The 72,089-nt window shown below is 44.8% G+C and overlaps 2 long non-coding RNA genes and 1 pseudogene across 3 annotated transcripts; 2 read left to right on the top strand and 1 right to left on the bottom strand.

Annotated features, from left to right (window-relative positions):
* Positions 1-25,161: 25,161 nt before the first annotated feature.
* Positions 25,162-49,891, bottom strand: LOC144391048 (protein O-mannosyl-transferase TMTC2-like; annotated as a pseudogene). The gene is made up of 9 exons (XR_013454912.1): positions 49,046-49,891; positions 47,717-47,831; positions 47,306-47,388; positions 45,725-45,909; positions 44,877-44,955; positions 42,096-42,217; positions 33,682-33,763; positions 31,347-31,461; positions 25,162-25,300 (listed from the first exon to the last, which is right to left on the bottom strand). The product of XR_013454912.1 is annotated as a protein O-mannosyl-transferase TMTC2-like (transcript).
* On the top strand, positions 34,543-35,920 carry LOC144391049 (uncharacterized). The gene is made up of 2 exons (XR_013454913.1): positions 34,543-35,009; positions 35,610-35,920. It is a non-coding gene; the product is annotated as an uncharacterized LOC144391049 (long non-coding RNA).
* LOC144391050 (uncharacterized) lies at positions 37,101-38,872 on the top strand. The gene is made up of 2 exons (XR_013454915.1): positions 37,101-37,615; positions 38,221-38,872. It is a non-coding gene; the product is annotated as an uncharacterized LOC144391050 (long non-coding RNA).
* Positions 49,892-72,089: the final 22,198 nt, after the last annotated feature.

Raw genomic sequence — 72,089 nt, 5'->3', positions numbered from 1 at the left:
AACCCTGCAGGCTTCTGCTGTGTTTGAGAATCTTATGTTCCACCGCACACGTTCCGCGATAGCGCCCGAAGGTTGAGGGACGCCGAGGAACTCATTAATCACCAACCTGCAGCCGGCGCGTTTTGTGTGAGCGTCTCTTTGTGCCACCATGCCACTGTGTGTGTCCGCCCAGATGTGCAATTGTGTCTGTGCTCACATTTAACCCTTTGCTTCATTTGCGAATGACAGCTGACGGGGTCGACTCGACTCACCAGCAGGGGCGCGCGGAGCTGCCGCCTCCAGGCAGATGGCGGCGATTCTGTTAACATCTGCGTCGGGCTGCTCCTGCTGTAAAATGAATCCCCCCTCCCGGCCTGAGACACGACTTTGTCCTCAGGAGCGTCAACATGCCATGCAATCACACCGCGCCTGTGAATCTCATTAAACTCCCTCCCCAACGTGGAAGGGAGTTGGAGGGAAGGAGGCTTCTCTTTGCACGTGCGCTTCCTCAGACTCCTGAATGGTCTTTTGAACTAGAGACTCCAATGTGCCGGTCATTTTCATAATTCGGATGAAATCGGTCAAAACACGCAGCCGAATCCAGGAAGTAGGTTGTGCCGAAGTCTTAATCACAGAGCAGGTTTCCAGTCGCCACTTCAGCGGCCGTCTCATCCTCCGGCACATGAAACAAATGTTCCACACACACTGGAAAGAGACCAGATTCCACATAGTTTTGCCTTTAATTTGTCAAGTTAATGCTGGAATCCAGCGGAACCGGCCCATGACGTCTGGCCTGGTAACAGGCCTTTCCTTTCTTCTTTACCTATTTTACTGCGTTATTTTTCCTTCACCTCCAAATAAAACTTTCCTTCTTTCTTTCACCAGCTTCTGGTTCAAGTTCACGGCGTTGAGGAGCAGGAGGGGAGTTTGCCCCGAGTACTTAAAGGGAGAACCGCGGAAAAAGGGGCATTTTTTTGCAAGCTGTCCTCTGACACGCCACCCATGCAGTCGTAAGCAGGGTGTTATCCTCTGCCATAATTCACCTGGCTCATTAAACCACACCCTAGACACTCGCCTGCCCTTTCTCATCACAGTGGTTTCTCTTCGTCTTTATTCAATTAGGGAGATTAATGGCACCGGGACGCAGCATCCAGGTTGGCTTTCTGTTATGGGGGACATGAATGAAATGTCACAGTCTGAGGAGGACAGGAAAGGATGTGACAGGATGGGAGAAGGTCACTTACTTTGGACACATGGTGATAAGCTGCACATAAGAAGTTTGGGAAGGGGGGTGTTAGTGCCATTTTCCATGTCGTAATTTAGATTTAGATTGATATTATTTTGATTCATGTTTAATGAGGATTTATTATATCATAAGTATAATTACGCTATGATTTCATAATTGTACCCATAATTTGCATGTTAGTTAATACACGTTTAGTGTACATGCTTGGCTTGATACATGGGAGTGACGCGAGTGAGCGCACTGACTTATGACGTAAGGCACCCGTGCTTTGACGAAGCGAGAAAACGCTGTGTAATTGTTCTCTGTGCAGATCTTTCAGTAAAGCGAACGGAGCGAACACACTGTTTTCTACCGTTGTTTAACACATTAAACACGCGTAGACTCGTTCTTTCCGTTTTGGAGTGGTTAAATGAATGAAGAACTGACGAAGCAACTGCCGAACGTAATTAGGTAACTTTAGCCACTACATTAAGTAGAAAACAGTCGCCGAAAGCGAGACAAGATCATCTGAAGCCGAGGGAAGACGCGCGGCGCGGGACACGAGTTGACAAGAAAAAGCTTGTTGCAGCGACAATGCCGTGCACCCGACCGGATTTCCAGACGTCTTCAACGATGACGGTTGAGTAAACAAGGAACAACATTGAATGAATGGATAAGCTATAGCTGCAGACCTTGCTAGTTATGGTGAAATAAGGATAGTTCTGCCATCATGTCGACGTAGTCAACGTGGCCGAGCTATTGCTACTAGCCAGTAGCCACACAGGACATTTTGCTAAAAGTGCTATTGCTAGCCAGTCATATTAGCCCATAAGAAGCTCTCTGTAAATTCTGGAAATAAATACGGCTCTGAAATCTCATATTTGGAAAGCATCAACGTGCTTTGAGGATAAAGGACTTGTTAATCTGGATTTCAAAAGTTTGCAAGAGCTTGCTATTAGAGACTGTTCTAGCGTTAATAGCCAGCTGAAATGTCTGAGGAAGAAACTGAGATGGAGGGCAATGTCGAGCTAAACACAAAAAGAAGGATCAAGTTGATCACAAAGGCCTTAGAAGAGAAACTTAAGAAACAGATGAATCTTAGGAAACGTGTGTTAGCACGCCTTGTCTCCAAAGCAGATGAAATAGAAAACCTCATGAAAATCGAGTCCAACGCACTTCTGGTGGAAAAAGATCATCTTGGTGATCACTCAAAATTCCTGAATGAGTTTATTGAAGTAAACAATGTGGTTAGTAAACTCTTATCAGATGATGAAAGAAAAGCTGACCAGCAGTATTGGAGCGAGCCAAACCACTCAAAGCATGAGAACTTTTTGATTAAATTGGAGCAGTGGATAATTAACGCAAAACGGCACGCCAATGCCACTAACGAACAAGCTGCAAAAAATGACACGACGACACAGAAAGGTGAGTCTGTCGTCGAAGATGTGGATCCAGATGACAGTGCTTCTGCTGTACAAGAAAAATATAGTTCAGTCACAGCACGTAGTGTATGCAGTAGACACTCAAGGTCATCCAAAGCGTCCTCTCATGCTTCGTCTCTGCGTAGAGTAGAGGAAACTAACTGTGCAGCCCTACTCGCACACGCAGCCGCGTTTACGAAGAAACGGGCACTGCAGTTGGAAGAAGCACAGATGAAAGCCAAGAAGATTCAGTTAAAGGCTCGAATGGAGGAGCTAGACATTGAAACTGCTATTGCAGAGTCCACAGCAAAGCTACAGGTTCTGGAAGCTTACGACAACAAAAACTCGGACGACGACGGTATGAATTCTTACCTTGGCAAGAACGTGCCTACAGCAGCAATCGTCAAACATCATGCTCCAGATGTCAAACCAAAGTCGACCAGCAGTTTTCGAGTTATTCAAGACAACGATGCATCTTACAGTCCAACTAGACACACGTCGTATGTGCAAGTGAGTAACGAAAGCGACAATAACACAAGTGCAAGTTGCAATGGAAGGCAAGTTGAACCAGACAAAGTGATATTGAACCAGAAGGATATCACAGAGATGTTAGTCACACAACAGAGACTAGCCAACCTACCTCAACGAGAAGTCCCTGTATTCAGTGGCGATCCTTTCGAGTTCCTGCCGTTCATGAGGGCATTTGAGCATATCATTCAAAGTCGCACAGACAATGATGAAGACCGCTTATACTATCTTGAGCAATTCACCAGCGGCGAACCAAGAGAACTTGTGAGAAGCAGCCAACATATGAGCACACAACAAGGCTATATGGAAGCAAGAAAGCTGGCCTCAGATCAAAGCAGAAGACGCCAAGTCACTTCACAGCTTCTCCATCTTTCTCACTGGATGCAACAATGTCATGAAGAGCATGGAATACCTTGAGGAGATGAACAGCTCAAGCAATCTTCGGATTGTCGTCTCAAAATTGCCCTTCAGACTTCGTGAAAGATGGAGTCATAGCTTTTGACATACAGGAAAGGGAAGGAAGAAGGGCAAGGTTCTCAGATCTCGCGACATTCATCAACAGACAAGCAAAGATAGCTTCAGACCCACTGTTTGGTGATGTGAAAGAGTCCTTCGAAGTAAACGAAAAGGGCAAATTAAGCACTAGACCCGCCAAGAAGGGCAGACTTAAAAGAACCACTGGCTTTGCTACAAGTGTTAAGCCAGACGAAGTGAATGCCTCAGAACCAAGTAAAAACAAACAGACAAGCAACGCGTTTCAAGAGCCATGCCTGTACTGCAACAAAGGACACACCCTGAGTGCATGTAACAAAATAACAAGTCTGCCAAACAAGGAGAGAATTGAGTTCCTTAAAAGTCAAGGACTTTGTTTCGGGTGTCTGACCCAAGGGCACATGGGAAAGGACTGCAAAAGGAGAGCCACGTGTGAATTCTGCAGTAAGAAACACCCAAGCCTGCTTCATAGCAAAAGGGACGAGAGCACCGAGCAAGAGAACATCAGACCTGGGAGAGGTCAAAGCTATACCAGTGGACACTCAACTTCTCGAGAAGAGTGCTAATCCGTACTATGGGCCAGGAGAAGCCTGTGTCCTGCTACGTGCTCTCAGATCTAGAGGTGTGCGGCCTGACAGAGAACAAGTACATAAGCCTGCCAGATGTCTATACCCACAAAGACATACCTGTAACGAAGGACAATGTTCCTGTTGAAAAGGACTTGGAAAGATGGCCGTATCTGCAGAAAGAAGTGCAGTTACCACAGATCGACGCAGATGTTGAGATGCTAATCGGAACGAACGCTCACTCTGCGATGGAGCCGTGGAAGATAATCCACAGCAAAGACAACGGGCCTTACGCGGTGAAGATGACCCTTGGTTGGGTAGTTAATGGTCCTCTCAAGAAAGGTGACAATTACCACAAGTCACGTCACTACAGTCAAAGGGCTTCAGTCAACAGAATCTCAGTCAGCGACATGGATAGCATGCTACTGCAACAATACAATCACGACTTTCCGGAACAAGCCTGTGAAGAAAAGTCAGAAATGTCGCAAGAAGACGTCCAGTTCATGAAGTCAGTGACGGTCACAATCAAGAAAGTCAATGGGCACTACAGTATTAGGATGCCTCTCAGAAACAAAAATGTGGTGATGCCAAGTAACAAATGTGTTGCCAAGCAACGAGCATCAAACCTGAAAAGGAAACTCGCCAAAAACTCCAGCTTCCATGACGACTACAAGACCTTCATGTCGGACCTGCTGAACAAAGGCTACGCGGTGGGAGTTCCTGAAGACGAGCGCAAACGCAACGACGGCAGAGTATGGTACATTCCCCATCACGGCGTGGCTCATCCACAAAAGGGAAAGCTGCGGGTTGTTTTCGATTGTGCCGCTTCGTTTCAAGGGAAGTCACTGAACGACGAACTGTTGTAGGGTCTGGACCTAACTAATAGTCTGGTTGGAGTCCTGACGAGGTTTCGACACAAACACATCGCACTCATCTCCGACATTGAAGCGATGTACCATCAAGTAAGAGTCCACGACGAGGACTCCGATCTTCTACGATTCCTTTGGTGGCCACAGGGGGATCTGAACCAGCCTCTGCACGAGTACAAGATGGTGGTCCACCTGTTCGGGGCCAAGTCAAGCGAAGGAGATCAAGAATCTAGAACTGGACAGAGATGAACTACTCATGGAAAGGGCCCTTGGAGTGGACTGGTGCATAGAATCAGATTCCTTCAAGTTCCGGATCCACGTGAAGAACATGCCCATAACAAGACGGGGTATCCTCCCGGTCGTAAGCTCAATATACGACCCCCTTGGATTCCTGTCGCCGTTCATTCTTCTCGCGAAGACCCTCGTCCAGAGTCTCTGTCGAATGAAGCTTACCTGGGACGAAGAGATTCCAGAAGACGTGGCGAACAGGTGGTTCGCTTGGCTGTCTGACTTGAGCCAGTTCGCCAGCTTTTCTGTCAGGAGGTGCGTCAAGCCCGAGGGATTCGGGCCACTAACGTCAGCTCAACTGCACCATTTTTCCGACACTAGCGAGAAGGGCTACGGCGTCGTCACTTACCTCCGCATCCAGAACAGCCATGGTCGAGTCCATTGCTCATTTCTTCTCGGAAAATCCAGAGTGACGCCGCTTAAACCAGTTACAGTCCCACGCCTTGAGCTCACCGCGGCTACCGTTGCGGTGAAAATGGATAAACTCATGAGACGAGAGCTTCGGATGGACCTCAAAGAGTCCGCGCTATGGACAGATAGCACCACCGTTCTTTGATACATCGACAACGACGGTGCTCGTTTTAAAACCTTTGTGGCAAACAGAGTGTCGATAATCAGAGAGAACACAAGGCCAGCACAGTGGAAGTATGTCAACACGGCTTCTAACCCAGCTGATCACGCTTCAAGAGGAATGAAGGCAGAGCACTTCCTGAAGTGTCGGAGCTGGATTGAAGGTCCTGACTTCCTAGCCAAGAGTGAGTCTCACTGGCCAGTCTTATCAGAGTTCTCAAGAGAGATAAGTGAAGACAACGCTGAGGTGAAGCGTACGACCAGCGTGAACGTCATCAAGACCATCGACTCAAGCACAGACCCTCTTTTCAAGCTGACTCATATCTACTCCGACTGGCACAGTCTGAAGAAGGCAGTCGCCTGGATGTTGAGGCTGAAGGAGCTGCTTCGAAGTCTGTGCAGAACCAGGAAGACGTTTGAGTCTCAAGCTCAGTCTTCAGAAAGTCAAGATGTGAAAATCAAAACAGTTGAGAATCACCTGCAGAAATGGAGATCTAACCTGAAAGGAACTCATTTGACTATCAAGGACGTCAGAAGAGCAGAAACTGCCATCATTCACTTTAGCCAAAGTCAAACCTTCCATGAAGAGCTTTGCGCACTGCTGAGAGGTGAAAAGGTCAAGAGAAGCAGCTCTATTGTGAAGCTGGATCCTTTCCTCCAAGATGGGGTTTTCCGGGTTGGTGGAAGGTTGCACCAGGCAGCTTTGCCAGAACACACTAAGCATCCAGCCATCCTGGCCAAGGATCATCACGTCACGACCCTGATCATCAGGAATGCTCACAAAGAAATTGGACATGAAGGGAGAAACCACACCCTTGCTCAGCTGAGACAAAGGGTCTGGATCTGCAAAGGCAACACAGCTGTGAGAAGCGTGCTCTCAAAGTGTGTGAAATGTCGGAAGAGTCAAGCCGCTGTGAGTAGGCAGAAGATGGCGAACCTACCACCCGATCGTCTACTGCCCGACCATCCACCATTTACCAACGTCGGTGTAGACTATTTTGGCCCCTTTGAGGCAAAGCGTGACGCGTGCAAGTCAAGCGTTATGGAGTCTTGTTCACTTGTCTCACAGTCAGAGCAGTCCACTTAGAAATTGCACATTCTCTCGACACCGACTCATGCATAAACGCAATGAGACGTTTCATAGCCAGAAGAGGGCAAGTGGCGGTCATGAGATCCAATAACGGAACAAACCTGGTAGCTACAGAACACAAGATCCGCCAGGCGATGAAAGAATGGAACAAGTCCCAGATCTCAGAGGCCCTACTGCAGAGAGGAGTCACCTGGATCTTCAACCCACCTGCCGGGTCGCACCACGGTGGCATCTGGGAGCGACAGATAAGAACAGTCCGGAAGATACTCACCAACCTTCTGAAGCTTCAGTCACTCGACGACGAATGTCTGCAAACGGTGATGTGTGAAGTAGAAGCGGTGATCAACAGCAGACCCCTTACCAAATCATCTGATGATGTGGACGACCTCGAACCACTGACACCGAACCACCTTTTCCTTCTCAAGGGAAAACCAGCACTCCCTCCAGGCATGTTTCAGAAGGAGGATCTATACTCTGTTGTGTTCAAAAATGAAGAAACGCCGGACGGACAGAGGTCATCGCTGATCACAAGGTTAAAATCAAATGTATTTAATAAAGGAGATGGCGTTGCGGTAAAAAGAACATCTCAGCTGATGAGCCGCTGGTCTCAGCAACCAACAGGCCCCAGGTCAGTCCTTTGACCATCCCTAGTGCCCGTCTGTTGCCTCCACCAGTGAACTCGAGAACAATGGTTCCTACAGGTATTTATAACAATGCTTAAAGGTGTGAAAGTCAGTGTCCACACCTCTGGGAATGGTCTTCTGGTGAGTTCAATGTAACTCGGATTTCGAATGATCCTTAGTCAATATCAGTTGTTGTGCAAGTATTACATGCATGCATTCCAGTTGATTACATTACATCAAATACAATCATAACTGCATTGGTATTATTCTATTACAGTTGCAGAATTACAGTGGTTTTACAATATTGTAATCAATTACTTTATTGATTACACAGTTTCAGAATCATGGCTGTATTCTGGTGTACACTATATGCATTTTTATTAATTTTATGAACCGGGTCGTATTTTTGTTTCTAATATCCTACAACTCCAAACGAAGATGGAGGCAGGTGCAGTATATCTCTGACATCTTCAGGAAGCGTTGGTCCAGAGAATACTTGCCCCTTCTACAAGAAAGGCAGAAGTGGCTGGAGACAAAGAGAAATGTGAAAGAGGGAGACGTCGTACTCATTGTGGATGACAGGGCTCCAAGAGGGTCCTGGTTGATGGGAAAAGTGGAGAAGACAATTCCCGACTCCTTAGGTTTTGTCCGTCGGGTCCTCGTCAAAACGAAGACCAACACCTTGGAGAGACCCATAAACAAGTTGTTTCTCCTGCTTGAGATGGAAGAATCTCATGGACAATGAAGGACATTATTACTTAGACTTTGTTATTTTCTATGATTGTCTATCTTGTAAACGTCACCTGAATGTACCTAGGCTGTTCATGTTGTGTTAGACCTAGTAAAAGAGTACATAAGTCGATTTGGATGCAGAAAATGTCTATTTAGTTAGTTAGTATGTAATTGTCATTCCCATAATGAGCAATTAGGGGCTGGAAATGTTAGTGCCATTTTCCATGTCGTAATTTAGATTTAGATTGATATTGTTTTGATTCATGTTTAATGAGGATTTATTATATCATAAGTATAATTGCGCTATGATTACATAATTGTACCCATAATTTGCATGTTAGTTAATACACGTTTAGTGTACATGCTTGGCTTGATACATAGGAGTGACGCGAGTGAGCGCACTGACTTATGACGTAAGGCACCCGTGCTTTGACGAAGCGAGAAAACGCTGTGTAATTGTTCTCTGTGCAGATCTTTCAGTAGCGAACGGAGCGAACACACTGTTTTCTACCGTTGTTCAACACATTAAACACGCGTAGACTCGTTCTTTCTGTTTTGGAGTGGTTAAATGAATGAAGAACTGAAGAAGCAACTGCCGAACGTAATAAGGGAACTTTGGCCAGTAGCAACACCTGATGCTACTGGCTTGATTTGGCTTCAAGATAGCAGTGTTTTGCAGAAAGGACAAGTGTGTATGTAGTATGACAGACGTGGAGGCGGCTCGCTCATCCACTCAGCAGCCGCCAGAACCCGCGGGCTTCACTAAAACAGAAAATGATCTGGGGATCGACGAGCGTTTCATCAATCAAACTGTGGACTGCGTGTGAATAGAAGCCCTGGGCAAAGGCTTTGAAGACGTCTTGTTAGTCTTGCCACTGCCAGTAAAATGTAAATCAGGTGGTCCAGACACCCTGTTATATAGAAATATATAACACATAATATAAAAAAAAGAGAAAAGGAGGGATTATTCTGTTGCTAAGGAGCGCAGAGCTCCTGGAGGATACTTAATCACAATATAATCTAAATATAGTAGTAGAAATGCATATTTTTATTTATATATTGGTGGGATTTAGATCATAAGCTACTGAGTTGAGCGAATACGGCCTTTTCATCTGCTGGCAAATTTTCAACGGGCCATGACGGTGGTGCAGCGGCATATCGGCCGCATGACAGAGTGAGGGGCGCGTTACGGTGAAGGAAATAAGGATTTTTGTGGATGAGCGGATGAGTTGTCTGCCGCAGGAGAGCCGCTACATGGCATGGCTCCAACCATAGCAGCGTTGGTCTGTAGTTGATCGTTCTACTGCTGTAGTCCAAATATCTCAGGCACTATTGGAAGGCTTTCTGTGTGTTTTTATTTGTACAGACCTTCACGGTCCCCAGGTGATGAACTCTTTTACCTCTAGCGTCATGAAGCGTATGTGAAAGCGTATGTGAAACGTCTCAACAACCATTTATTTCCTCATTTAAATGAACAGCAGCCAAATGTGTTGTTAAACGTTACATCAATGGTTTAACAGCCCCGTTGTATAACCTCAGTTGTTAACTGGTTGCTCTACTGGGAAAGTTGTTTACTGTTAAAAAAAAAGATCTTCTCAATGATAAATTGGAGCAACTTGTTTCCCTGTGCAAGCGCTTTGTGTTTGGCCTTCTACCTCCAACATGTCACACACATGAAAAGTCTCTCTGTGAGGAATCTGGGAGCGTCTGCGAGTTCTGAATGTCTAGAACACGTTGTGCAATTTTGCTCTGTGGTGTGGCAGCCCGCTTATCAAAACGCCACGTGCATCATGATTTCAACATTTTATTTTCTGTGCTTTCAACGGGAGTGACACACAAGTCAGTGTGATTCATTAGAGCAACTGCTGCACATTAATTACTCTAATGACGATTTTTCCTGCATTCGTATTGCAGAAGCATCTCATCCACAAAAGGTAGTCGAGCTTTCACAACACGCTCGGCCTGCTTTGACCTCTGACTCGCGATAGAGGTCCGTCTCTGGCGTCATCTGGCAGGTGAATGACAGGAGCAAACACGGCATTGTCGAAGTGAGGGAAGTCTCCTGGGAACCCTCACACACACACACACACACACACACATTTACAAGCCCCTTCAGACACAGACAGATCCAGTTTTCTCTGGTGAAATGAGGAGCGATGCTATTATGCGAGGTGTCATAGATGTAATGTTTATAATGACTGCTTCTCTCAGTTTAATCAAACCACAACCTCCCCACCGCCTCACCATCTCCGTGGTTGTAGTTTGCAGAGTTGGTCGCCCGGGGTGTCGTTTTTACACAAAGACGCTGGAATAGTCATTGCCTATATATTCAATAAACATCAGTGAATTATTTGCCATTTAATAGTGACACACTTTGCTCAAACTACTGTAAAGTTAGAAAGAATTTTGAACATTTTTTATTTTCGATTGTCATAGCACAGTTGCTCTTTGTCTGGTTTAAAAAAGAATTGTTACCACATCCACAAGATTCGGCGCCATGATAGTTGTGGCTAATGTTGACAGCGAGCTGTTGGCTTCCAGCAAAGGTCTCACTAGATTCCATCTCAACACACCCAGATGTTTCTTTTTTTAAACTGTTTTAAAGTCTTCTGCCCTTGACTTGTGAGGCTTCACTCACTTTTTTATACTACTTTCCTACAGCAGTACTCCCAAATCTCTGTGAACATCCATCAAATACACCCATGTCTATTACATGACAGTAGAAGAGCCATTAAAAATATGCCACCGGATTTCCAACATGACCACTGTTTTGCGTTTTTTTAGAACAATTTCAGCACTCGTTTTTCACCAAGGTGAGAAATTTGAGTTCTTCTGCAGGCAAAGGTGCGATAATATTGTCTCGAGTGTTTCAATACATTAATGACAGAAGAATGGACTCAACCAGACCATCATACTTGGCAATCCCAACTTAAAGATGGAGAGAATGTTGGACCTCGATTGACAGAAGGAAAATGCACCTCGATGCCAGAATGGCTTAAAACAATGCTACCGCAAAATAAACTAATATAAATGAATCATTACGTAGCCAAAAACCTGATTGGATCCCCAGAAGAGGCTCCAGGATTAACTGCCAATCCACCACTTCACGTCAGCAAGAAAGGTTCAGTGAGAATAAACAAGAGTCCTTTCTAAGCCACTTGTTGCCAGCAACTTTTGCGCTGCCAGCCATTTCTCAGGAAACTCCAGCTTCAACGGGCAAATGTACATCCATGAATCCGCACAGTGGCGCTTTCACTGTTGCATTGTTGAACAAGATTGATACTTCGTCAGGAGGGGAGGCAAACGAGCCGCTTGGAAAAAAACTAAACAAAACCCCCATCAATTGCATCATTAATGTGAATCCCTTTCAGGCCGAGGAAAAGTGGCTGGTACCGGGTGCAGCTCCCAGTCAGGAAAAGGCTCAACACACAGCGTGTTGTTACGAGCCAGAGAATTGCCTGCTGCCTCATTAGTGCTCGATCCCCACAGACCCCCTTGTCCATATACAGTGGGGGAGGGGGGGGGGGGGTGGACGCCTGTGAGTGACAAACCCTTGATGTCGGGTAGAGTGGAGCCATTCAGGTGAAAGTTATTACACTTTTCTTCCCAAACTCAGCCGCATAACTCCGTTTTAGTGCGGAAACGGGACTCACAACAGACAGAGCCAACTGCATTCAAGGCACAAAGCAAGCATGTGTGAAATGCAAAATATTCAAGCTTCAGGGATGTTCTGATTGACTCTAAGTGCAGTGAAAGGAACAGGTTGAAATTAAGCCAAATGTGCATAATCACGTTATCGCTCTGGGACTTTATTCCAGATATTTGGTGCATAAACACAGGGGGAAAAAGCTCCCATGTCTATGTTTCTGAGTAGGAAAGGTGTTGGAGCAACATTGCCTCATTAGATCTTTTTTTTCTTACCGCTGCTAAAATACGGTGTACAAATTACGTGTTGTCCCGATGCACATTTGGGAAGGAAAAACACCTGCAGAGTGACATAGGAGCAAAGTTACCCACATTAAAGCGTTAATATTTAAATAATTTCATTTTATTTTCCTTCAGCTTGTGGTTTTGAAAGTAGCAACACGAAGACGAATTGTCTTGATGCCCTAAAATGAACTGTTGAACCCCGTATCATTGATCTGATGATACGGGGTTGTTGTGATGTTCGGTTCACTATTCATGGCTGATAAATAATGCGAAAAGTATTTCAATGGGTCACATGCAACGAAGTGTGTTTTTTCCGTTTTCATTTCACACAGTTTGCTTTTTTGATATAATGTGGCTTTCAGTTGTTCTGCAGTAAAAATATGCCCGACCCGTCTTGTTGATGTTGGTATGAAACGTGTGAGAGAGGAGAGGCTTGTGGTGCACAAAAATATTCATAACAAACAACGACCACATGGCGATGTGGCCTCAGATTCCAGGAAAATCAAATTCACTAAATGGTTTGGCTGCGTCTTCTTCTGGCGTCAGCGATGAATGACACCAGAACCATGATTTAGTGCCACACATTTGTGGTTCAGAGATAAATCCCTGAAAAGTGTCTCGAACCGCTGTGTTTGAGATGAACAAGTTCTACTCCTTTGTTTTTTTTAAAGATTGTATTATAAGAGTTAACATAATTGCAAACTTTGGCTAAATCCAAAGTTTCTGTGGACCAGGTTTGTTTTGCATTAGTGTGTTATGCCTTCCAAGCCATAATAGCCTGCATTACACATTACAGGCACTCTGGAACCTTGGATTTGTGGTTCTTCAGCTCACACTTGTTGAAAAGGGAAATAGTCGGCAATGTTTACGATGACTCATAATGAATATTTAAATATCGCATTATTTGGCATCACACAATTGCATATTCTGTGTTTCAAATTGGTACCTCAGTATAATTATCATCATGACAATTACATTTACTTGATTTTGGAAGGGGCTTTATAATGAATTAAATTTCTCCCTAAAAAGGTGCCAGTTTTTTATGTTACTTCACCCGTTCAACTTTCTTTTTGTCGACCAAGTCTCACGCCACTGCCACGCAAAGCTCGCCGTAGAGACACATAAACACTGTGTTTGGATATAGCTCATCCACCCACTGATCCACTCACCACCCTGACGAATATCCCGGTGAAGAAAGGAGGAAGATCCATCACATCGGCGTCTCCAGGGTCGCAGCGCGGTTTGATGGGTGAGTGCCTCTCTGCACTGACAATCAGCTTCACTGTTTCATGTTTATATCAAATGGAGGAGCACGTCAAGCTGCATTTATTTTTTTTCAAATGCTTTTCTTTCTTTGTTCAAAAGCCTCGGACGTCGGGTTCAAGCTGATTATAAAAGAAGACCTGTATTTTCCTCTCCGTGTCAACCTTCAAGATTATTTGACAAAAGAATGATGAGCGGTGAAAGGAGCCATCCAGCGATGGGATGCACGTGATAAAAACAGATGGTGAAGCATCTGATTCTTGGTGAAATCAGTTAGTACACAAGGGTGTTCTGGTATTGGGTGAAAGGTCACCAACACATTTTTTGCAATCAAAAGTTAAAAAGAAAAGCGTATTGTTAGGTACAGTTAAGTAGTAAACAACAAATTACAATTTTTTTTAGGCGACCAAAATGTTGGAAATAGCTTTTCTAAGTGTAAATACACTTAGAAAAGTTCTGACAAAAACATAAACTACTCCGAGACGATGCTGTGGCTCATCAATTACAAGGAGGCCGTCCCCTGAAGCATATTCTGCTTTCTAATCTATTTGACTCTAAATGCAATGAGAAGCATCATGCTGCATTGACAACACGTAGTGATCAAGGCTTTAAACATGTTTCTACTGCGGTAATGAATCAAGATACTTCAATACAAGAAGTCAGGAATCAGGAACATTTATTACCAAAATATGTCAGACGTACAAGGAATTTGACTTAACATCAGACAAGACAGATAGGACAACTTAGTGCAAGAACATCTAATAGGAATTTAAATTACAAATAAAAAGTTAAGAATAACATGCACCAGCGAACTCCTACTGGTCATTAGAAAGTAGCGGTGTGAAGATTTCAAAGAGTCAATGCTGCGTTGAGAAAATGGTTTCATCTCCTTTGTATTCATTCCACTTAAATATGTTTAGCCTTTTTAAAATAAGGGGTTTAATGTTTTTTTACCTTTGTCCCTCTAATAAACAGAAGTCCCAAAACCATAACCATCATGCAACAACATCTACCCACCTTCTCTGGGCTGAGAGCAATAAACTATTTGGCAAAATATAAAGCCTCTACAAAACATACACAGAACCTAAACTCAACTTCTTGTGTACAAACGAGCTGTCAAGGATTCAACATTCGACCGGAAAAGTAAACAATAATTGCGTGCCCACCATCACAATGTTTGTGTTTACCTTACAGATTTACACTGTAATCTTTTATACTAAATGTGAACCATTTGAGTTGGATCGTAAACATGAGTTGGTTTGGCAGTGTTTTGTTTGCATAAAAGCAGACAGTATTGGCACATTGCATTCGCAGACAGCGCACAACGTTTATAAAACAATCAACTTGAGTCTGTTGTTACTCTCGTTTTACACTCGTGTGATTTGTAGAATTCAAAATCGCAGAATACGTTCTTTGACGAGGTTTTTAATGTCCCATAGATGTTTTTAAAATGCTCGAATGAGGAAAATTACAGCTACACCAAAATAGCAATTCGCCCCTTATGCTTAGCACGGATCTTAGAGATGAAATCAATGTGTTAGAACCAAAGAAATGTGTATTTATAGCGTGCATTATTCTTTCCTCTTCCTATGTTCAAAGCTGACCCACAAAACTTTAGATTTAGGTGTGTCATGCTAGTAGTGGCTCATGTAGACTCCACCTTTGCAGAAGGCAATATCGGACCCCTCGGATTTCCCAGTGGGAAGCCGTAATGTTATAATGATTAATAAAGTGTACGGAACAATTCCCCTCCCCAAGGCGAGGCAAGGCAAATTTACATGTAAAGTACAAAAAATATATAAAAATAGGTAAAAACACACATTCACAATACACAAGAATAAAAGTTGCAGTGCAATTTATGAATTAAACGGTTAAAAAAAAGCTACTTTATGCTTGAATCCACAGAAAGCCCCCCGCCCCCCTCTGCCCGCTTGAAGCGCTGTCACTCAAACCGATGCAAACAGACAGCCAGCAGCTCAGCGGAACCGGAACACAAATGTTAACAGTGAACCGACCGCTTATACAAAAGATAAGAAGTAATAAGACGAGTAGTAAAACGAATGTGAGTGATGTCTTTTTTCAAAACAATTTATTGTCTGTAACTCAGCTACTCAAGTCAAGCTAAAACATCACCGTCCGCCAGGAACACAGTGAATTCAGCAGCAGCAGTTTAAGCTGTTTTTTTTCCTGCTTTCGGTCTATGGCTTGTTTTTTTGCAAGTCATGATATGCAAAACAATATAATTGTGTATCCGTGGCAGGAGAGCAAAGGTCTTTGTGAACCTTTAAATGTGCTTTCATTTCGTCACGCCGCTGTAAATATGCTGTCTCAGTGAATGTCATGTGGCTAGAAGATGAGCGACTAAGTGAAACAACATCTTCTCTCTGCTGAAGCGCCGAGGTTACATATTTTTGTCATTAACAGCTGCTGGCAATAATGTATTAAATGTACATTTAAACACATTTAAAATATAGTCTCCTCTTGAGGTTTACAAATAATTCATGAAGTCATAGAAACTTGTTTGTGCACACTGAAATTCAGAGTTTATTCAGTGATTTACATTTCCCAACGATATCATTATATCAGAATAAATGCATGTCAAATAAAAGCTAATTTGTCTCCTTTGACTGGATGGAGACGAGGACGTCAAGGTCAGGAGAGATGAGATGCAACTGAAAAAAATGTAAAAAATGTAATAAAAATATCAGGTAATAATATGCAATAAGAGAGTAACACAATCAGTAAAAAACTCTCCTAAAATATTCCCCAAAAGAGATAAAAAACAGTTTATCTAGGAAACATTGGTTACATGAAGCATCACATCTTATTCTCTCTGCAATCTTTCAAATCTAAATTTGGTCCTTCAGAAAATGCATCAGTCCCATCCGACCTGGCGTCCCACCACCATTCAGGGGTTACGTCCATGTTTCCTTTAAGGATACTCATTATGGTCACTCCAAACTTCCTGCTGCTTGGAAACTTGAAGGGGGAGAGACGAGGGGAGAGCCTGGATGCAAAGTATAATCTCCGAGCATATTCTTCATTCCCGGTGAGTTGGCTGACCGGGGCGATGTGGCAGCGGTGGGAGCGGTGAGGTTACAAAGCTGAGGGCTGAAATGAAGGTCACCACACAGGCAAGTCTGTCTATTTTTCACCTGTACTTTTCGGCTCAATAAGCTGTGAATCACCAGCAGCTTTTCACACGTGGCGCCCAATATGGCCCCCAGATGTTCATGTGAAGGGTAATTTACTATTGATGTTGTATTAACGCAAGTGTTTAGTTGACCGTTATTAATTAACAGTTATTCATGACCCCCCCCCCCCCTGGGAATATCAGAAAAGCCTGCAGTCCGCTGGACATCGCTGTCCGGTCTGAAAAACTACATGTTTCTAACTAACTAAGCCCTCCGGATTGGATGTAATTTATGTATGAGCTGATTCACTGTCTTTTGAGACAAAATACATCCAATCCAAATTTTTCAATTCAGACCCAGAAGGTCTGAAAATAATCTGCTCCTGTAAGACTTGAAGCAGGATTCTGTCTTGCTTTTAAGACCTTGTTAAGTGGTTAAAAACTGAAAACAGAACTTTTTATTTGTACAAACTCTGCAAAAAAAAGTGACTAAAACTTCCCAAATCTTTATTTTATCTTCACAACCCAAAACTAGAAAGGAAGTAAAGGAGGTTTAATACAATAGATACAGTATTTATTGTGTGATCTGACAAGAACCTGGTAATTCTTCTGTTAATTTAGCAAATCAGGAGATAATCAACAAGTAATGACTCGGCTTTAAACGCCCTTGGGGAGGTTGAGTGCATCTACATCTCTATTTAATTTCCTAATTAGGCCTACAGCACGACTACAATGTCACAGTGTATTTAGTGTAAACTCAATTAACCCCATCTGTTCATCTTAGATACATGGAAAGAGTAGAAAGGGATTCATGCAAATTCCTTAACATTATTAAGCCTTCGCACATGTGTTGGACTCAGAAACAGAACTCCAGATAACTATAAGCAAGCCAGTAGAGGATTATGTTCACAACGTACCAACAGAGGAGTTTCCAAAATGAAGAATAAAGTCAAATCCACACAAAAGTAAATGTTTGAAATGTTTCAAGACTGTTAAATCAGCTGTGCTACATTTATCCCGGGGCGTCCCGTCCCGTCTCAGACCACAGCCATCTTTAGAATCAACCTTTATTTCCACTCAAATCAACTACACGGGGTGCAGAGTTTGGTGAGCGCATCTTTATCGGTTCTGATTCCAATGAGATTCCTCAATCTCAAGATGGCTTCTGTGGTATTTGCTGCTCACACATGCACACACCCAAGGACACACACACACACAGTCAAAAGGTGAAAACAACACCAGTCACAAGCTGTCACGGCTGGTATTAAGCACTGAGGCCGGTCATGATTTACATATTGGCCGAGGCTCATCATTAAAAGCCTTCAAAGGCCAGTAAAGCATTGTGGTTTAAGCTAATGAAGAAATATGAGTTGGTTCAAACCGACGGCCTGACGGCAGTCAAGCACCAGCCGCCCCGCTTCCATCTCGTGCTCAGCATTAAGTAAGAAAGGATTTTGCCATCTTCTGATTACTTCCAGAGCTCCTTTTTGCTCTTCTTCCCCCTGCGGAGTGAAACAACCCACCAAATCCACTCAGTTGACAAATGGTTACTGTCTGGTGGATCTTGGGTAAAGGACAGAAAAATACGTGATCACTGCAGCAGCGGAATCAAACTCAAACAAACGAGTCTGCTTGGTTTTGTATTTGAAAGGAATAACACATTCAATACGTGCGCTTTGCTTGGCAAAAAGTTTTAAAATGTACACGCCTGCATTATACTGCATACATGTGTCACAAACCTGGGGGATGTTTACAAGGCTTTTCCTCATCACTCTTACACTCTGAAGCATATGAACAACATTTTTGCTGCTGGTCTCAATGGAGACTTTTTTTGTCTGGTTTGATGCACAACAGAAGCAGTTGCGCGTGCTTTTTCTGCTTGCGTGATGAAAGTTTCTGGCCTCGAGCTAGCGGCATCGCAGTGTACGCCGGAGCTTGACACAATCAAAAAGCATCAATTACAATCAGGCGTATAATGGGACCATCAGCATTGCATGAAAAATAGCTGATTTTCAACGTTGATTTTTTTTGTTGACAGAAGACACGTTTGCGTGTGAGTTGAAGAGACTGCACATGTGCACGAGGCCGCATTAAGGTTGCTTGAACAGCGGCAGGTCTTGGCAGGCAAACAATGAGTCACAACCAACAGCACTGGACGTATTTCAGCCAAACAAACACTTAATTATTGCAACAAACGCTGAGCGTCCTGAAGCCTATTTGCAAATGACCTCCTCCAAAAGGCGAGGGTAGGATAACACACAGCGGCCTGCTCTCTGTCCGAGACTCGGTTACAGCAGAGAGAAGGTCCAAGATACGGGACCAAAGCGGGACAGGAGGGACGGGGGGGAGTGGGGGTGTCAAACCTGGCTAACCAACCCCAACTGAACGAGACCCGTTGCTCCATATACGCTCACCGGTCGGTGTCTCATTTCTGTTATCATGGGAGTTTTTTTTTTAAAGAAGGAAGTGTCCAGAGTTGTTAGCGGCAGACTTTTTTACTGGTTTTTGACACAAGGGTGAAGCAGACTGAGGTGGAGCTGAGCACGGTGTTCCTGTTCTGGGTTTTTTTGCATGATGGATGGTGGCAGCGGCTGAGCGGGACAGGTTGCCACTTCTAATGGGTCTCCGAGGAACTTAATCAGCCTTTCCTTGGAGCACTGTGGATAAATGACAAGCCGGACAACTCCGCTGCATTGGGGGTCCCGAAAGAAAGAGCTCGACTGATGGCGCTCTGACAAAAAAAACAGCGTGAGATCCCTTTAGCAAGATAGTGATCTAAATCACGAGTGAAGGATGAGAAACCGAGACGTGTGCTCTTAAAAAGCATCTATCTGTGTTGTTACGTTTTGGGGGTGTTTGTGTTGGTTTGTGTCCTGTCTCTCCATGTACAGGAAATCTGCAGGCAAGATGGCTACCCTTCACCCAAGGTTGGATACGACCGACCTGGACTCCTCCCCTTCATTATTGGATGCAGCTGGTGCAGGTCTATAAAGACCTGTCATTGTAGATCTTTGAGGGGAGGGTTCTGCAGCTCTGATGGCAGAGCGCTTCTGGTGGCTCGCTGGTGTCCTCTCTCATGGTTCTGTGTTTATTTCCGTCGTTGGGGTTTGTGAGTATCTTGTTCAGAGAGAGAGAGAGAGAGAGAGTTTGTTTGTTAAAAGGTAGTCCCAGAGCGTGGGCTCTTTGGGTTAGTGTGTAAGTTACATTTGTTTTGTATACTGTTTGTTATTTGAGTTAAACATTTTTCTTCCTGTGTTGCAGGGGGGGGATATTGTTAGGGAAGAGACCCATGGGTATACACCACCCGTAGCTGACTGCCTGTCTAGATACACTAGGCAAGACCTGGGCGGACCACTCCCTGTACTTTTGGTTAGCGGGCCTCATCCGTGCCCGAGGTAGAGTAAAGGGGGGGGGGAATTAGGTCAGTTAGGGAAGTGTTCACCCTTTTTGCTTGTTTCTTTGCTTTGGTCTCGCCCAGCCCCTTTTCCCCTGAACATTTGTTTGGTTTTTCCTTTTAAGGAGAGAGTAAACCTCCCATTTTGTTTACACCGTTTGCCTGTGTCAGTAGTCGTCACTCACACCACGACCCCATACCTCTGGTCGCCGCGTTCATCAGGGCTCATGTTTGCGGGGGTTGCGCTCCCTTACACCCAGACTAAGGGAGACGTAACATGTGTGAATCAAGCTGTGTGCTTTCCAGAATTCTGCGGTGAAGGAAAGTGTACGGCTCGTCAGTTGTTTGTCGGGCCGCAGTAGGCGGCTCGCGCGGCAAAGTAATACTACAGTTTCCATTGAGCGCCGACAATACAATACGGCCTGTCTCTAAACAACACAACGCCACCAGGTTTGTGATATACATGCTCTCATGGAGGGAGATTAGCACATTGCTTGAAATACGTGGCGGCAGCTGTCAGGGACGTGTTGATTGGGTGTTTAGGAACGTTCTGCAGCAGAGTATCAGTGCACTGAGCAGCGTGGATCATGGACTCACTGTGTATGGGCTAAAAGTTAGAAATGCAATGTGCAGGGGTACTGCTGCAAACTACTTGCAGCATCTGCAGGTTCCTACTCAGGTAAAGTTAGTCCGTAGAGGATGTAATGTGCAGATGTTACAGGTGTTCTTCCTTATAATGCAACCAGAAAAGAAATGGAAATGGTGGAAAGTGGAATTTAGAAATCAAAGGCGGTTGTGGAGATAAACTGTGAATTGTAATCCAATTGTAGACTAATTATTGTAAATAAAACGTCTTTGTGGAATGACAATGAGGTCAAACGTGGTCCAACACTAATGGGATATTTGATAAATGATTAAATCTACTGTGTAAACTGCACATGAAACGAACCACACGTGTTCGAGTGGTTTGATTAAACCAAGCTGTTCCCTAAAATGTGCAATCCGTGGTTTTCTGTGTGTTAAAATCAGCCTCTGTGGGTCAAATGAATGATTCTTCTCTAACCTTATGTTGCAAGGCATTGATGTTCTGGCCGCAGAAAGTGTTGCTCAAAACAGTTTCTGAGCAGTAACTGGATCGCATTACAACCTCTATAAATAGTGTCCCGTAGAATCCATGTTGACCACGCGGTGGTCTAAATGAGAATCCAGCTGTCTGTTGTTTTGTACAGTTCGCTGCTGGATCTTCACATCTACTCTCCGTCTCTGTGACGCACACGCCGCACCTTCCCCCAAACACACACACACACACACACACAGCAGAAGCACAATCTTGAATATACGTGATTCTACCAGTGCACTAATCTCTATCCAAGGCAGTAGGAAGAAAAAGTACATTCTGTTGTTAAAAAAAGGAAAATATGGAGCCGTTTCCTGAGATTGAATAAGTCACAGCGGGCCAAAAAAAACACCAAACTGTGTGTTGAGAAGGTCTCAGGAGTTGGGCTGTTAATAGCGCTCAGTACGGCCATGTTGGGGAGACGGGGATATGGGTTGTGTCTCAGACTCTTTTTTTCTTCTTCATGCTAACAGCACACACCTGCACAAGCACACGTGACGGACCGGACAAGATCACACACGTGACTGAGGCGGTGGCCGCTGCGTGCAGGATTTAAATCAGAGGAGTCCTTCACCAGTCGTTGGTCAGAGCCAATAACGGGCCGCCGAGGATTCCTACGTGTCAGCACTGACATTTGGGAGAGCGTTGGCACGGCAACTCCTAATTTCAGTTCTGTGAATCACATGCATCAACAACTTCAGTTTCCATCTTTTCAAAACCAAACACATAATATACAGTGTGCTCTTGTCAATGAGTTGACTGAAGGCTAAAAACCCCAAAATAGAGAATGCTGCAGCGTTTAAGGGAAGATTTATGGCACGGAAGACAGCGAACCACCCAATATGTTCATTTCCTGTGGTGTGCCAGAGCGCTTTCTCTCTCTCTCTCTCTCTCTCTCTCTCTCTCTCTCTAGACAGGCGCACACACACACACACACACACACACACACACACACACATTTAAATTATATGATATATATAACTATATAACAATTCTGGTTGGGTACTATTACACGTTTAAGGAATTCTAAAAGCATTTTTAATAATCTGTTCTAAACTTAACGTGGCTGTAATTCATGGGGAGGCGTTATCGGGATTCTTTAAGGCTTCTATTGTAAATGCACAATGTTTAAACATATCATACCCCCCCCCCACCCCCCAAAGTGTGTGAGCAGAATGCTAATTCCCTGTGTAACCACATTTCACAGTGGGGATTTAATGGGAGGTACAGAAGCTCAGTCCAGAGAAAATGTGTGCTCCAATTATTGCCACACTTTTAAGTCACATTAAACTAATTTGCTGAGTTACCCAGTGGGTTTTGAGGTCATTGTCGACATATTCCAAATACATTTATAAAAGCATTACTCACAATGAACTGACATTACATCTTAATTTGATAATTGTATGATAGGAACAATTGGTTTTGCCGGCATCACGCACAGCCGTCCATTCCATTCTTCCCCCGTGTTGAAGACATCTCATCCTGCTTCTCAGATCTGCACTTTTAGTCCATTTTTTAATTATCAGATGAATAACGTTTCAGTGTCTCTCAGTGCGTCCAAAGGGTTCCTCTCCGGTCTCCATCGGCAACATGTAAACACGCTCTCCTCTCGCAGCCACCATGTCAGTGTGTTATAATATAATAATAAAGTCACATTGCCTCCGTGTAGCGTGACTACGCAGCCCGACAAGCCAGCAAGCTTCGCTGTTTCATCACCACAGCGAGCTGCGATCACGGGAGCAGACCGTTCCTCGTAGACACGCGTGAAACATCAAATGTCAGCCCGCTTCGTTCTGCAGGGAAGCGACGCAGTTTCAACTGTGTGTGTGGTGAGGGGGGGGGGCGGGGGCAGTTGTAATCAAAACAAGGGCAGCCATGTGTAGACACAGTGCTGCCCGCTCCATGTGGAAATATTTAGGGGTCGTCCCTGTTGTTAAAAGATCAGAGGCGAGGGAGGAGATTCATTTGAGCTGATTTTATGACACATTTTTACAAATTTGGAAGGAGAAAAACATTAAATGCCCCATAAAACCTGTTCCACAGCATGCAAGGCTGCCCCATTAAGTCTGCTGTCCCACAGGAATACAAAGAAGATCTGAGTCAGTACTGTACGTGTTGCTAGAATGGGAAGTTCGTCAGTGGCGTAGCTTAAATCTACTACAAAAAGATGCTGCACAGGACCCCAAACAAAAGGAAAACACAATTAATTTATTGTGGAAAAAGAAGCAACATTGTGAAGAAAAAAAGTATTTCCTGGCACATTGTTCATTTTTATATTACAAAAAGGAGAAAAAGGCTACAAATCTCGATAATTTATACAAATACGACAACTTCCAAAAATAAATCTTTAATTTAGTAAACGCTCCGTGAACGAGTTTCTGCAATAACCCACCGCTTGAGATCCCTGAGCAGAGACACAGAGCGAAACACCTTTTTCTTTTCTTTTTTTTACATCTTCACTCAAGCAATAACAATTATCAGTGTTTGTTCATAAACACCTAATATACACGGGGGAAGTCGGCGAGCTCTTTGACAAAGCGGTGTGTGTGTGTGAGTGTGTGTGTGTGTGTGTGTGTGTGTGTGTGTGTGTGTGTGTGTGGCGTGGTTATCTTACTGGACATTTCACTAGTGGACCATCAGTGTGCCTGCAACACGTGACAGATATACTCAACGTCTCTGTCCTCCATTAACGGCGTTATTCTGTATTTACCAACAATGAGCAACTCAACTGTATTCAAAACTTATTGACCACATCCGCTAACTTCCCTCATTTTACATTTAAAAAAAACACAGGTCCAGCTGGTTCTGTTGCTAAGGTAACGCAGAGCAATAATTTACGAAGTTTAGATTAACACACACACACAAAGACCAGGAGGTTTGTGGCCAATGACAAATACTGTACATACTCATATGTTCATCACGCAAGGTGCCGTTTCACTTAGTGTATGTCGACAACAACAAACAAACGAGACTTTAAAGAGTGAGTTTTGACAATATGGGAAATACCTCACGTGACAGGCGTGTTACCACGGCGACACGGCGCCCCTTGCCAGAGCAGGACGACAAGCAGAAGTGGTAAAATTGCCACCTGAAAGCTGCAGAAGATTCACACGTTTTGTAAGGCATTCCGACGTGAACAGAGTAACAGTTTTCTTGCCAAAACATTTTTTGTATTTGGCAAATTGCAGCCTTAGTGGAGCTTTTAGAGGCCAATCTTGGACTGGCTACCAAATAAAAATTCCCTTTTATTCACTAAATATTCAGACATCTGCTGTAAGTGGTTTGCAGTGACGATGGTAACTTTCATATCTTCATGAGGACGTGTGAGGAATCTCATGAGAAAAACAAAGTGATTTGTGGTAATTGGTCGGCGCTTTTAGTGATTTCATTTTGGTGACGCTGGGTGGTAAAACCAATTATTTTTTTCATTAGCAAGATGTAAAATGAGATCAAACCAACAAGCGTATTTAGCAAACCCCGTGAGTGCAGATTTTAAATCTTATTTCACACTGCTCACGGGAGAATTTAAAACCTTTTGAGATAAGATTCTTGATTTGGGAAAAAACAACTCATTTAAAAAAACAACTCACTCTATGGTCTTAGTTCAAATCCCAGTGCTCTAGTTCTAAAAAATAAAAACAAGCAAGTGATTCCTCTGATCCGAAGAAAGTTCTTAAGAGTCCAAATACCACGCAGCGGCCTCCCAAACTGAGCGCCTGTGAGGACAGCTGCCGGCCCCCGAGGTGTACGCAGAGCTCAGGAGCTATTAGAAGGTCCGAGCGCCACTGTCACGGTCTCTCTGAGCAAACCCTTCCACCTTCGAAGGACCCGGCGAGGCAACGGGGAGCGTGCGGCCCGTCCTTACTCCCGGGTGCGGCTCACAGGCGGCGAGCGGTGAGCTCAGGGGCTCGTGGTCCTCAGCCCCTGCTTCTCCATTATGTTCCACAGCTTACGCAGGTTCGACTGGGTGATGGTGTCGTCCGGCTTCAGCTGAAGCGCTCGGAGGTAATTGGCTTTGGCCTCTTGCAGCTTCCCGTTGAGGTGGAGGATCGCCCCGAGGTTCATCAAGGCGGCGGGATACTGGAAGCGAAAACAGATTGGGGGTAGTTTAAGGCTTTGTTCCAAAGAAGCGTGCCGTTCTCTGTTGGCAACCAAGGACTTAATACCCTTTCAGGTATGAGAAGGGTGCATATTTTAAAAGTATTACATTTTACATCATAGGGAATGATTGGAAAACGAGGAATAATGCTAATTAAGTTTGACTTTTCAGTTCAGAGAATTTAATTTGACCAGAAATGTTTTATATATCTGAGCGACCTCCAGTTAATTCTAATCCGGGCAATGGACTGAAGCCATAAACACACAATCAAATATCAATACTATATATAGTCCATGTTTTACTTTTATTTAAAACAGTCCCTGTAAAAGCAAAAGGGAAGCTGTGCAGCAGACCCGCACGGATCACACACACACACACACACACACACACACACACACACACACACCCTGTGCTGCAGTGTTTGGAGTCTGGTGACCACGCCGCCCTGCGTGTTGCCGTGTCTTTTTTTTCCCTGGGGGCCACACATGTCAGAGAGATCAACCAGCCCTTTGAAGTTGGTCCCGATGAATATACGCCAAATTGCGAGGGGGGTGGTGCGACGTGCGGGTGAGTCATGAGGACATAAGTACGGGAAAAGTGTCCCGGGTGCAAACACGGCCAAGACCATGAAGCATCTGGGCCGAGGGAGGGGCCACATCTGACCTCCATGTTAGTAAAGTAAGAAATGTGGAAAAGATGTCTAATCCCGTAGAACCGCTATGGTTCTACTCATACATTTAGTTAATTGTCATTCCCAGAAAACAAGGGATGATCAAATAAAAATAAAAATAGTTTATTGCAGAGTTTGAGTTTTTTCTCATGATTGCACATCAATGTCACATGGGATGGCACCTCGACACACGCTGAGAGCTCTACCACAAGCCCAGGCCTTCACTTCTCATGATCGAGGAATAATCCGTCAATCCAGGAGGAGCAACTCTTGCATGACAGATCAGTGTTTTGAACGTTTTAATAAACCATTCAACAGCAGTGAGCAAAGTAAGACCGTACTCACGTGCTTTGAGGTTAATTCAATTGAAGAATAAATCAAGAGAGAATAAATCTGTTCTATTTCTCACACCACCCGTATGAAACACGGCCCTAATGTCATTACCAAAGTAAAAGGCTGGTAGAAAGTTACCAGTTAATAAAACGTGCTGCGTATTGTACAAACGACATTAATCCCCCTTGCGGTTCAATTATTTTTCACAGTAGCAGCCACGGTTCTGGACTTTCACGGTCGAGGAAATTTTAGGGTGTTTGCGCAATAAATTACCTCCTGTTTGAACCACAATATGAAGGTCAAACCACAAAACACCGCTGGGGGATCGATTTGCAAGTTCAGCGATTTTTACAACTCAGAATAAGCCAAAACATACAAGTGTTTACACTTCTGCACATACATGGAAGTGACAGTTAAGGGGCCACGCACCAACATGTATGTTGGAAGGTGGAAGCTGGTTATTTTTGTGGAGAAAGTAAAGATCTCATGGTTACGGCAGTTGCAATTATTAATTATCTCAGTCAGTGATCTGGTTTCTGAAGTTTAGGTACATTATTATGAACTTGTTATTGATCATAACACAATGAATTACATTATCATCACATTAGTATGGGGGCCCTTTTAGGAGAAATGTCTAAAAAAGGAAAATAAATGGAGGAGTTAAAGGACTTTATTCTGTCAGGATTCAATTTTCAGCGTCTCTGACAAAACCAGCATGAGATATTCTACTATCCTCAGTGTCTCGACCCTAATTTCAGCTAATGAGCATCAACTAAATCCATCTCCGCCGTCGGGTCTGTGTTATCTCAGCCGGACAAATGGGTAATTCCAGGTTGATTAAAAGCGGGACGTACAGGTGCTTCCCTTCTCATTTGAACTCAGTGTTGTGAGGGCAGCAATGTAGCCGTTTGCTTTCATCAAGGGTCAGTTTTAAGTTTGCTTTTACCGGGCGGGTTTGCTTCCCTCGGCCCACCGACGGGAGGGAACAGACTAGAGGCGTTGGAGCCAGTACTCCTGCGCTTGCTGCTGCACTTTTCACCGCTACACAGTTAGTCTCTGCCTGTGCAAGTTCTTCTCCTCCGGAGACCAAGGAGTCATTTCCCGTTATTCATCACGTTAGCTGACTGGTTTACTGCCCCGACTGCGATGTGATCACCGTGCGTGCGTGAGCCAAACTAATCGATCGCAAAAGATTGAGAGTATACCTTGCAGATTGGGGCCAATGGGGAGCGAGCTGTTAATATTATACAGTTGGTCAAGAGGCTGGTGAGCACGTGTGCCCACGTTTCTCAAAAATGGGCTGGAGATCCCTGGACGGAAAGTTAATTGACTCCTGCTTTTCCTCAGTGCAGCTCAAAGGGTCTTTACTTCTCTCTACTTTCACCATTCCTGAGTTAACTTTCCCTCCACATTCTCCCCAGAAGGCTCCCATCATTCCTCAACCCCCCCCAACATTATATAACAAAGACTTTTGTGATTTATAACCTTACTCCTGCATTCTTTGTCACCCTTGCAACACTTGCAACCCTCTGCAAAACGTTCCCATGTCAAAAGCTTTTATTTTCTTCCCCTCATTTCCTGCTGCTCTGCAACCTCTCTGCCTGCCCACCTTTCCCTTAACTGGCATGTAAGCAGCAGCAGCACGGCCAGATGTGGAGCATTTGAGCCAGGACCATAAAGAAACACGTGCTATGTAGGTTGCGCGTCGGGCCTAACAACGCCCGCGAACATTATTGGACGATCAGGTACAGCCTCTCGTACCTTACTGCATAAGTACCCAATAGAAATGACATGTGTAGCAAAAGTGACCAAGTAGGAGAAAAGAAGCTTCTGTGTGGATGTGGCCGTCTATTTTGTGTGTTTGTCACACGGCAGCCCCGTTTCCTCACAATACCGCCACCCTTTGTAAAGGCAAATTTCCACAATTTTTAAGTTTTGACGTTGGTGATTGGAGAAAAAACGCGTGCAGTTACTTCGTAAAAGATCATCTGTGGAAACAATTAAAAAGTCATGGTTGTCATTCGTGTTTGAAACAATATGTGCGGGTAAATCAGATATTATGACACTGACAACCACGGAGGTGAGATAGCGGCTCATTTTCATGGTTCCAGTGAAAAAAAACGTTATTGTGTGCCTCTATTCTACTCAATGTTTGCATATGTTCTGCTGGGGTTTTGTAAACATTGTTTTCTGTGTGACATTGTCCAGATATATTTAGATCATCAATCCCGAACGTGATTTATTCAAATCACGACGCGGGAACAAACAGGCTGACTGCGTGGCAAACATATTTTTGCTCCCTACGGGGCCCATCGCCTAAACCAGCGGTTCCCAAACTCAAGAATGCCGCGGCCCAATTTAAAATCTGAAAATCTTTTGCGGCCCACCCAAACCTTTAATCACAACTCTGATCAAAACATAATGATTAAATGACCTTAAGAATTTAACCGAATGAAAATGTATTAACCGACAATGTATGTTTTGTATACCATTTTCTCCAGAGCTCATGTGCCGTGTTTTCCGCACAATAAGGCGCATAAGATACTGCATTCGAGAGCGCAAAAAAGTTTGTCTCCTCAAGGTATTGAGCTTTGAACTTCGTTGCTCACGAGGAGAATCTTTGCTCGCGCTCGAAGGAGTTTTCTTCCAGGGCCGATCGATGCTGCGAGGTGCGTCCGCCCCCCTCGCCACCCACGCCTTAAATCTTCGGCTGCTTTTAAAATAACTTATTTTCCCCGTTAAGATTCAGCTACTGTACAGAAAAGGGCGCCGTCTCTCTCTCTTTAATCTCATGAGGTGCTCGGCAAGAACGACAGCTTTGTTTCTCCGACGCACCTTGAAACAAGCTCCATATCTCACGCGCTTGAGCGCCGCTCAGCATCTCGCCGTCGTAGATGAGCTTTGGCATGAGGGTAGGTCCTACTTTGATAGAGTCTTTCACTTGATAAAATAGGTGCTGAGCACGGCAGGCACTTTGTTCCAGAATTGAACCTTGATGTCGGGACTCTGGCTTATTGGAACTCCTGGAAAAAAACTCACCAACAAACCGAGTCGGATCGGGAATCCTCACAGTAGTGTTGCGTTGGTGGGCTGGGCGGGCGGGGGGGAGAGCGTGGTTCGACAACGCACGCGCTTTGTGTTTCGGGACATGCAACTGCAGTCGGGACGGGGTGTCTTACATTATGCTTTTTACCTTCTTTTATACTCCACAGGTTCATTAAGCTGTCGAGGTCTATTAAGGGATGATCGTGCATATGGTTCCAGATAAAAAGGCAAAGCTTTTATTATAGGATTACCAGATCAGTGGCCAAAGTAAATACACAGTATTCATGTTTTGTTATAAAAGTCACCGTCAAATGTGTTCGGAACTGTTTTAATGATAAATGAGCAGACAGTCAAGTCTTCTGCAGTAAGATACAACACATTTTCTTATTTAAAAGAAATATATTAACAAAAATCATTTGTTTTAAGTTTACCAAGAGCTGTGAGTCAAGTGGTGAACCTAGAAAATTCTATTTTAAACTTTTGCACAATTGCTACCAAAGCAGCGTGATATTGCGTGACGGGCCTGTTTCTTTAAGCCAAAGAGCGGGAAGCCATGAACATCTGTACAGGATCCAACGGTAATCATTCAAATAGTTGCTGAGACGTTGTTATTGATATTGTCTGTGTGCAAAGTAAAGGCCCAAACGACATCGCCATGACTAAAACACAATTCCTCCTGTGTATTATTGATCTTGTGTGTTATAACGTCATTCCACCGCTCTGCATTTTTCCAGCCGGGGTCGAAAAAAGCCTTTTACATTCCAACGGAGGCCCAGACACCGACTCGAGTTACTCAACTGTCCTGAGATCTTAAATGTGTGTTTTACGCCTGACCGCAATCACATGTTTGTTTGCAAACACGTTATAAGTATTTTTTTATTTTAGCAATATTATCTCAGGGTATTACTGTATGTGTAGTGTGATGCAATTGTTATTTTTTAAAATTTGGGATGGATAAAAAGGCACAAATTGGCGTATCTAACATCATGACATGCAAGTAACATGCAATAGTCTTTTAAATATGGTCCATTAACCTGCTGGAGTGCATCTTGTCTGTCTGCAGATCTACAGATTTGACGTTACAATACAAAGTCACTGTTGGCTTTCACATATTTGACACATTGAAGGGAAGGATAAACACATCTCCTTTAACCTCATCCCGCTTTCCTGAACAACATTCGATCTATAAACAGGAAGAAAGAAAAAAGAAAAAACTGCTGAGCTGCTGATTGTTGGAATAGTAGAAAAACTAACAGACTAATATTTTGGCGAGTTTTAATTAGTTGCAGAGCTATTTGAATGAGGTGTTTTACAATGAGTTAACCGGGCAATCAAGCCTTTATTTGTGCAACCATTTGAATTTCTCAAGACGTGGAAAACTTGCACACATGCACGCAACTCGTGCTGGCACACACGGGCAAACCAGCGTGGCTCCTCAGCAGGAGAAATGAGCTTTCTCTGATAATACAGCAGGGAATGAGGACTTATTTCTTCAGTAGACTCTACATTTCTAAATAGCAATGACACTTTAATGTAGCTGGGCCTTTCCCGCCTAATTCTCTGCAAGAAAGACAATGTGCACGAATCCCCAAACGTCAACTATTCCCAGAGGAGCAGAAGGAAATCTCATCCCGTCAGCTGAACCCGCGCAACGAATCGGAAGTCGGTTCTCGAGCGCGAGGGCGGGAAGAGGAAGAGCGAGACGGAGTGAGAAGCGGGCACGTGAACTCGCCCGAGCTGCACAGCGCGCTAAGACAAACCAAAAGCCTTCCGGTTGGCGGTGCAGCGAGAACAAAGGATTACGCAGGCCGAGGCTGAGGAGCAGCATAAAGCCCCGGGATAAACCGTGCAGACAGTAGACCTCCCTCTTTCGCATGCGGCCTTCCGCATACCACGAAAAAAAAGAAAAACGTGGTCCTGTCGTCTCACGGATGAAGAATTGGGTCATGGCAAACGTCTGGAAATAGTCAAACGCTCACCTGAGCATGTGGGCCGCTCTGAAGACCACGTCAAACTCCCCGCTGTCGAGGCGAGCAGCTTTCTGCGCCATCTCCGCAGCTTCCAGCAGCCGCGACTCCTCCAACAAAAACTGACCTGGCAGAGCGGGAGAGAACAGCGGAGACACGAGAGGGATACGCAGTCTGCGGTCTACAAGTGTTGCCTTTGGTCGAGGAACAGCCTGGTCGGCCCCTGAAATAACATGCCAATACTGCATATGAGTGCAACATATCATCACTCCTCGACCATCGCTCAGACTCATTTGTTCAAGTTAGCCGAGCCTTCGCGGGTCGGGTTCTTTGGGTCGAAAATGCCCCTGGCGGGAAGGTTTGTGGCTCATTGAGCGGAGCCCTGTGGACCAGCAGAATGGGAGGGCATCGGGGCAGGTCGGACTGCTCGGTAAGGGGGCAGGTTTGGAGTGGAATTGATACCACGTTGACTTTGTTTGGCCCGGCTACTGTGCCGGGACGCTAAAACCACTATGGGAACCTCGGCATATTTTCCTCAATAACTGTGGATGAAACTGAAGTCGTGAGCACGGGCCTGAGGTGAGAGACGCATCTAAAGGGGAGATTTCAGAGAGCCAATCTATAAGTAGTAAAGAAAAGACAAACTGTATCAATACAGTTAAAGCTTTGTTTAAATAATTTGATTTTGTAATCTTAACAGTGTGACTTTGAAGGACATGTTGGAACCAGTAACGTTGCTGCAGACCGTCCTGATCAGAATAATAAGTACTGTAACGCCTGCGTAGCCATAAATAAATCAGCTTGCATAATGGGGATGCTCCACCTTTATGTGACCTAATGGACACTTAAGATACTTTGGGAATAGTATCCAGACGTGACAACGCCACTCTCTTTGGAGGGGAGAGACCCTGAATTCAATTATCGTATTGGCCAAAACCCCATACGAGGTAGATCATAGACAGACAGAGGCTTCTGCGTGTACAATGCAATATCACTTTTATTTAAACAATAACTTTATAAAACCACATCCAAATAATTTATACCAGTAGTGATTGACCGGGGGCACAATGACACTTCCAACAATAAAAACACTGCACACTGTTAAGAAAGGCTAAAATAAGCAACATTACAAACCAACACACTCAAATACGATTACTGATCCTAGTTAAAAGACACAAACACAATAGAAGTGGGGAAGGGGGAAGCAACGGTCATCAAAAGGGCACAATATCAGTGTGTTATCTCTATAAATAGAGGGAGCAAGATGGAGGCACTTGAGCATAATCTAAACTAAAACTATGGTCTGAGAAAAAGAGCAGTGGCTGTCCTGCTGACCACTCCGTGTCACCAGTTCAGCCTGAAATGCACAAAACAGCCATTAATCACCAAGTACCCATCATCCTTCTCATTACAAAACACATAATGTGCTTGCAAGCCCAACTTCCTACCTCCTTGGCCCAATGTACCTGTGCACCAGCAGGTAGGACCCTGGGCTCACCAGGTCTGGTTCAGGTCTGACCGTCTACCATAGAGAAGAACATTATATTAATTTCCCCATGGCCTACAGGATGTAGATTAAAATTGCACAACCTACCTCCTTAGTACGGTTTGCTCACCCGCACGGTACTGGCGAGCAACAAACAAAGCACCCAGACTTCAGCACATGCCGGACAACGAGAACAAACGTGAGTTGCTCAACTCTCACAGGATCTCCTTTATATGGAGAGGCTCTCCTTGAGTTTAAGCCTCCCGCTCTATGCTGAGGCTCCCAGGTCCTAAGGTCCCACCCCTCACATTTATTCGTGTATCTATCGCATGCCATTTCTATCACGCTCTTTGCCGCTGAAATTAGTTTTTACACCAGAGGTGACAACTAGAGTACTTTGGGAAATGCAAAAATCAAGTCAGCTGGTGCTGTGCCAGCGAGCTGACATCTGCACCAGCTGTTCATCTGTTGTTCTCCAGCTGTTCATCATAACACAAGACAGGGTTTTAACAGGCTTTTAAATAAAGAAAGTAAGTGACTTGTCGGCTTATTTGAAATCAATCTCACTAGTAAAGTCATGTGGGGGCACAAGGGCAAGACAAGGGATGCTGAAGCTGTCACGTTCTATATTTTCATCAGGCCAAAGAGAACAATGTGAGGAAATGGTCCCCCCCCCCACCCCTTTGGGATCTCGTGGTCACCACGTGCCGACTGATACACGGGCCGATAAGGGGGAAGAGAAGGCAAAGGGGTCACCCAAGTTTGTGCTTGACTCTGTGGTGTATGTGACAATATACATTTGAGGATGTCAAAAATACTGGGAGGATGTGACAAATAAAAGGATCAACAATAACAACCCACCGTAATGCATGTAGCAGTTGCCTTTTGCCGGGTCGAGTCGGATGGCCTTCAGGAAGTACCTCTCTGCTTCCGCTTTCTGCCCCTGAGGAGAGACGGAATGAACGGCGTCAATATATTTTTTCGACTGCACCTCAAAAGTGCTCACTGTTAAAACCCCTGCGCGGTTTGCCTTTCAAGCTCCCCAGGGAGCACAAGACGTAATTTCAACGTTGAAATATGGTTGAGATCAGGTTGAAATGAGGTCTGAACGTCTAAGACCTCATTTGAACGTCTTTTCAACGGGCTAAAAATGGGATAAAACATCAACGTGCGAGAAAACGTCAATTTGTTGACAAATGTGTCATGATGTAACGTAAGGTTGAAAGATAGACGATATTAACGTTAAGATTTTCATAATAATTAATGAACTGGTCGGCGAAATTTGGTCTACGTGAAGACGTAATTTCAACGTATTTCATATTTCACTTAAAACGTCATAAATATGAAACTACGGACTGCGTGCTGTTTGTTGGAGCCATTCTGAATACTGCAATGGGATGGCGCTGTTTTGCCACCAGCCTATTTAACACCAGGGCTAATTAGTGCAGGTGTGGCGCACAGCGAGGCAGATAACTTTTGACCGTGAGGCACGGCGGATTGTGAACCGAATTGTTTGTTATTTTTGTTTTAAATAAATGGATTGACATATCCGATGTTAAGTTCAGAAGTTATGAAAGTAAGTTATTTTTATTTTAAGCCACAAAACAACACGCCGGAAAACACGAGTACAAAACAACTTAAATGTGCGCCAGCAATTAGTCAAAAGCTTCCCAGTGAGCACAAGACGTAATTTCAACGTTAAAATATGGTTGAATCGGGTTGAAATGAGGTCTGAACGTCTAAGACCTCATTTCAACGTCTTTTCAACCGGCTAAAAATGGGATGAAACATCAACGTGCCAGAAAACGTCAATTTGTTGACAAATGTGTCATGATGTAACGTAAGGTTGAAAGATAGACGATATTAACGTTAAGATTTTCATAATAATTAATGAACTGGTCGGCGAAATTTGGTCTACGCGAAGACGTAATTTCAACGTATTTAATATTTCACTTAAAACGTCATAAATATGAAACTACGGACTGCGTGCTGTTAATAAGATGCGTTTAAGACATAATAATGCGGGCAGGTTCAAACATTACTTGTAAACACGTGACTCCGCTCACATCTGTAACGCGCATGCGCGAGTTCTTAGACGCCTGCAGAGCTCCGAGCGGACGAGGCGAAGTTACGGCAGCAGAGCGACATGAACGGGCTGATAGAACCACGACTACCGGCTCCACTACTCTGTAAGTACGCGAGTGTTTGGATGAAGCACACATGGAACTATAACCGGGTGTTTTACTTGTGCTGCCGACTCGATACAGGAAAGACGGCCCTTTTTGTTAAGCTAGTTAGCGTTAGCGCAGGTAGTTTGCCAGTTAGCATGCTAGCTTGGAGCATTCTAGCGTGCAGCATGATGACCTGGACCAAAAGTAAACATCCCAGAATATTTTTCGTGTGTTTGGTGTTACTAATGCGTTAGGTTGTTGCTGTACCCATAAATGTTATTGCATTTCACATTGAAAATACGTTTTTAAAGCAATGGGGGCTAAATACAGATTGCAAGGGTGAAGGGCTGAATTCAACAAGTTGTGCTCTGTAAACAAGAGGGCCAACACATTGTAAGTTACTGCGTGCTTAAAGCATGATACTGTGTAATATACCTGGAAATGTTACTCCAGAAATACCATAAGTTGCAGATGATTTGTTATCTTGTTGATAATGTAATAAGTAAACAATCTATAAATGAGGGTTCTAACACACCAGCTGCTGTTATTATTACTAGTTTATTACTGTCATCATAAACCCAAATGACCAACTTTGCCTTTGTGCTTCCCTCCTCACAGGTTTCTGCGGGTGGTGGTTGCATCTGATGGAGGTTACGTCTGATGATGGTTGTCCCTGCACTGGTCCTGCCTTACCCCTGGCTTAATAATCCACAATATTAGAATCATTTCTGTCGTAGGAATCGGATGTACTGTAGATCTTTAAATTGTTCATACTCTACACACCTTCTTTCCTGCTGTTTTCTCCTCAGGTTTCTCCCGGTTGACGGTTTTTTACATTTTGGGGGTTTTGGGACAGGATGTTGCATGTTTACAGATTGCAAAACTGAACAGAATAAAATGATTTGAATTGAATAAACACGTTGACCAGAGGAATCTGCAATTGAGGGGTGTTCTCTGGCACTCTGACTCCCTTTACACAAAGAATCCTCAAGTGAGGATGAGGGAGATGCAGCTGATTTCAGGTATACTATCCCAACTCAAGTGACTCACACCCACATCTTGTTACAGAATCTAAAAATGAAGTTCAAATAATTCAGAAAAATGGTCTACAAACACAGATTTGTTGTTGTTGAACACAGAAATGTTGTTTTTGCACTTTTAAATCCATAGTTCATTTCCCTGAAATATATATTTTATTTTTGTATTGTTTTTAATTAGGAAAAGTGTTATATGTATAGTGTTATATTTATAATACATGCAAATTAATAAAATAATGTGTTTGTCCTTGTTAAGGGCTGTTAACATGACAACTGTGACTAAGTATGTAACTTGTAAGTTTCCAGCGAGCAATTTATCCGTTGAAACAACGTTTAAAAGACTTCTATGGCCGGACGTTGAAAAGACGTTGCAAAATGGTTTAAAAGTGAAAGTTGTTTCAACGTCTTTTCATAGACGTTGAAAAGACGTTCGCGTGTAGACCCGTTTTCAACGTGATTTATAATATCGGTGGTAAACTTACAAATGTGGACGTAGTTTCTTTTTAAACCTCCAAAATAATGATATAGCACAGAAGAGAAGACGAAATATTACCGTATTAAAAATCACGTTGAAATGTGGTCTAAACATAGACGTCTTTTCAACGTCTACGAATAGACGTTGAAACAACTTTCACTTTTAAACCATTTTGCAACGTCTTTTAAACGTCTTTTCAACCAAAAAATGCTCACTGGGCGTCCTTTCTACCCCAGTGAGCACAAGACGTAATTTCAACGTTGAAATATGGTTGAAATCGGGTTGAAATGAGGTCTGAACGTCTAAGACCTCATTTCAACGTCTTTTCAACCGGCTAAAAATGGGATGAAACATCAACGTGCCAGAAAACGTCAATTTGTTGATAAATGTGTCATGATGTAACGTAAGGTTGAAAGATAGACGATATTAACGTTAAGATTTTCATAATAATTAATGAACTGGTCGGCGAAATTTGGTCTACGCGAAGACGTAATTTCAACGTATTTAATATTTCACTTAAAACGTCATAATTATGAAACTACGGACTGCGTGCTGTTAATAAGATGCGTTTAAGACATAATAATGCGGGCACCCAGTGAGCACAAGACGTAATTTCAACGTTGAAATATGGTTGAAATCGGGTTGAAATGAGGTCTGAACGTCTAAGACCTCATTTCAACGTCTTTTCAACCGGCTAAAAATGGGATGAAACATCAACGTGCCAGAAAACGTCAATTTGTTGATAAATGTGTCATGATGTAACGTAAGGTTGAAAGATAGACGATATTAACGTTAAGATTTTCATAATAATTAATGAACTGGTCGGCGAAATTTGGTCTACGCGAAGACGTAATTTCAACGTATTTAATATTTCACTTAAAACGTCATAATTATGAAACTACGGACTGCGTGCTGTTAATAAGATGCGTTTAAGACATAATAATGCGGGCAGGTTCAAACATTACTTGTAAACACGTGACTCCGCTCACATCTGTAACGCGCATGCGCGAGTTCTTAGACGCCTGCAGAGCTCCGAGCGGACGAGGCGAAGTTACGGCAGCAGAGCGACATGAACGGGCTGATAGAACCACGACTACCGGCTCCAATGCTCTGTAAGTACGGGAGTGTTTGGATGAAGCACACATGGAACTATAACCGGGTGTTTTACTTGTGCTGCCCACCCGATACGGGAAAGACGGTCCTTTTTGTTAAGCTAGTTAGCGTTAGCGCAGGTAGTTTGCTAGTTAGCATGCTAGCTTGGAGCATGCTAGCGTTCAGCATGATGACCTGGACCAAAAGTAAACATCCCAGAATATTTTTCGTGTGTTTGGTGTTACTAATGCGTTAGGTTGTTGCTGTACCCATAAATGTTATTGCATTTCACATTGAAAATACGTTTTTAAAGCAATGGGGGCTAAATACAGATTGCAAGGGTGAAGGGCTGAATTCAACAAGTTGTGGTCTGTAAACAAGAGGGACAACACATTGTAAGTTACTGCTGCTTAAAGCATGATACTGTGTAATATACCTGGAAATGTTACTCCAGAAATACCATAAGTTGCAGATGAATTGTTATCTTGTTGATAATGTAATAAGTAAACCATCTATAAATGAGGATTCTAACACACCTGCTGCTGCTGTTATTATTATTATGAGTTTATTACTGTCATCATAAACCCAAATGACCAACTTTGCCGTTGTGCTTCCCTCCTCACAGGTTTCTGCGGGTGGTGGTTGCATCTGATGGAGGTTACGTCTGATGATGGTTGTCCCTGCACTGGTCCTGCCTTACCCCTGGCTTAGTAATCTACAATATTAGAATCATTTCTGTTTTAGGAATTGGATGTACTGTACATCTTTGAATTGTTCATACTCTACACACCTTCGGCCTTGCTGTTTTCTCCTCAGGTTTCTCCCGGTTGAAGGTTTTTTACATTTTGGGGGTTTTGGGACAGGATGTTGCATGTTTACAGATTGCAAAGATGAACAAAATAAAATGATTTGAATTGAATAAACACGTTGACCAGAGAAATCTGCAATTCAGGGCTGTTCTCTGCACTCTGACTCCCTTTACACAAAGAATCATCAAGTGAGGATGAGGGAGATGCAGCTGATTTCAGGTATACTATCCCAACTCAAGTGACTCAGATCCACATCTTGTTACAGAATCTAAAAATGAAGTTCAAATGATTCAGAAAAATGGTCTACAAACACAGAATTGTTGTTGTTGAACACAGAAATGTTGTTTCTGCACTTTTAAATCCATAGTTTATTTCCCTGAAATATATATTTTATTTTTGTATTGTTTTTAATTAGGAAAAGTGTTATATGTATAGTGTTATATTTATAATAAATGCAAATGAACAAAATAATGTGTTTGTCCTTGTTAAGGGCTGTTAACATAACAACTGTGACTAAGTATGTAACTTGTAAGTTTCCAGCGAGCAATTTATCCGTTGAAACAACGTTTAAAAGACGTCTATGGCCCGACGTTGAAAAGAGGTTGCAAATTGGTTCAAAAGTGAAAGTTGTTTCAACGTCTATTCGTAGACGTTGAAAAGACGTTCGCGTATAGACCCGTTTTCAACGTGATATATAATATCGGTGGTAAACTTACAAATGTGGACGTAGTTTCTTTTTAAACCTCTAAAATAATGATATAGCACACAAGAGAGGACGAAATATTACCGTATTAAAAAATCACGTTGAAATGTGGTCTAAACATAGACGTCTTTTCAACGTCTACGAATAGACGTTGAAACAACTTTCACTTTTAAACCATTTTGCAACGTGTTTTCAACGTCGGGCATAGAGGTCTTTTAAACGTCTTTTCAACCAAAAAATGCTCACTGGGACGTCTCACATTTCCGCTTTCATAGCACGATAGCACCATTATTAAAGCGAAGGATGTTTACGAGAGAACGGATCAGATTTAAGAACTTTTGTCGGAGGAAATGCGTAAATATGACCGCTTATACAAGCCGTCATTGGCGGGTTGCATAAGCGGGTTGGATTCATGGAGGGAGATCGCCGCAGACGCCGGTTTGCCGGTCGAGAGGTGCACAAAGTTGCGGTGGAAAATACGGGACAAACGTGTCCGCGAGCAGCAGTGGCGATGCACGAGGCAATAAAGTCTATGATAAATAAATAAATAAATAGACGTGACTCTCTAGGTCGTCTTCAACAAAAACACGTTACTCCGCCTGTTGTTCTGGAGGTGAATTGCTCTGCAACACATCCCCGCTCTCAGTTGGGCGCCAGATGCCTTCTGATCAACAATTAACAACGCACACTCATCTATTAAAGGCTGATGTTTTAGCAGTGACAGCGCGGCCAGCAGTGTTACTACAAGACGATGCCGTGGCATGAATAAAACATCAGGTATTGTGTTAAATCGGAGCCGTGTCGAGTCTATTAAGGCTAGAGGTTGTTTCTGAAAAAGAAAAGGTTTTGCATGAACCAGGATAAATAATGTATAAGAATCAACGTGAATTACAGCAAATGGCTTCAGTCTGATAGAAAGAACGAGCTTGAATACTTAGTCAAGTCACTTTTTAGTAAACACATCATTTTCTAATCTAAATATACATGTGGGGTTTCACTTGATGCTACGGAGAATCAAGTGCATGCTTAATAGACGTGATGGTGTCCAAGCGTAGATCACAGGTCGAGGCTGAGCAGCATCCTCTCTGTGTATTTTTATACTCATATTCACAGATGTGGGAATGTGGATACTCGAGGGCCAGCTGGTTTAATAATAACACCTTTGTCTTTGTCTGTTTATTAAACCCCAGAATGAAGCTTTCACACGCAGAGGTGAATTGAGTGGTTTGAGGAGTTGCACTACTATCACACGTTTGAGGATATTAATGGGTGCCGAGGGTGAGATGCATCACAGTTAGGCCCCCAAACGTAAGTCGCTCTATTTTAATGAACAACAAAGTTGAGATCACATTGAGGACATTGAGGACCTCCTGACGGCCTCAGAGGATGAGTGGCAGACGCGGGCCGTGGCTCCGTCGACTCCGAGGCGATCGTGATTGACGCCTGCGTCGCATCAGCTGAGGAAATGGCGAGAAGACGACTGAAGGCAATATCTCAGGCGTCGGGGGTCGCCGCGTCCATCTCTGACCTGTGGCCCGCGCCGAGGCCGGATCACATCGGTGGAGGTGTGGCAGGCTCACCCTTCCCTTCCTCCCGTCAACAAATCACGGCAACTTGTCACTCTTTGTGCCTCGGCGACCAGCTCAGCTCCCCTGAAGTCTCCTCACAGGGATCTGAACCTCAAAACACCCTGACAGTTTCTTCATCACTCACAGTGGTGCCACAATCAGAGGAGAGGAACATGATGGGGGGGGGGTGGGGACTTCCTGCACTGGTTTTGATCACTTAAACGCTGCTGTCGCACAGAGGACGTGGAGGAGGGAAACGTTGAAGTGGTTCCTAAAACTTTTAATCCATTAACTGCAAAGCTCTAAACTTGTGCAGAGAACTAAGTTCCCTTGGCATTGCTCATAACGCCTGCGTCGTTCCCCACGGTCACGGACCGGCAGAGATTCTCTCCATTCTCCTACAAAATCAATAGCCCTTCCTCGGATAAAATGAGTTACTGTTAATGGCCCGATGCGTCCGAGTCCAAGCACTCCTCCTCTGAAGAATCACGTTGCTCTTGCCGACTGTCGTCAGCGACAGTGTCTGGTTTGGGGTGCGTTTTGATATCCGATGGCGTTTGTATACAGAGGGGGGGGGGCGTTCTTGACAGCTTATCTCGTGGTGTCAGAGGAGCAATTCTTTAAGCTGACCATTAGTCTGCCTACAGATGGCAAAATCAATCGAGCGTGGCGCAGGAGCTGAATTACATTTGAAAGACTTTGTAAGAGGTTACACACGCCATGCAATGACATCGTTGAGCCACACAACGTATGGTGCACACGAGGGGGAATTGACACAATTATCCAATGACAGGACATGTTTGACATTTAAGCTTTGCAGAGAGAAACTACTGTAATACAACAGTGTCCGTCTCACTATTCCGATACAAAAACAGAGAGAAATGGTTAAATCTTGGATTTCCCAGCTAGATTAAGTAGGTCTTCCACATGTATCAGTGTTGAAACACAAACCTCAGACTCTGTTTCCACCAGGGAAATGAAAAGGACGGACAGGAAGACTCTAAACTCCACCGCAGGCAACCGAACACATTGACTTTCCTTTGGGGCCCCAGAAAAAAAGCCTTGTAACAAATCACAAGGTCCAAAAAGCAGGCTGCTAAGACGGGGTTTTTAATCCCAGACATCGCGACACCTCTCATGCTCACGGTCTTCCATACTTCCCCCCCACCTCCCTCTCTCTCCCCCACACATTGATTAACTGTAGAAACTCGAGGAGGACATTACGATCAGCACAGAGCTGAAGAGGACTGATGAAAAGCCCGGGGAGGTGAAAGAGAGTAGTGAAAAAAGAGGAGGACTGGTTTGGGAAAACAAAAACAGTCAGCCGCCGAAAGTGTCTACTGAACTAGCAACATAGAAAACTAAAAAAAAGCAATTTCTTTAAAGCTAAAAGAAGGAAGGATGAAATTTGAAATCTCACCGTCATAGCCAGCAGCTTTCCGTAGGTGAGATGTGCTGGAATGTGGTCCGGCTTGGCTCGCAGGGACTCTCTTTACCAGTGTCCGGCCTCGGTCAGCTTGTTCAGTCTGATATAGGCCTCTCCTGTGACGGCAGGGTCAGGGGTCAACTTTCAGAGGGCAGTTCTTCACGTGAGCGACTTGGCACGCAGCCTCAAACCCCATATTTTTATTTCAATCTAATTATATGTTTACTAGTATAGCTCCACAATGCAAGAATAAATATACACACTTTCTGTCCTTCAGAGAAGTCAACTTTAATACGCAGTGAGTAGTGAATACCTTCATCTGATTAGAGGTTTTTTAAACTGAGGTGCAGGGTGTGTCTCACAAACTACCGACTGTCTCACTCTCGCTCATCTGTCAGACATCATGCGATACCTCCCCCGTCGGCCCGTCTGACCCTGCACCTGAAAAAACAATATACCCGCGCTCTCTCTCTCTCGCAGACGTCCAATAACACGCTTATTAGCGCAGGAATTTGACAGCGGCCGGTCACTGAAAACAACACCGTAACATATTTAGGGGAAAAGAAACCGAATGAGTCCCAGTTGTTGTTTGGCCTGGAGTAGGCCGGCACTTTAATTCTGAGAGGATTAGGTCTAATCTCTCGCTTGATAGGAAGCCGTGATAAGCAAACAGGTGTGCCACGCTTAATCACAACTCAGGGACCTTTTTCCATTATTTGAATACACACATTCTCCTTTTCCTGCAAATGAGCAATACTGCCGTGTAATAAATTATATCATAACCCCTCCTGAGATGAAAAGAGATACATGGAAATATATTTTCAAGATGATCTCTATCTGTGAAGCTTTATGTTTCAGATTTAAGTGCTGGAAATCCATAAAATTCTAGCTACATTACTACTAATGTCCTTGACACCAGCTAACGTCAAACAGAGGAAAGGAACGGATTAGACGATCTATATTAGGTGATCATATAACTTTTTAAAGCTTCCTATATTCCAATGTAACTTTGTTTCATACAGAATTACTGAATCACTTTGTCGTATTTAATGGACAGGCTTATTTGGATTATAGAGATTTACCAGCAACGCAAAGCCAAAAGCTTTTCCCCCAAAAAATGCACGTGCAGGCCTGTTAAGACACTTCATCAGTTCGTGGGTTTCCAAACGTTGGCCCGATTGTCTCGCACGCACGGCAGCGGACGCCTGCGTGAGATTAGCTCAAACATCAACGTGCAATTAAGAGTGAAGTCCGAGGGGCTGAAAAGCAGCTCATTCCTCAGCCCACCGGGGAGAGAGCTGGAGCGAGACCAGCAGGGCGCTGATTACCACCTGGGTGCGACTGCGATGAAAGCTGCCGCGGCTTGGCGTCCGAGCAACAGCATGAGAGCAATAAAAAATTTTAAAAACGGCAAATACGTGCAGGCGGGTGTGTGCCAAACGGGCAAACGGGTTCACTGAGGAAACGACGCCACGCTGCAGAAACCGCTGATCTCTGCTGCTCAGCGCTGAACTGGAGCGCTCGTCAACATTTTGACATAATCCCAGAAACTTTGTCAAATGCCATTTGACAAAGCTTCTGGGATTATGTCAATGCAATGGAACCAGTGCAGCACCACGTCTGGATTAAAGACATCCCAGGTTTCGTGTGTGTGTGTGTGTGTGTGTGTGTGTGTGTGTGTGTAGGCAGCTGCATGTGTGTGAGTGACAGAGAGAGAGAGAAAATCAAAAGCTAAAAAAGAGAAAGAAGAAAACGGATTTAATGAGCCTGAGAGCAGCTGTTCCACAGCTGTAATATAACAAGACGGCTTGTTCTTGTAGAGAAAAGCAAATTAACTTGAACATGATATTACAAAGCTGACTACCGTCTCAAAACACTGTTTAACAGCATTCATTCGGGTTAGATTACTTAAAGAATGATTTCACCGATGGTTGTCTGCTTGATGTCCGATTTTCTTTTGACAACCTCCTTCATTCGTGCGGTTTTTCAAACTTTGTGCAGAGGCTTAAACTAAACACTGGGCTGCAGAAAGCTACAGGTGGCTGAACCTAGTTTTCATCTTCATATCTAATAGGCAAGAGCTTACGCTAAGCTCCCGCTTTCAGATTTACAACTGGGAATGTGAACCTTGGGGGTTCATTTCTTGTGAATTCTCACAACACAAGCGTTCTGACACGTCTTTGATTTCTTCATCATTTAATCATCAAACAAACAACAACAATCCTATTGGTTTTGCATCAACGTTTTCTACTGATTTTAACCATACACACTAAAAACTGCTGGGTGTGTTGCAGGGTTTTTTGCAGACTTCTGTGGTTCAAAACAACCCAGTTGCTGGGTCAACCGATGTATGTTGGGTCGATGAATTTTGACTCAGCGCATGAGTTGCACAAAAACAATAACCCAACCCCCTTATAAATAACCCATAATGGGTAGAACATGTCATAACTCAGCGTTTGGGCAGATGAAATAACCCAGCAGTTTTTAGTGTGTGGCTACCTCACATTCAAGTCTGCAAGAGTGAAACGACCAATGGGGCTTTAAGCAATGGTCTTACTTGCAGTTTTGTTTAGTTAAAACACTGTCTGTCCCGCAGGAAATAAAAACAGTTTGTTTGTTTAAGGGACTGAGCACAAAAAATGAATTAAGTACAGCGGGAAATTGCTTAACACTCCTCCAAAATAGCCTGCACCCCGATCCCAATGTGTCATATACCCATTCAACTTAAAAACAACAGCTTTCATGCTTGTAAACAGTGAAAAAAACTGCTCCTACCCATCATGTTGTAGAGGCTCTGTGGTGCAAATTGTCTTGGCATTTTCTGTATTGCTTCTTCAAACACGGCGAGGGCCTCCTGTGAATGAAACAAATGAGAAGAAAAAAAAAAAGGTGGGGGATGTTTGCATTAGGGCAGAGAGCGCGAGCCAAAGAGAATCTGGCGCTGTGGTAACCAGTCATCCCTCCCCTGCAGCCGGGGGGCCGTGACACTGTGAAAACACAGCGTGGAATTGGGGGGCGCTGGGTGGCTGGTTCACACAGAGCCCAAGCAGAAAATGGGTCCATCCTCGGCGTCACGGCTGTTAAGGCGGCCCGGAGCGGCCGCACCACGTGGACCCTGGGACGTATTGAGAGTAGGCTCTGCACTCTGCACTGCCCATGGGGGTTTAAATGGTAGAAGGAGCTGGAAGTGCTTTATAAACTGAAGCGAATGTCGCGGTTAAAGATCGGAGGAAGTGGGACTGCTCGCATTGTCCGGCATGCCAACAGTTTACAAAAGCCCTTATTGAATCTGCGGTGCTGCTGCTTCAACCCTGATTGAATCAGCAGCACCGGTGATTTAGCACAGAATAAATGTGCTTTATTTGAAAGTGTAGGTCTATAGAGGCATGATGACACAAGCAATGCTGGATCGTGTCCATTTGGAACTGAGAATAATTAAAACCATCTTATCCGAGTTGTTTAGACACAATATGGTTGTGCATGTAAAATACAGTACATTTTATTCCGTATTGTGGTGATCTATAGGTCCATCAACAACAAATAGCATATTGATTGACTTGAAACATACATTACAAAACGCATCACGTAGGAAAATGTGATTTGTCTGCAGGCCGGGTGCTCACCTCCTGCTGTCCCTGTTCGTGCAGCAGCTTGCCCAGGTTGTACAAGCAGCTGGTGACTGAGCTCTTGTGGGTGTGGGGGTCCTTCAGGTTTTCGTCTGGGATGTCTGCGCAGGTCAGGAAGGTGCGCTTGGACTCATCTAGGCGACCCTGGTTCATCAGAATGATGCCGGTGTTCAAGTAGGCCGCTGTTGCGGAAAAAAAAAGACTGCTGATTTTGGATTCGCTTTTTTCCCCTTTGATGCTAAAGCCAAGTGGCAACAACCAAGCCACTGTAACCCGACTTCACGCCTGTATCCTCTGCTGCTGCGGCTTCATTCCACGATGCCGACCTCCTGCACGTCTGCTGCGTCTTTTACTGAGAACCTTTTTTTCCTCCAAATCTGATTGCACAAACTAACCCACAATCAACGGTGCTGAAAAGTTGAGTAATTGCCGTTTCTACAATACACATTTGAGGTGGAACCGTAAACCCCCGTTTCTCTTTTTAATGCATTAATCTTATATAGTATATTTGCCGTTTGTGTGCATCCTGGGGGATCCTTTGGACGCTTGTTAAACTTTTTTTCCTTTCCGAGACAACGTCTAATAGTCAATACGGAGCTGGAGAGTAATTAATCTCTATGGACCTGCCTCTCTAAACAACCGCCTGTCATGTCTGGTTGTGGGAATAAATTAACCCGCTACTGGATCAATCTCTTCTATAGGGGGGGTTGACGTGTAATCATGTTGAAGGGCGGTGACCAAGCAGCCTTTTATTCTCCAATAACTCTAGTGGAGCTTTTTCCTCTTCTGTCTTCAGTCTTTGGGATTGTTGATCTTGAAAGCTCATATTTTTTTATTCCACATCCTTACAGCTTACAGTCTTATTGTTATTGCTACATGCTGTTGCATTAGATGAATAAAATATATATTTTTTTCCGTACACTACATAAATCAATAGCACATTTCCACAAAACAGCCTTCTTTCAGCCTTCCTTCTTCTTCTGAATATTGAATATGGGAGTTGTCTCCTCATTATTCAGTGACTAATGCTTCAACCTTGAGAAGCGCTTTAAACGGTCACATTATGATCCTGTCGTCAACGAGTCTGCTGCTCATTAAGCTTGTTATCGGCTATAACAGATCGGATAATTGCACGTTAAGTGGAAATCTTCTAGTCTTACCGCGCGATCTTGATGAGGTGGATAATTAATCCAAGGAAGAAAGAAGGAGTCGTTGACTGACGCCTGGAACAATGGGGAGCTAATTTACTGCATTATCAGGTAAGATTGGGGGGATTTGTTCTCATCAACCCGCCGAAGGTGACACGCATGTATGAAATATTAGAAATTCCAGCAAAGCAGAGAATGAGGGATGGATGGCGAGGAAGAGTGATGCGAATAGAAGAAGCAGTGATCATAGGAGCGATCGGGTGAAGTCTAAATAAATGACATTATGCAGTGGCTACACGCCTTGACTTTGAAAGGTTTCACCTATTTCTCTCCCTTCACACGACCACGTCTGTTGTTCACTGTTGCCTGGACATAGCGTGGCCGCAACCGCAAGAGATGCCGATAAAAATAAATAATGAGCCGTACTTACAAGCCAGAGTTGGCCGGCTCCCAATGGCCAGCTTGTAGTAGTGGAGGGCCTCTGAGAACTTGCTCTCCTGTAGCAGCAAACCGCTGAAAACAGACAAAAGGAAAGACGGCACAGGCGGTTTAGGGCTTTAAATAAGAAGAAGATGAAGAAAAAAAGGATCTGGTGATACATACCCCCCCCCCCCCCCCCCCCCTCTCCAGGCGTCATTATTAACCTTGTCAGACAGAACAGCCCTCTCGAGAATACAAGACGAGATGGCACTTCCTCCGAGAGAGAACGTGCCCATTTGTTTGCGTACACACAGTAAAAACCAAGTAAAAAAAAAGCTCATCCGGAAAACAGCAGAGGAAAACGTGCAAATTAAAGATTTGAAAATGTGATTTATGTTGAAGTGGAAGGACACAAACTCACAGGTTATACAGCATGTCGGCCATGTTGCTGTGGTAATAGAGGGCGTTTCTGTAGGCCTGTTCAGCCTCCTCCATCTGGCCCTGGCTCTTCAGGACGTTTCCAAGGTTGCCCCATGCTGACGAGGGTTAGGGGTTCAAGTTACAATAGGGAAGCTTAGTCACACAGAGTGAACACTTGTGGCAACCTTCTGAAATGCTTTTCGATCAAAGTATGAGGAGAGGAGATTCCTGTGGCAGGTATTCATTTTCACAGGGTTTATTTTATCCTCAAAAGTGAAATAAATGAAGGGCAAATACAGAAGGCAGGTGATAAAAAGTTGCTAAGAGCTTTAATACATTTAGCGAATAGTGCAAGCATGAAAATAAATGTAAAGGGGGAATGGATATAAAGTAATAGCTAATGTCAATGTATCATAATGCCACCTGTTTTTTTAAGGTCACTTTATAGGCTTCAGAATAAACATCTAAAAATAATCATTAAAGGCAAGGAACAGGATGTTGTTATATGGTTTACCTTTGCATCTCCACAAGTATTATTTAATACAAAGATAAAATCCTGGCTCTGGCCCTTTTGTGGACTCGATTAAAGTGCAGAAATATGCAGCGTGCATTTAAGCAATGTTTTTAGTATTTTGCTGATGAAAATTTATGGAGCTCCTTTTGCAGGTCACCTTTGAACAGTGTGTCCGTTGGGCTGCGTTCAACTCTCATATTAGCAACGATGAAGTTGAGTTGGGGACATTGCTGCCGCTCGATGGCCTGCCAAAACCAACAGCTGTCACGCCTCAGCTGCGCTCACAATCTGAAAGGGAAATTACCAAACACAACATGCACCCTGCTCCCCCCCCCAACAGCTCGGAGGTAAATCAGTGTTCGATAACCTCGAATGTGGAGGCTATGAATTCATTTTCATTGCCAATAAGAGACGGGTGGGACAGGGCAATCCAGTGTCATTTAACAGATTGCATGCTGGGTAAAAGAAGACTAATGATAAAGGGCTTCAGCTGTGTTGCAGCCGTCGGAAAAGTAAAATCCCAAAAGTCGAAATTAGGCCTTGAGTGGCGCAGCGGTCTCATTTTGCTTTTTGAGCACTGTCTCGTGAGCACATGCTTATGGGGCTGCGTGATGAAGAGAAGACATTTTTCAAGGGGTTTGACTTTGAATTATTCAGGGCAGCAAAGAGAGACAGCTGCACACAGTATTACATTCAAAAACCGTGTCTGACAGCTCGCTCACTATTTGACAAAATGAGAGGTTTTAGGCGCTGGTATGTGCACGAAAAGTACATAAAAGTCGCCCTTTTTGTGCGCGCCGAGTGAAAGGGCCTCACCTTTAGCGGGATTGACATAAATTCCAGACTTGTAGAGCATCTCCTCGTTCTGCCAGTCTCTGTTCCTCAAAACGGTCTTAACGCCGAACAGGAGAACGACGGCGGCGCTGCAGGACACCAAGAAGGTCCTGGGGAGCCGCGCGGCAGACGCACGTACAGGCACCTCATCGCCACCGCCACCAGCAGGCAGAAGCCCATGCTGGGGATGTACAGCACTCGCTATGCTATCACAAAGCCCATGTAGAAGAAGAGGTTTGTGGCGGGGAGGAAAGGGATCGCCAACAGGCCCAGTGAGAACACCACCACGTTTTCAGTGGTGGGCAGAGGAGTTCTGCTCTCGTGGTGCTGTCAGGTGCCGTTCTGCTCGCCGCTATTAGTGTGAGCGTCCGCGTGCGAATCGTTCAGGTGATCGTGGTTGTTGTATTGGCAGCTGTGCCCGTTGCTGTTCCCATTTCTGCCGTTGGCGTGCTGATGATGCACTTTGCCGTTGGTCTCCTTGGCTTTCGCCGGCCGGCGCGTCCGCAGGCCGAACCGAGACAGCGACAGCAGCCCGAGGTAGAAGGCCGCGGTGTGGGTGTTCCTCCAGTCGGCGAGGCGCCTGATCAAAGGCAAGGCGTCCATCGACCAATCGAAGCTGAGCCTGTTCGGGCAAAGCAGGAGCCAGAAGTTGACGGCGGGCAGGTAGGAAAACGTGAGCGTCCTGGTGAGGAGGGAGGGGGAGTCGGCCGCCGGGTTGTCGGAGTTGGAGAAGTTGGGGGGTTTGTTACCCATCCAGTAGAAGCGGCAGGCCAGCAGCACGGCTCCCCAGGCTGCCAGCAGAAACACGTTCAGCAGCAGGCGGACGTTCTTTCTCTGGAGGGTAAAGAAAACACAGGAAGAGTGATCAAAACTACAACAAACAAAACCACTTGACTGTGGAAATCCAAATTTAAAATGTTTTAGGTTTCTCTCAAATCAGCAGCTTCAGCATGCAAAGTAACGTCCAAGTGTCCAATAGCGTCCTCCGTAGACTTTGCAGCCATTGATGGTTTCATTAGTCTCAGGGGTGTGAATCTAAATCTCAGTGTATCACATTCCTGGAATTCTTTAGACAAATAGCTGTTTGCTACTTTACATTTAAACCCGAGGCAATAGGAAGGAAGGAAAGGAAATGACAACAGGGGAAAACACCTCGATGGCTCATTACAATATTTGCCTTAGTGCAATAGAGGAGGTAAACAACAAATGGAAAATACGACGCAATCAAACACATTTGCATGTTCAGTGTGTCTCCTCGTCAAAATGTTTGCTTGGTTTTGCAGCTGAAGAAAAAGTGTCCCTCTGAAGCAAAAGACTGGCGCTCAATATGTGCATAGAATGTTAATGGTACTATTAGAAAGATTAAAAAAATATTTATGTATATATAAACGGTCAACTCTGTCAAACCCTTTGCTGGTGGCCTGACGACAACCCGGAGTGCAGCACAGCATTTTAAGATAATCAGCCACTGCTGAAGAAGTTATTTGGTTGCTTGGCAACCAAAGGTCACTGTTGTTTGAATCAACATCCCCACGTTTTATTAACATAAGCAACTGGCAATGATATTACAGCCAGCTGGCCGTGAATCCCACGGGGAAGACGGGAGAAACAAAGCTAAACAGGTGGATACAAAGCCATGGAGTCAATATCCTGATTGCAATGATATCAGTGCTATTAAAGATTAAAAATAGGAAGGCCATGCCAGGTCAAGTGTAGGCTAGAGCAGAAATCACATTGGTCATGAAGCAAGACACTAATTTAAATGGTCTAGTAGTAAATCTAATAAATAAGCCCCGTTTCCTCCTGGACAAAGAAGCACAGTATTCCTATGTATCATTCGAATTAGCCCGCAGTGACATTAAAGAATGCAGAAACTATGTTCCTGCTTATTGTGGGAATAACTACAGTGGCCTGCTTGGACTAACGTAACACATCCATAAGCCTGCATGTCACAGACCCTTTTACAGTCAAGAGAAGAGTTTGGTATTAGCTCCCATTCCAGCCGAGAGTTGGAATAAGAACATTACCATTCTCATAAAAGCAAGATATGTGAACAAATATAGTGGCTGATTTGCTTAATATCACAAAAATAATTAAGATAAGAAAACTCGCTGTGGAGTCACACCTCTTGATTTGATATATACGGTCTGAAACAATACTCTTAAGAGTATCAGTGGCATGTATAACTATCGCCATGGCCTTCAGATATAAACCGGCACAAAGTGCAGCCAACACTGAAAATCCGTCATGCGAACTCCACACGAACCCTCGGTACGGACGGACGCACATTATCCACTTCAAATCTCAAACACCGGGTTTCAATGTACACTTTGAGTCAACCCTAAAATCACTTGAGTGGTGAAAACGAAGGTCCCAACATTTTTTTTTTTTAATCTCAGAGCATAAATTCTTCAGAGAAATGGAGCAGGTTAAAGAGGTCTGTGAGGCCCAGGGACTTGGACTTGCTGAGCAGGGTTAATACATCTCAATAACTGCTTCAGGGAGATCCGGCTTGGATTTATGAGGCTCTACTATAAGCTTTCAAGTCACCCTCTCTGGCCAAAGCTCCTGCTCACAAGAACACCACCCCAAAGTTATCTTAGAGCACCCTCGGGGAGAGACTGTAATAAAAGCTCCTTCAATTTTTAGAGCGAACAGGTCATCACAAAATTGGCTGGTTTGTGAAACCTTTGATTCTGCAAAGCAGCTTCGTCCATTTCCCCTTTTTATTTTTAGTGTACACACCTCTGAAAGTGCTGAGGAGAACCTGGCACGGGTCCCATACACGTGCTCACACCTGCCCCCCGCCCCCGGAGACAAAAAAGATACGTCATCCGTGAGTCTCCGCAGACGCAGTCCACGCTCGGACACTTGCCGCCGTAACCACGTCCAAATGTTGACGCCGGGGGGGCTGCGCTGCGGGTTTCATTCCACGTCCTCGTGCAGCAGATTGAGATCTCCCCCTAAGTGTACGGGCGGTATTGAGTGCTTTGATTGCACCTCAGTGCACATGTGTGACCTCACTGCTCTGAAATCCTAATGACAATAAATGTGAAAGCAAAGACGTGCACAGGAGGCGCTCTGGAGATGATCTTGAGGGCACGTCACCGTTGGGACAACAATTAACCTCTGGTCTGTCAGCTCTTGAGTGAACAAACATGTGCATCCTCGTCTAATATGCACGCGGCTAAAAATTGCACCATTCAAAAGTTGAATTAGCAGCCGGTGTCTCCCTGGTTACTGCAGCTCTCTTATGAAGGGACGACCAAGGGATTCCAGCTCGGTGTGTTTTGTTTATAATCCAGTTTAGTTTGGAATAAGCGGTTTCAGCGAAACCCCGTAGGAGGCATGAGCTGGGTGTTTTTTTGTTTTTCCAGTTAAGAATTAAAACAATTTAGCTTTTATAGGCCGAGCATGTGAATAAAATATCCTTGGAGATGAAATGCAAAACAGGCCAATTACGGAATCCCTATTTGTGCCTGACCCCCCCCCCCCCCCCCACCACAATTTGATTAGGTTGAATTAACTGAGAAAAAAAACAAACCTTTGTCTTTCTTCTTCTTTTTCCTAACATCCGCTGGTTTGATGTGAAAGAATGTTTGTAGAGAGAACTTCAATTAATTAGTTTGGAGAAAGTGCTCCATTCTGTGGCTGCACAGAGACCTTTTTGCATAATTGGCATTTAAGGAACAATCCGTCAGACGACACATCTAACGAGCCCGTCAAAGTGAAGCGCCGTGACTGGCTCCCCCCAGAGAAGCGCCGGCGTCTGACCTGTTCCCCGCTCTTCATCATCATTACTGAGATCAATTGTCGGCGGAGGGCTTTTCATCAAGATCGGCCTGCACATTGATGACCTTGTAATGGAAGTGAAAATGAGCACCGGGTACCAATCAAAAGGAAATAACCACCTTCAAAAGCTTTCTCGCTCGCACGTAAATAAAGCTAAAGTTTGGCAAGAACCCCCCCCCGTCCCATTAAATATTCAGCATGAATCGCTCCACGGGTTTTGATGGATGGACGGACGCACGCCGCGCGTCCTCGTTCCCTGACCGCTGCAACGACGAATCAATGAACCACGATCTCCTCCCCTTATCAGCTGCAGCTGATTAAGCTCATTATGCCCCCCCCCCCCCTCCCCCCCCTATACGAGACAGTAAAGAAGCCTCGGTTGTCAAATCCTGATGGTTAGTAGGCGAGATAAGATAAGGACTTGAGTATTGCACTTCCTAAGAACGTGTTACGGATTACCAACAGCTGGCTCGTGTTTACAAAATGTGATTAAAGTGACGCCGGACAATTTGCTCCCACACAAACAGAACTGCATTTGGCCCATTTCACAGACGCTTCTGTGACAATGAGATAAATACATTGGGTAGCATTTTCTGGCTAAATATACAGAATGGAGACTGCACTTTCATGTTTTTTCGCAAGTGAAATTACTGTAAAATGAGAATGAAACCAAAGCCAGGCGCCTGATTTAGCATGAAGAAAGGAAACACAGGAAAGGATCTGGCTATCAACAATTCTAACAACTCAACATGATATATATATATATATATCATGTTGAATCTTATTTGCTTGATCATGTTTTATAGGATTATTTCTCTGCTCGGCAAGTGAAAGTCTAGCCAGCACAAACCCCCGAAGTCTGTTTTATTACTTTTTACTATTACTATTACTATTATGTTTTCTAGCAAATCAGACCCCGAGTCATCTCAAGGCAGATGCAAATAATCCACATTCCTCCTACAGATAAGATAAGCTACACAGTTTCTGTCATCACTTTAAGCGAGATAATCCTCTGCACACGACGCATTGTTTACTTAAAAAGGAAAACTGACAACTGCTGGGACGCCCGCCGTCCCACATGGTGCGAAAAGGCCATGCAGTCAAACCCTACAGTGGAGCTCCGTGATCAACGCTTCTAACCCGCGTGAAGCCATCAGAGAGCTGCGACGGCAGGTAGCACGACGATGGGGGGGGAAGGGGAGTGCATCGAGAAAAGGCCGGTGATGAGTTTGAATCCAACCGGAGATGAGAAACAGACTTTTATTGACTGTGAAACATTAAAGATAAGAGCGGTTTCCAGTAGCGAGAGAGAGATACAGCATGTGTGTGTGTGTGTGTGTGTGTGTCTTTGTGAGAGCACAAGAATGACAAAACACAACAAAAAAACAACGTGTAGTCCTGTTTGTGGACTTCAGCTCTGCCTTCAACACCATCATCCCGTCTCTGCTGCAGGACAAACTCTCCCAGCTGCTCGTGCCCGACTCCACCTTCAAGTGGATCACAGACTTCCTGTCTGACAGAAAGCAGCACGTGAAGAACAACCTGGAGCTCAACGCTCTAAAGACAGTGGAGATGGTTGTGGATTTCCGGCGGAACAGAGCCCCACCCTCCCCCATCACCCTGTGTGACTCCCCCGTCACTATTGTGGATTCCTTCCGTTTCCTTCCTGGGCTCCATCATCACCCAGGACCTCAAGTGGGAGGTGAACATCAGCTCCATCACCAAGAAGGCTCAGCAGAGGTTGTTCTTCCTGAGGCAGCTGAAGAAATTCAACCTGCCAAAGACGATAATGGTCCACTTCTACACGGCCATCATCGAGTCCATCCTCTGCTCCTCCATCACCGTCTGGTACGCTGCAGCCACAGCCAAGGACAAGGGCAGGCTGCAGCGTGTCATCCGCTCTGCAGAGAGGGTGATCGGCTGCAATCTGCCGTCCCTGCAGGACTTGTTCGCTTCCAGGTCTCTGAAGTGTGCTGAAAAAATGATCGTGGCCGACCCCTTTCACCCCGGACCGAAACTGTTTGTGCCCCTTCTATCTGGCAGGAGGCTGAGGTCCATCAGGACTAAGACCTCCCGCCACACGAACAGTTTCTTCCCGTCGGCAGTCAGGCTCATCAACAGAGCCGGTCCCCCACTGACTGACTGTAACATTCCACCAGTCACTCCCCTTCACACTGCACATGCCACTTTAACTGTAATTCATCACTTTGTCGTCACTCGTCACTTTGTTACTTGTTTGTTACTTGTTCGTTAGTGCACTTTATGCTTAATATTTTTCTTTTTTACTTTTTTAATATTTAAATTTTTTTACTTTATTCCCTTGTTTTATACTAACCCATAGCTACTAACCCATTGTATTAGCATTTCATTTTACTTTATTTTATTACTTGTGCACTGCTGTCTTGTCTGTCTACTGTCGCGCACTAACCGCCAAGACAAATTCCTTGTATGTTTGGCATATTTTGGTAAATAAATGTTTCCTGATTCCTGATTCCTGATTTGCGGTGCTGGATGAACGCTGTTGACAGGTTCAGTTTCCGTGCTGAACGTGAGGAAAGGAGGAACATTTTCCCTTTCAAGTGTTGGCTGAACCATTTCCAAAGACCTACTGTAAAATATTAAAACGTCCGTGGAAAAAGTAAATGAATCCCGTGGTCGACAGAATGAGAATTTGTTTTTCCTATGCTATTATAAATCCATAGATGCCTGATTGCCACTGATGACAAAATAAATGTACTCTGATTATGGAGGGGGGGGGGCGTCTCTGACCCCGAAGCATGGATCATCTGGCTTCAGCATGAAAACGCTGCAGAAGGTCTCGTTTTCATGGAGAGTTTACATGGAGAAGTGTGTTCTAGGTAGGCGGGAAGAAGATGAAGGGGAACCAGAGGCAGCCGGGACATAAACAGCTAATCAATGGAAACTCGTCCACTTTGCCAAGTTCTCAGCGGCTGCCGAGACCCGAATTGATGCGACGTACGGAAAAGCAACACAACTTCCCCGTGTACTTTCGGAGGGTGACAACAGTTCGAGGCCGTCTTGAAGTTTATTTAAAAAGCACCAAAAACCCGTTTAAAAAAAATCCCATTTGTCATTTATCTTCAGCAGAGAAGTCCTAATGATAAAAGGACTCTAATAACACCTGAACAACACATTTCTTAGACCCTCGTATTCATTTCAACTGTTGCTGTGACTAGATGCGGATTGGGGCTCTGCAGAAGGATGTGAAATGTGGGCTGGAGGGATGTGCCCTCTGCGCCGCGCTGGAAAAATGGAGTACAGTAATCCCTCGTTTATCGCGGGGGTTACGTTCCGAAAATGACCCGCGATAAGTGAAATCCGCGAAATAGAAAACTTTTTTTTTTTTTACAATTAGCAACTATTACATGTATACAAATACAGTGACTCGCGTGTAGGCCGTTTCACTGCTCTTCAGACTGGGCCGCTGCATCCTGACTGCGCTCTGCAGTGTTCTCTTCTTCTGAAGCCCGCGGTGCAGGTGTGTTTGTTCGGGAGAAGAACATAGTGATAGGCAGCTGTTGTCGCTCTTTTTTCTTCTTTGCAAAAAGATCCTTGTACACCGACATGCCACCATCGATTACGTTGGAGAACTGTAATGAACGGCTCGGGAGTGAGTTTTTAGCGAATCAGAATGCAGAGCACAATGCACCAAAAAAAAAAAATGCAATATGAAAATCCGCGAAATAGCGAATCCGCGATAAGTGAACCGCGAAGTGGCGAGGGATCACTGTATTAGTCCCGTCCACGCGTTGGATTTCGCAGTCATTACTGTGCGTTTGGAAGCAGATCAGCGGCATTGCACTGCAGGGTTTTAGGGTTGGCAGTAAGCTCGGAGGGAACGTGCATGAACCCAGATCTGGAATCTGAGGCTCAGCGGATGAAACAGAAGTGCGGAGAAAAATGTACCCAATTGCATAGTTTTTCCTCTGAACCGCTGAACAGCACTCAGGTGTGTGACGTTACGTTAGCTTTGTTGCTGTTTGTACTGGCTAGTAACAAGGCCGGTAGTGTTTGATCATGACAAACAAAACAAAGCAGAAACAAGCATCAACCATAAAGCAGACGGGTCCCAGATTCATCATCAAATCTTTTACCATTGCAACCTTGACATTTCTTTCATGGGTGATTAAAAAGCAGTGCGTCTCTGTAAGAAACAAGAATGTAGCTACAAGGCTATGAAGCCGCTGTAATTGACATGGTTATACAAAAACAATGAATATAATGTGGGAGGGTTCATTTGCAATGATGATCACATTCTGTCTTCCCGATTTCATAAAGCTTTATACTGAGTCATGTCTTCGTGAATTCAACGCTAAACTTTCTCATTGTGTTCGGCGACTGTTTTCAGGGAAAAAGGATCCAGAATCCCACCGTGCACTTCCTGTTCAGACATAAAAAAAGAGCACACTCACAAGGCGCCGTTCTTTATACCCAATTTAATGTTTAAAGTCTAAGACCATCCACCAGGTAAAGCCATTGCGTGGCAGTAGCTCTTTGCATGCACATAACTTCTTTGAATCAGGCACAAAGACAATGTTAGGATAAAACCGCTGTAAAAGGTCAGCGTGAATAAACAATTGAATCATACGATCTTTCCACACTTGAAGACACCACATGTCTCTGGAATAAGTAAATTCAGGACTTACGCTGTCAGTGGTTATCAGGCCTGTATGTGCTGGACAATAAACGCACACACTAATGACCGGAGGAAGAGCGATGACTGTTGAAAAGTATGTAAGAGGGTTACGGGTCAGAAGAAGCTCAAATCTAATGCAAGCTAATGCAGGCAGATTTCGTAAGAACAAGGTGTTTTGTGTGTATATATATATTCATCAAAACATAATCTAAATGTGCAGTGACATGCATTTATCTAGAAGGCACTGTGTTTTTCAATTTATGCATGCAAAGTTGCACCAGATCTCCTAATAAAAGCGTTTCCCCAGAGTTTTTGACTCCAGAGTCACCCGCAAACCCAACATGTGCGTATTCTATTACTACCACGCGGGCACTATTGTTTCCCTCTCTGTGCATGAACAAGAGCAGCAGCAGTCCTCAACTCTCATCTCACGCGTTACGCAGAATGCACTCTATACTCTAGCAGCAGAAAGTTGACACAAATTGGTCTAATCCCTTTTAAGAACATTTTATTATCTGGAGACTTTTACATTTGACGCAAGAATGGGATGCACATCATCTCTGAAGATGGCATCACACCAACGAAAGCCTGCAAGCCTGCAAGTCACCGTACCAAGGCATGCAGAGAGCTTACATTTAAAAGGTCTCGATGAAATGTTTAAATTAATTGCGGGGAACCTCCCAGTCTCGCCGGCGTACAACGTTTTCAAACCGCACACAAGCCGTGGCGGCAACAGCGAGACATTTGCAGCAGATATAAAAGTCTAATGTAATTGACTGTGCGCCACGATCAGAAAAGCAGGCCCATTTCACCAATTCCAGCGTTTTAATGTGAAAAAGCCCCGAGGCTGACGTAGACCGCTCTGGCCCGTCACTCACGGCAACAAGCCAGACTTATTAAGTCACGCTGCAGAAAGGCGCTTTATGTCCTCAAACAAAGAAAAGGCCGGACATGGCGTTAATTACTTTTTTTCCCATGTTCCGCTTTTCCTATTTTCAAATAACCACAGTTTGGTTGACCAGACCACGTGTTCGGCACCCGATAAATCGTGAACGTCCCCGGGGAGGAAACCACTTCACTTCAGCGCGATCGTTATCAGCACAACTACTGCTCACACGGGCGGTCGAAAGCCCAACGCGCCCTGAAGGGAAAAACTCCCTTGTGACCCCGCTTGCGACCCCACCCCCTCCTAGGGCAGAGACAAAGGAAGAACAATGTGCACACTGTCGCAGAGGCCTGTTTGCCCTGCAGGACAATGACGTATCAGGCCTCATCGTTTCATACACACGGATCTACGATCAGCATTGCGTTGCACGCTGATTGTCGCCCGACAAAAAAAACCATTTCTTTTTTAAAAGTAAGCGTGGTTGATGCGATGATGAAAGCCCTTGTGTTTGTGCTTCCTTTTACGTCGTCTGTGGTGCGACTAAATGACACGCTAGGACAATTGTCAGCTCGTGGGTTGCATTTTATTGTGGAGTCATTTCCTTTTTCCCAGTGAAACGAAAAAAGCTGCTCTACGGTTTTCTCTCGCCGGAATGAGACGCGGTTGTTTTGCAGAACGTTTACTAAAGTGTCTCTCAAAACCCACGCAGCTCCTCATTTGTGCTCTCGATGCAGAGTACAACCATTGAGAGGTTTTCTCTGCCTCGGGAAAAAAAAAAGCCAATTCACTTGAAACTTGTTGAACGTGATGTTGGCTTTTTTTTTTCTTCTCCCCGTCTTTCAGCTTGTGTGTGCAAATATAGATATTTGATGGTTGGAATTTTGAGTGTAGGAAATGTGCCCCATAGAATCTATGTTCAGTAAAAATTGTTCCCAATGCAACCACATGAAATAATCTGTACATCTTTCATATTATAATATTAAACATACTTTGGAGCGACATAATCTTTTCCCTGTAGCAACACTTCTTTACTTGGTGAACATCTCTCCTTCTTCACCACCGGCTCCCGCTCTAAAATCACACAGTCATGTGCATGTAGACTGCATCAAGCACATGCAGTCTACATGCAACTGCCAAAAAACATCCCCCAAGTAACATTTGAGAGACTTTAGTTTTAATGTTGTGTCTTGTTCCGTCACTTTTTCTTTTCTTTTACTCTTTTAACCCCTTTCCAGTTCAGTTAACCACAAAAGGCAAGAAATGAAACAAATTTGTAGGGCTTGCTCAATGCCAAAAGTGTAACTACCCCCCCCCCCCCCCCCCAGCCCCACCTAATAACAGTTAGATCAGCAGACTTTTCGTTCAAAAAGTTCACAAACTGTCAGCTATGAGGCATCCTCTCCCTCGGCCTTTTTGGCCGTTTCCTCTTCAGTCGATCCGTGCCTGACAGGCCATTAGAAGGCCCGTCTGCCCGCGGCAATGGATGGACACTCCAGAGGACGCGGGGGGTCAGAGACGCCTTAAATTAACAGAGGACGGGCGCACAGGAGACGTGGGCAGATGGCCTCACTCTTCAATTTTCCTTATTCTTACTTATGCTCCACGGGCCTCCTCCCAGCAGCAGGCGGGCCAGCGAGGTGAACAGGCCCGTCACAGCGCCGTGCAGCGCCACGTTGACCAGGTGGTAACCCCAGGGCTCCAGCCCGCCCGCTGCGTGGTTGAGTCGGAAGGAGAGGGTGCACAGGGGCCGGTAGGATTTGTGGCTGCCGCTGTGCGTGAGTAAAGTGCCACAAAAGTCATCGTAGAAGATATTTGTCCAGGGCGTCTCCGGAAGCAGGTCCTGATTGGTCTTGACCGCGCGGCTGGATCGAGAAGAAAAAGAAAAAAGCAGTTAGGAGACGCTTTGCTGCAGTTCATGTCAATTCAAATTAGCGGCACGCGTACAGCAGCGCGATGCCACGTTGAGTGAAGTGCAACGTGTGAGACGATTCCCTGAGGAGAATGTGTAGCTATTCTTCAACACTGCATGCTAAGAAAACACACAACTGGCTGTAAAATTAAACCTTTTGCATGTGGCAGAAAAATTAGAGGACGAGCTTCAGTGTGGGGGAGGCTTCGCCGCAGCTCGTATAGCTGTGGAATCCGCGGGGGATTAAGTGAGAGCGCCACACCCTTTGGACCCGCCTCAAAACTCGGAGGAACGCCACGTCGGCGCAATGCAGTTTGGGAGGGAAAGTGGCAACGGTTGACGCGGCAGCTCGGAGCTCGCATGGAGGGCGAAGCAGCGCTGGCGCTAAATAGGCAAGCGACGCCTTTTTCTTGGCAGGCGTGGCAAGAGGCGAGTTTGACCTCCGCTCTGTCAGGGATGAAACGGCGTGACCTGACCTAATGCTGCTACATCAGCCACAAGCTGGGAGTGTCAGCGGCTGAAAGGGGACGAACAAGGGGGGGGGGGGTCAAGGGAAGGGTCTTTCATGTTTTTCCCATCTTTTTTTGACTCGTTCTGAGGCAGTGACCGTTTTTTTTTTTTGGACTTGAAGCCGTTTGTTCTGGTGCTTTGACGGAATGAGCCTCCGCAAAGACGAGGTGTTGTAATTAAAAGTGTGAAAGACGGCACGTGATGATGCGCCATGTGCAACCGGGCTTCAATGTGTCTTCCCCGGCAGTGACAATTAACACACTTAATCAGCTGAAAGAGGTGACGGGTGGAGCGAAGGCAGCTGGGAAAACATTGTTTTCACCCATGTGTAAAATAATGTAAATGTGAGGAATGAAAAATTAGTAGAGTAAATCACTGCTCTCTCTCAGCTGTTTTTACTTTGGCAAGTGAACCCTCTCGCTGCCAGAAAAGGTGAGCAGAAGTAGCCCATCTTCTTCTCATGGATCTAAAGGGAAATAAATACTACCTGGCCATCGGGATGTTGGCACAGAAAGAGACAGATGATCGGGTTTCTCCGGCTCCCCGCCGGCCAGCCCCCAAGCTCAGCCGCTGCATGACTCAGATATGCCGGTTTATTTTCTCTGGCCCATCTTGTCAAGCGAGATCTTCATCAAGCAAGATGTCAAGCAAGATGCTCACATAAGAGGCATTATGGTTCAATTACGCCTCAAAAGCCGCCCCCCCCCTCACCTCCTTGGAGACAAGTGCACTCTTTTTCCGCCGCACAGCGCTTGTGGAGTCGGCGGGGGAACAGATACATTATATATTGCCTCAGAAACCACGCAAAAGTTTTCTGGCAGCGGGGCACAGACAAAAGCCAGTGAGCCCCCTGCGTTTACGGCCTTGGCTCCCCAGGTCCTCCTCTCAGATGGTCTCCTGCTTATGTGTCACGGAGGCCGCCGCGCACCCAACTCACCGGGAACGACCAGCGGGGGGGGGGGAAAGGGAGGGATGCAGAGAGGGGAGTCGGGGTGCGTAACCCCTCAATCACTCCGCGTCAACTGCTCAAAGCGGTTGAATGGGGGGGGTTGGGGGGAGAAAAACACCCACAGCTGAATTAACACATTTGCATCACAGACCGACCAGTCGTGGGCAGTCCCCCCCCCCCCCGAATGTGCGGCTAATCATTAATCCACAGCGGGTCTCGATAATCCTCAACCAGACCCCCGCGAAAAAGAAAGGGGGCCAGCCGGGGAGGTGGATTGAGTTTCTGCGGTCGAGTCCGGGCCCATTTTCTCCGGCGAGGCGGAGGGGTGGAGGGGGGACCTCTCCATGCACGGCAAACATTTCCACCCCGGGAGCTCGACGACTCCGGGGGGGTGGGGAGCGCGTGGCCGCTCGCCGGAGGAGGAGACCCGGGAAAAGGGTTTGTCTCGATCGTCTGCCTCCTGCCGCTGGACCTTCACTCCTCCACGACTCGTCCGGATGGCAGACCCTCGCGACGGTGACAGAAACCAAAGTAAAAGGCTTATTGACTCACGTAGCTACCGAATAGCATATGCAAGGAGCACGTGGCTTTGAATTATACTGTGCGCAATACTGCAAATATCAAGAACTGCAAGGGGGGGGGAAAAAGACAACATGGCGCATATTAAAGACCCTCTAACACATCAGAAAAAACATTTCAATGCCCTGCTTTTGATACTGTGAATGAGCCTTTAATGAGGCACAATTGCTCACGCAGAGCCGTCGACGACGTAATCATGAGGATTTCCTAAGTGGCTGCACCTCTAACCCTTTTTGTGGAGTTGAAATTGATTCCAATTCCTTATCTCCTTAGAGGAGAAATAATCACTTGAGAGCAAACCTCTTCACCCCTGGAACGGTGCAGTAAATAATGTGGAAGCACCAGCTCCACCCCCCCCGGTGGAGAGAAATTCAAATTCAAAGACTACTGGATCCCATGAAAAGATCATCTAAAATTGTAGATTGATTGGCGCCTTCGCAGCGGGTGCACACGCAGGAGGTGGGAACGGAGATTGAAAACCAAGGGCATGTCTTGGGGATTTTCCCCTTTTTACAACTGACTCCATGGATTTGAGATGAAGCGGAGGCATGACCAGAATAAAACTATTTGGAAACCCTCCAAAAAGCCAGACTATCCTCAACAAAGAATGCATATGCCGGGCCGTCACTGCGCAAATCACACAAGGGAAAGCGTTAGGGCGCCTTTAGAGAGTCAGACACTTGGTGGGGCTGTGAACATCAGAAGCAACTACGCGACGCTCCACGCTGGCACAAGAATAACCTCCGTGTGGCACTTTTTAAACATGACCCACTGAAGAGAAAGTCAGCCCTTTCCAATACACGCAATAGAAAAGATTTATAATTTTATACACGACGGCATATGAAAAGAAGATCATCTCTGGCGGGAGAAAGTGATGGAAGGGCCGCCAACTAAATGTCATCACCCGGCTTCAATATCTGAAAGAGGCACAGTGGTATTTTTAGACTTAGGCTAGCAGAGCATCTCCACTGCACTTATATGCCTAATAATGGAGAAACAAAGTGGAGTCCCAAGCCTGAGGGCGCATATTCTCTAAAAAGTTGCACGACTAAGCATAAATGCATAAAAATAATATCACAATTGCAACAGCTTGTTCAACAAAGTATTGTTTTTTGTTTTAGGGAAATGAAAGAAAGGCTGCTGTGAATAATGCGCTCATTGTCATCAACTGTTAATTCAGAGGGTGATGGAGAGGAAATGAAAGGAAACAAAACATCTCTATTTTGGGCCTCGGTTACTAATAGCCTGCTAAAGCTCGGGGATATGGATGAGTCCCGAACGTCAGACAAGATAAAACTTAATCGAGCGTTCACATTTTTTCAGCTCAGACAAGGGAAAAAGTCCAAATTGTTTTTGGTTTATATTCACAAATATCCATATTCTATATTTCTGGGGTAAAATGTGATTAATATCGCAGACATGACTGGACCACTGATTGTCTTGGTGTGCCAGCAGTGAATATAAGATGAGGGAGGCTCCAGGGGACAAGGAGGGGAAGCGGCTGTGAAGTCGCTCACAGTAGCCACCACATAATAAAAGTAAAACGGCCTCACGGAAGCCTCGAAAAGCACATCTTATACACTAGATACATTATTTTTGCATGACAATTGTATTTTTCAATTATAAGCAGAGGAAATATATCATCCTAATTTATTGACATGAAATAGATCTTTTATGCCAGGGAGAGAAATGTAACATTTATTTTATCCCGATTGTCCAACGTTGTTGCAATGGACAATCGGGATAAAGGTCATTAATGAGTGGTGGCGATGGCTTTCATGTAGTGGACGTCCTACTAATGCAACTCTTTTTAAGCGTGTTTTTTTGTAACACTCGTTACCGTCGAGCAAACCTGTTAATACACAAAAAGACTGAAAAGGATCAAAGTGTTTGGTGCAACACGGAACACTGTGTCCAATTCCGGCAGAATTCCCTAACTGGGAGGGTATTTGCATTGCCCCACAGGGCCTCGGAGTCGGCAGCGAGGCTGTGCGCCGCTCCTCGGTGAGCTGCCCGTGCCGGCTGTCTAGCAACGATCAGCCCTTTTGTGCGGGGACGGGCACCGAAAAGCACCGACCTAAATGCTGATCCGCCAGATCCGACTGGCCAACGCTGGCGGACCGACCCACCAACAACCGCGCTCCGCGCTGTGCAGAGCAGGAATCCGCCCGGCCTTGAAAAAGCAGTCAGAGGTAAGAGCGTCTCAACAAGGTATTTTCACACAAGAGTTGGAGGATATTTAAATGGAACCCTGCACATACCGATATGCATGCAGTACGCACCTGCTTTCAAAGATGCTGAATGTTAAGATATCCCAGTAAGGACAGTAAAGCGCAGAACCATTCAACCAACAAACTGACGTATAAATCAAACAAAAAACACTACTCCGGTTAAATGATTATAATACCAGGAAACAGAACAAAATAATGAAATTGCCAACCTGATTTAAAGCAATTACTTATACAATGGGGGTGGGGGGGGCACTCCACAGCACTCCTCTTCACAACAGGGGGGCCTTTGTCACACTCTGACCTTTTCAGCCATGTAGCAATAAACTTGTTTGATTAGTTCCTCCTGTCGTGTTTAGCTCAACGACTTTTGCCATCCTTCCTACCGAACCTTTCTGCACGGAGGGGCTTTACGAGGCACAGCAGCCCTGAAGGATGAGCCTGAATCATGGCGAGTCAAGGCAGAGGCCCCCGCTCACTGATGTTTATTGCATGGGGGGCTTAAGTGCAGGAAGAGCCTTTGACAATGCTACGGACAGGAGAGGACATCTTTAATGGCCCGACCATCTTATATCTTCAGCATGCATTTGAAACAGCTGCGTGTCGTCCCAGTTCTCCTTTAAGGCCCTTCTGTTTAAATATGAAGAGGCCTGAGTACTGGGGGCCCCTCCGGGAGCTCGTCTCCCAACAGGCGCCGCGATTGACTATTTTCTATTTGCACAGCGCAAACAATCAAACCAGCGAGAATGTGCGCTTCGCCCCGTTAACAGCACAAGAGAAACGCAGACGGGATCACGGAGAACTGATGACGTCCCTCACATCCGACCCTCGTTAGCGATGTATAAACCTCTAATGGAGGCGTGTTGTTGCTCAGCACAAGGCAGCAGCCACAACAAGAGCATGAAAGCGGTTGCATTGGTACACAAAGAATCATTACATTAATGAACGGCAACGATCGCGAATGCAGCTCTGAGTGATCTCATTAGATCTCAACAGGCCTGTGTTCTCACACGGCTCTCAGCCCGGAACCTTTTTTTTGTCGACAGCCCTGTGATAGCGTGTGGTGGTGTTGCTGGGGGGGACGATCTGTAATTAAACTTTGCTTGATCACAGATAGTCGGTACCAATGTTAGCGGGGCACGTGTGAAAGTTAAACTCTGAACAGACAAAGCGTGAGACTGCTATTGACGAGCAACGCTGCGCCGCCCGCCATCGCGTGAGACACCGACTTGTTAACCCAGGGGTGTCAAAGTCAAATGGACGGAGGGCCAAATAAAAAATTTAGCTACAAGCCGAGGGCCGGACTGTTCGAATGTTCATTGAAAAATTTTTAAATGACGCATATAGTCTAGTGAACCTAATTGAACCTACTGAAAACCTAACAAATATATTCCAATATGATCAGATAAATAAAGCAATATTTTCTTATGGCTCTGTCAGTAATCTTTAATTTTCAACAGACACAAAAGACAAATTTCCTTTATATAAAAATCCCCATAACATGAACATTAAATGAAAGAAACCGGTATTCAAGGCACCATCAGTAGCCTATATTTTCTATTTTAGCAAAAGTGGGCTAAATTTACTTCAAAGAAAAAAACAATAATAGCAATTTTCTATCATCCACTCAACTGAAATATTTTTAAAATATAATTGGATTGAAATACAATAAAATAAAGTGCAAAAATCTATTAATCAAAAACAACACTTTGTTTAAGGAGAAGTAGCATGCAGTGAAAACAAATATTAAACTTGAACTTTTAAACTTGAACTGAGTAAAAACTCTAAATATGTGATTGCACAGTAATGTTCACTTGTTTGAGGTTGAGGGTGATACTTGGTGGTGTCCCATCTTTTCCACAAGTTCATCAATGTTCGGGGTAAGGCTCTGAGCTGAGGAAATCCTCAGAATTGAGTGGAGGTGTTCAGCAGTAAGTCGACTTCTGTGTGATGTTTTGTTCAAGTTCATCAAAGAAAACAGTTGTTCACACAGGTATGTGCTGCCAAACATAGACAACGTTTGAGCAGCCTGGATGCGCAGCTGGGGCATTGTGTCGGGGAGGAAACGGGCGAACTCCGCAGCACCCACTGCCGCATATTTTGCCCTCAGTGCATCATTGCATTGGAGGTCAATCAACTCCATTTGGAGGTTTGGTGGTGAGCTTTCCACGTCAACAGCAAATGGGTTACCGAGCAGTTCCAACCTGCTTTTTTGTGCTTCAAAGTCAGCAAATCGGCGTCGAAAGTCAGCGGCAAGCATACCTATTTTATCAGCCAACTGTGCGCTCGGGAACGCAGATTATACTCTTTCAGTACCGCCACACTTTCTCCACACAGAAGACACACAGGTTTTCCAGCTACCTCCGTGAACAAATACTCCGACTCCCACCTTGTTTGAAACCCCCGGTTCTCAGTGTCCACCTTCCGTTTTGCCATTTTTGATGGGTATCTGAAAGTTAATTTTACTGTGATGCTGACAACTGCTGTGCCAATAAATATTGAAATGAAGCAGCCTACTGCTCGGTGCGTCACCGTTGCATTGTGGGAAATGTAGTATTGGTGCGTGTAAAAGATCTGCGGGCTGCCGGCTTGCTGCGGTCTGCGGGCCGGTTCTAATAATAAATCAAGATCATCCCAGGGGCCGTAAAAAACCTTCTCGCGGGCCGGATGTGGCCCGCGGGCCTTGACTCTGACATATGTGTGTTAACCTATAAACATGTCTAAGTGGAACCCAAATAGCCTCTTACGTCTTCTATGCTTTTGCTTCCACATGGTGTCAATTTATACTTTTGCAAAGGCGCTTATTTACGCCTTTGAAAGTTTATGGTCACCAATTCACACAAAACCGCACCTCCATAAGCAGCCTGTGTGCTCTTTGCAGACTTTGGACTCTAGTTTTCCATAAAGAAAGTGTAGGAACCCCCGAGAATACATGAATCAATACGAGTAAACACAGAAGTTGATTCCATGTGTTTGAATCATTAGCAGAGAGCTTTTTAAGTGCTCGCTATCTGCACAAACACGGCTTCTCTTTAACGTCATGCAAACTCTTTGCCCTCCAATTTTAGCCACGTGCAAAGCTGCACGACTCGCACACACGGTACGAGTAGAATATTCAACTGATGACTATACGGAGGGGAAAAAAAACCATGTCTCCTCGCATCCTCCCGTGTCTTCATGTTGTCCCTCTATTGTCTTGTCAGCCGTGTCACTGCACCACAAAAGACTTCCCCCAAGCTCGTCTTCGAGTCAATAACATTCAGGGGCAATTTTCTCCAGTTCCCGTTGGAGCTAAATTGGATTCTAAACTGAGACACAACATATACTGCAATAGTCAGCGCTATTGGATTTAAAAAAACAAAAACATTTTGGGCACACACATGAATGCCACATTGTACAGAATTCAGGATATTACATGTTAATATCGACATCCAGAGAGTCCGAGAGCAGGTATCAATACAACAGGAGCGATCCATAGTCTCCTCTGTGTCCTGAGGGCAGAGCTGGTAGTTAAACAGACAGCTGCTTGTTTTCCTGGTTTCTAACTGGTCTGGACTTAATGATCACGATCACATGAGTCCACGGGGAGAGTAGCACGATTCAGATATTTCCCTGAGTGGCTGGTGTTGAAAGAGAGAAACAGTCCCAGCTGGAGATAAAATACGTAGCGCACGCTGCCATTTAGAATTTATCCTGCGTCGCAGAGTAGCCAAACATTGTTTAAAATTCCTACTACAAATCTAGAAGTATGGGCAGCTCAATGGGCCTCAGAGGTTCTGAAGCTCGTATTTTTTTGATGAGGGGTTGTAAAAGTTTGGCACAGCCGAGATCTGATGTTACAGAGAGTTAGCGGCGGTAAAATTACGCTCGGTGAAGACGGTTGAAAATGTTACACGGGTCAGATAGATATTATTAAAAAAAGGACCCACGCGAGCTCTGCAGAGGGAAACTTTTCAACCCAGCAGAACCCCCCAAAACTTGGGACAGAAGTAACTTTTCAAATACCGCACTGACCCTGGGGGGAGAGAGGGGGGGAGGCAAAATAATGCGAGGCCCCTGGTAAGGCTGCCTAGAGGTACCCGTTTCCCTTTGATGTTCCTGCGTACTGTATTCCCGTCTGGCAGCAGAACAACAAAAGGACCATGTGGTGCTGAGAACTTATTACTTGAGCAGACCGGTTGTGTGCGCAGCAGCACCAACAAATCAACGTCACCCGCGTGGTCAACCAGAGCCGAGGGACTCCATGAGATGAAAAAGCCTTTCATGGTGACAAATGCGGAAGAGTTTGACAAAGTTTTTTGTTGTTTTTCATAGTAATGCTGTGTAATTAGAGTCAATATATGAGCCAATATAATACAACTAATACAATATTATTACTATTTGTAGATATATCAGTAAGTGTTTATTTTTGGCGATACTTTAAGTCACGAAAAATTACAGAGAAAATGCCAAAATTTTAGGATGTTTAGGCTGTGGCTGGACTAGCTAGTGGTCTGTTTATACGCCTCCTCCTAATACACCTTACAAAGAATGACACGGCCACACAGATTTAGAACGGTCTTATATTCTTGTCAGTGTGACAACATAGCCTCACATCCTCACATCCATCCTGCTGCACCAGCTCCACCCACAAGAGAGCCACCCGTCTAAGACGCAACAAACACACTATATCATCTGCAGACATGTGCGGATGGTGGATCAGCATCCCGGGTAGACATCAAGTCAACCGCTAATGGTTCATGAATAAGCAAGTGGCCTCTGCTTCAAGGTCTAGAGCTGTCAGAAGGTGTGAAAGTGTTGAGGTGAAAACATTGTTTATGCACTGGGTCTTATATGCAGCTGCGACGTGTTGATTCTTGGACCAAAGTTTGAAATAACATCAAGATGTTTGACCAGTTTTGATGCACTTTGATGTGAATAATCTCGTTAATTCTCTGATGAATAATCTCATTAATTCTCTGATTCTCTGACCTTCAACGTTCTTTTTATCTTTTGATCCCTTTCATGTCGCTCATGAATCAATTTGAATCAAACTATTTTGAAGATGAAGAAGTTTGGAGGACAAAAACATGCTATAAATATCTGTGAAATAGTTTTTAGGTACCTTTGACAAGAACAGTATTATCTGTAGGTACTAACCAAAGCAAAACTGAAAACCCAGGAGGTTAAAGGAGCCACGGATGCAAATGTAAATTTTCCCTAACAATACTGGCACAGCAGAGAAAGGGATCGTATCATGGATACTTTTCCATTGAACATTTCCTTTGAAAAGTCTGTACTTTGCATGTAAAGTTCAAGCAACATTGCTTTCTTACAGAAAAGTAGTCACTTTGTCAGTAGTGAGATACTGTACACCAAAATCGCCTGCATAAATCTGAACTGTATTAGATCACAAGCAAGTTTTTACTTCCTCATTTTCCTTTGTGTTAATACTCAACACGGAGAGAATGTATATCTACATAAAAATGTATACTACTATAGAACGGTGGGCATTAGCCACATCTTTCATTTCATTTTCCTGCATTGAGTCATACTTGATTGAATGAATGGATGTTCTTTGCTACAGCTCCAGGAAGAAATGAATGAAATTCATATTCACGTAATAAAAGGTCCAGCCAGCTGCGTGCTCTCGGGGAAACTATGGTGGATTGTTCATTCACTAGACATAAATAATCTCCAAATGAGCTGCCGGTGTTAGTCACTGGCTACTGAGGAGAATGAGAATATGCTCAGTTTGGGAGGTGGCACAATCCCAGCGGGCTATCGCGCTCCATCGTCTCCCAACGTAAAGGGGCCGGATCTCCAGGGGCCGTGCGAGCTGACGCGGCAGGTACCCGGAGGCCCGCCCGATCTGAGTCAGCCACCACGCCACGAGTCGTGAGCCCCATCAGTCAGCTGGAGTGATGGCCACGCTAAATGAGAAGCGGCGGCAGGGAGAGCCAGTCGTTTAATCTAGTGTTCAGTACTGATGATGGGTTTTTTTCTGCACACAAGTAATGGAAATCTGCCAGCAGAGTAACGTCACCTCACCCGCTTCGCACACAGAAATCGACTCGCCTTAAGAGGGTTCTTGGTGGAAAAGTGTCATAATGGTCGTGCATGTCTTTCTAAAAGGTCTTAGCACAGGGCTAAAATACTGGCGCTAAAGGTAAACACTGTTCCGAGGGAAAATGAAGGCTTGAGTGACAGCGTGTTTGAACAGCCGTGAGCCTCCTGTGACTGCAGGTTGGGGTTTTTCACCTGGCGACCTTTCATACCACACGTATGAAAACAAAGCTTGTGAGGGGGCGAGGCCATGGAAAGGATCTAGCTTGAATTGAATTCTTAGTTAAGGTACCCGCTGATGTTTCTACCAGTGCGCCCACAACAGGCCGGAAGCGCTTGGATAAGCCGCTTGGGCGATCCGCTGTGGTTTTGAGCCCTCTTAAAATCCCAATCAGGTAGACGTTATCCCAAAACCAGCTCATGGTCAGGACCATGCGTGCTCACCGCAGAATGAAAGATCAGCCCCGAGGCCTTGACGGTCACACAGCGATCGAGGATCAGACCTTCCATCTGATTCCGTAATGCTCCATCGGTCATTCTTTCTCGCCAGCTCTGCTTTCTTCTCTTTTGTAAACGCTCAAAAATGAACTTTTTGTGTGTGTCCAGAATCTCCAGCCGTATAGAGGAAGACATCACTTGGCGAAAAAAAGTCAAAGACGAGGGGAAACCCCGCAGCGAGAGATAGTGAGGGTCAGCGCTCAGCCGAAACAAACCGGTGGAATCAACCTTGTGGAGCATCATGATTCCATCAATCTGTCAGTAGTGTGATTTCATAAATGGTGACAGAAAGAGAGGGAGAGGAGGAGAGACTGCGAGCGGGAGACTTGGCTCCGTCTGTGAAACCCAATACAACACAAGCTGTTCTCCATCTGGAGAGATGTCAGACACGTCCTTCTCACCAAGTCACGACAAGCAACGTCAGCGTACAACCCATCCGATTGGACTTGGTGACGCCAAATGAACGTCTCAAAACACAAATAAATCACAAAAGCAGGTAAGGAAGGTACTCAGAGACAATAGGTTGGAGCCTGCAAACAAAAGGTAGGAACTCAACATATAACTGCTTTCAATCTTTCATAACCCGCACAGCAGTTTGGTGAAAAGCCCCCTGAGGCGGAGATTACGGCTCTGGATTGGAGTCAACGCTTACCCTCTCTCAGGGTCGCTACTTGATCAAAGGCTTGGCAACGGTCACATGCACGTGCGGTAGGTACTACTATTTTTTTTTTTTTACGTGCTTAAATAAAAACTATGTGAGGACCTGGAGCCAGAATGGTTGCCTGGTTGTAAATAACCTGCGGCGTCCCAGAGGGGGGGCACACTGCTGGATGTTGTGCTTCGCACGCATTTCACAGAGTATTAAAACCACACACTGGGTTCCCAGGGCCCGGCAGTATCAATTAGAGGCAGCTTGTGGTCTGGTCAGAGGTAGGAAGCGCGCGTGTGTGTGTGTGTGTGTGTGTGTGTGTGT

The sequence above is a fragment of the Gasterosteus aculeatus genome, chromosome Y (assembly GCF_964276395.1).
Source record: "Gasterosteus aculeatus chromosome Y, fGasAcu3.hap1.1, whole genome shotgun sequence".
Lineage (NCBI taxonomy): Eukaryota > Metazoa > Chordata > Actinopteri > Perciformes > Gasterosteidae > Gasterosteus > Gasterosteus aculeatus.
This window is presented reverse-complemented; position numbering and strand designations above follow the sequence as displayed.